This window comes from Grampus griseus (assembly GCF_964374135.1).
Source record: "Grampus griseus genome assembly, chromosome: 17".
Taxonomy (NCBI): Eukaryota; Metazoa; Chordata; class Mammalia; order Artiodactyla; family Delphinidae; genus Grampus; species Grampus griseus.
Window position 1 is genome coordinate 40,848,952 of NC_139011.1, and position 72,089 is coordinate 40,921,040.

Genomic DNA, 72,089 nt, shown 5'->3' on the forward strand with positions numbered 1-72,089 from the left:
TTGCAAACAAACAAACAAACAAAAACCCTTAAAGCAGGGCAAGTCACAGAACAGGAAACTATGTGGCACCCATGCCACTGCTCCCTATGTCCTCACTCACAGCAGACCCCGCTAATGGGACACATAATTCCCCTTGCTGAGATTGGATGCAGCTTCAGAATCCTTCTCAACACAGCTGTCCAGGTAGCTACAACCAATGGACTGAACTTGACACACCACTTGAAACCTATTTTCCATCAGAGCCAGGTATACAAAAAGGAGAGGAGAAATGTTATACTCTTGAAATAATGACATGAAACAAGACGAGCTCACACTTATTGAAAGTTTATTTTGACCCCATCCTTATTCTAAGCACTTTACATGTATTAACGTACATTTTCCTCCCTCACAGCAATCCTATAAAGTTGATACTATTATTATCCATGGGATAATAATAAATCCTATAAAGTTGATACTATTATTTTCCCATGTGGTCCATATGGGAAAACTAATAATAATAATAAATAATAAAATAATAAAATAAAATAAATAATAAAACTAATAATAATAAATAATAAAAATAAATAATACTAAAAATAAATTAAACTAATAAACTAATAATAATAAATAATAAAAATAAAATAAATAAAACTAAAAAAATAAATAATAAAACTAATAAACTAAAACTAATAATAAATCCTATAAAGTTGATACTATTATTTTCCCACGGGATCCATATGGGGAAACTGAGGCACAGATAGGTTAAATGACTTGCCCAAAGTAGCCCAGTGAGTAAGGGGCAAAGTCAGGATTTGAAACCAGGCAATCTGGGTCCAAAACTTGCATATTGAAATAATGTCTATGTTGTGTTGATTCTGTCCATGTGCTGGGGGTGTTTTCAGCTAATGATCCTAGCAAAAGACAAAGATGAGAACGGCTTTACATTTTTGTGTGTAAATTTTGGATGTCAGCAAAGGTGACTCGTAACATTCTAAAAGACTGTTCTCTGAAGTCCTTAGACACTTCTGTCAGGAAATGCCCTTGCTCTGGTCTAGCTTCTCAGTGTGGCCCACTTCCCCACCTCCCACCTCCCCACAGCAGTTGATCTGCCCAGGGCCGGTCACACCTGGGGCAGGGAGCAGAACCCAGCAGGAAGCACGTCTGAGCCCTGTGGCTGAGGCTGGGACGCCCCTCTCCCTCCTCACCTCGTGTGTACTCCCTGACCCACCACTGGCCTCACTGCAGATCCCAATCTGGCCCAGCTAGACCTGGGAAGTCTCTGGAATCTGGCCGTTCTGTTAATATCAGAAGCTGACAAAAACAGGTGCAGAGGAAACCAGCTCCACTCCTGCCTATGGTCCCAATGGCGACCAGTCAAATCTCCAAGGAAACAAGCCAGAATCCAAGCACATGACTCAACCACCGTGTCGCATCTTCTCTTTTCAAAGATGAAGCCAAAGGAGCTTTAGGAGGGTGATACAACCTCAGCCTCTGCAACAGAAAAGGCCCATACCTGCCTTGGCAGGTAGCCGCTCTCAGCAGCAGGAACGAGTGTGGCATCTGAGCTTAACCCAAGGTCACCACCAACGCCCCCTCAAACTCCACGTTCAGAGACTGCTGAGCAAGGCAGCCAGCAGGCGGCCATGGCAGAGCCCAGCAAGGTGCTGTCCGCGGTGCCACCCTTTCCCCCAGCTCCGGAGCACTCCCTCCTCCTTGGCGGGGCACAGAGGGGGAAATGGAGACCTTCTCAGGGGCACCAGCAGCTCTGCAGTGTTGGTAGCAGCGGCCCTAGTTATTAACCGGAGCTCCCGGGGCTGGGCCCACTGGGTTCCCCACCCAAATCCTGACGGGGAGTTAGATGGGAGAGTCTGGGCAGACTGGAAGGTGGGTCCCAGGCAGGCTCAGCTAGTCCAGACCATGTTAGCATCAGCTGTCATGAAAAAGGCAAATTTTCAGAAACCTCATGTAAAGCTCTCTAAGCACTTTCAAAACTTTTGTAGAACATTTTGCAGTATGTGACATTTCATAGGTAACATTTCTCTTACTCTTATATGAAGTCTGAGATGCAGAAAGGGCAGATCACTATGGCCATTTGGTAGATGAGGAAAGAGGTTCTGGAAGAGAGTATGAAAAGCCCATCACACAGCAAATAACATGGCAGAAAAAAATCCAAGCCCTGATCCGAGTGTGAAGTCCCAGCTCCTTCCACTACATCAGGCCAACTCCCCACTGTGCTGATACCTCGTCTGCAGCCCATTCATACTTACAAGCTTCCTGGGGTACCGCGAAGCAAAGCAGAATGAGAAATGGATCTCTGGGCGCTCACAGCCTCCCCGAGCCCACTGCTCCTGCACTTTGCAAGCCCCCCACTACTCCTCATCTCCTACCCCCACCTACCTGGCAATTACCGCTGGAGCCAATCGGTTAGGCCATTAGACACTCGCCAACATTTGGTCAGCATTCACAGACCACGGGCGGGGCAGGGATTAGCTAAAATGAGAGGGTTAGACAATCCTGTCTATACTGGGGTTATAAATGTATAATTCTCTGCACTCATCTCCAGCTTTTTGTAGAGAAAGCATTTCACAAATAGGTCAGGCTTAGGGTGAGTCACACAGAAGCCACTCACATCTGCTTAGGTCAAGAAAACCCAGGTGGAGGGAATGTTCTCAGCAGTTCCCTGCAGCCAACACAATCACCGCGTGGAATTCTAGTGCGAGCCCTGCTTTGGGAGATTTTCACAGGGCCTGTCTGGAAAACTCCAGGCACCTAATTTTTCAGCCTCACCATCTTTTTCCTTTTGGATGGTGGGATTTGGGCCTGGTTCACCAAAGTTGCTCAGGCCCAGTCTCGAGAGATGGCCACGCCCCGAAAAGTCATCCAGTTCACACGCGGTCCTCCTTATTCCTGAGGTCCCCTCTGGAATTTCTGCCCTTTTCCTCACCCTCTCCCCTCACTGTGGTGCCAGGTCATCGTTCCTGGCTCAGAAAAAAAGCAATCTAGTAAAATTATGGCAGGGTAAGATGTGGGTGTCACTTTTCCCGGAAGCGGTGAAAGCAGGTCAGCAGAGGAGAGTGGTGATTGGGTAAAGAGATGGTGATTGGTTACTGACTGGGCTGGATTTGCTGTGTAATTGGACATTGCCTTTCCTTTTTCTCCCCCCTGCCTTTCAACCCTTTGCTCTTGGTTCTCTCTTCCCCTCCTGGGACAATATCTTGGAAAGATCCCAAAATATTCTGGTCACTTTCAGATATTAACCAATGATCCTTATCTTCAGGTATTAAAAATTCCAGGCCAATCTAAGTGAAAACCTGCATCTCTCAGCCAACTCAAGGCTTATTGCCTCTTCTTCAGCCCTGCACCCGACACAGACACAGAGACCTGCCCTGGGGAGGGTCACGGACCCTTCCTTCTGACTTCCTACTCCTTCTTCCACATTCACCACCTGCTTTGGGTCTCCAGGTTTGGGGCAGGGAAGAGATATGAGAAGCAGAGGGGCAAATCGTCCTTTTAGTTAATGCATTTTCTACTCCTCTCTGACCAGAATTAGCAAATTAGAAAAAAACAGGATGCCCGGTTAAATTTGAATGTCAGATAAACAATGAATAATGTTTTGGCATAAGAATGTTGCGTGCCACATTTGGGCAGGCTGTATTTCATCTGACAAAGATACACTGGCTGCTGAATGCCTCCAGGTCATGGAAGGTGTATTAGTTTCCTACTGCTGCCTTCACAGACTGCCACCAATTTAGAGGCTTAAAGCAACCAACATTTATTCTCGTACAGTTCTTGAGATCTTAAGTCTACAATGGGCTGCGTTCCTTCTGGAGGCTCAAAGGGAGAATCCCTTTCCTTGCCTTTTTCAGCTTTTAGGGGCTACCTGCATTCCTTGGCATGTGGCCCTCTCCTCCATCTTCAAAGCCAGGAGCACCTTCTCTCCTCTCTGACCTCTGCTTCTGTCCTCACATTTCTCTTAAAATGACTCTTGTGATTATATTGGGCCTGCCTGGATAATCCGGGATAATTTCCCCACTTCAAGATCCTTAATAACATCTACAAAATCCTTTCTGTAATTAAGGCAACGTAGTCACAGGTTCTGGAGATTAGGACGTGGACATCTTTGGGAGGCTGTTACTTACCAGTTGTCTACAGGCAGACTTTTCCCCTATTCTTCAAGGGGGCCTTGAGTGGGTTCCTGAAGACCCCTTGCTGAGGATCCCGCAGCACTGCCCCATTCTCTGATCCAGGCGACATGGGTGATGCCCTCTGCAGCTAACTTTCTACAAACATCCCTTAGCTCCTGCTTGAAAGTTCAGCCCACAGAGGCACTTTGTACTGGGGTGTCCCTTCCTGAGCAGGCAGAAATCTTGAGTTGGGGAGCTTTCAAGACCCTCGAGCCTAGCTATCTCCCAAGGTGTCAGTCATGTCACCTCGGACCCCAAGGAAACATTCCGGCCCTGGCCCAACAAACTATGGAAATTATGCCATGCCCAAGAAATAGTTTAATGAAGCCACATGGGGTTTGGCTGCACCTTCCTTCTCATTAAAGAAATCCTCAGCTCTCTGAACATTCTTTAGACTTCTCTTAGATCTAGGCTGGAGGTGGGTGACGGTGCTAAGACCAGAAGTTGCAGGACCGGTTTGAATACTTCTTAGCAAGCTCGTCATGGATGGTCTAGCACCTCTCTTTGAAATGTGTGGGTTGGTGGAGGTGAGGGGGTGAGGAAGTTGGGGAGGGGGGCAAGGGAGATCACCTATTGTTCTAGGCTTTGGGTTTCAGCCAATGTCCCAGACAACTGGAAAAGAAAAAACTGGACAAAGAAAAAGTGACCCAGAAAATAAATTTGCAGTAAAGTATGGATGTCACCGATCCCAGAGGAACTAACGTTTAACAGAGGAGAGGGGAATGACTGACTCAAATGTACACACCGCTAATGAAAAAATGCCCCGCATCAATGATAAACCTTCCCAGGAATCCTGTCATACACCTGGCACTGCCTACCTGAGCCCAGCGTCAGCATTGCAGGGGGAGCTGGGCCCTAAGACACCTGAGTCAGCACAAAGAGCCCATGATGGCCGATGGGAAGGCAGCTGGAATGGTGCTGGGATAGCCCACAGGCTTGGTTTGCACACCCACCCTGCAGATCCAGAGTGATCGACTATATGTAGAAGAGCACCGAGGCTGCCCTGGATTTGGTGAGAAAGTGTGTCCTCAGCCGCGGACACAGGGCCAGAGTGGTGGTTCGGAACACTCCCTGATAGAGCCGGAAGGTGGCTGCGGAGTGAGTCGTGGGTGTGAATGCTGACTCCCCCACTTACAAGTTGTGTGACATTGGGGTTCCTGCTTAACCTCTGGACCCCCATTTCTATAAACTGATAAAAGCTATCTACGATCTAGGATTCTTATGAAGAGTAAATGAAGTAATGTTTGCAGACCCCCTGGGACCCAATAAATGTTATTTCCCTCTTTCCTCCTCTAAGATGCCCTCGTGTCAGACACCTTTTCTTTGTGTCTATGTGTCAGTGGGTGTTTTTACCATTTAGTCCTGAGTCCGGGTCGCCTTGGCCTGCAGCAGCTTGAAGCAGGATTTTGGTTCCCGGCCAGAGACTGAAGTCAGGCTGCAGGAGCGAGAGCACTGAATCCTAATCCCCAGACCACCAGGGACCAGTGGCCAGTGACAAGGCCCTGGCCCGTCAGCTGCGTCGAAATGAATTTCCTCATAGAGACAGAAAGTAGTGAAACAAGTGAAGTGTTTATTAGGAGGAAAAGGGGTATACATGGATAGACACACGGGCGGGCTCAGAGAGAGAGTCACGCCCTCATGGTAGTTTGAATCACTTTTATGGGGCATTTCTTCCAGGTTTCCTTTGACCAATCATCTTGCTTTGCCTGGTTCTGAGTCCGTATTTGGTTTATCTCAGGGTCCTCCCCTGTGTGTGATCACATCTCTCAGTCAAGATGGATTCTAGCGAAGAGGCCTAAGGGTAGGTTGACATCACCTGCTATGAGGTGACGCCTCCTCCCTTTTCGACCTTCAAGGAGCCTTTCTGTGCATGTGTAGTCGGGAAGGTCTCCTTGACTTCGAGAATGAGGAACATGTGGGCTTTTATCTGGGCAGGGCTCAGCTTCTCCTCCCTCCAGCTATTTTAGTTGTCCCCTTCCACAGGGGACAACTCCAGCTGCCCAGCCCGGAGCCCATCTGTCTCCTGCCTCAGTCCCTATATCATACAGATGCAAACCCATCTGGGATTAAAGACAGAAGCATCATTAATTAGTGGCCCATCCTGGGTGTGACAAAATTCCTCTGGTATTGGTTTCCGGGTGTGCCTGCTGGTTGGAATTCTGAAGAGACAGGTTTGCAGTTTACAAAGATCAGGTGGCTTTGCTGTGAGCCCGTGAGCTAATCTCACCCTCTCCACGCACACACCCCTTACTGGATACCAGGGAGGGGGGAGGAGAGTAGAAGACTGCCACCTGCCCACCCGCTACCCCCTGCCCAGGACATCTGCACAAAGCAAGGTGTCATGGAAATCTTTTCAGTTTACTCCAGAGAAACCATTTCAACCCAAGCTCAGAGCAGCCTTTCCCTCCTCGTATTAATACAAGGTGCTGGACTAAGCACTTCCGTTGCATCTTATAATGTCTCACAGCAACCGCATGAGATTGGCAGTTTATTAAACCTAATTTGCAGGAACTTCCCTGGTGGTGCAGTGGTTAAGAATCTGCCTGCCAATGCGGGGGAACGGGTCCAACCCTGGTCCGGGAAGATCCCACATGCCGCAGAGCAACTAAGTCCGTGCACCACAACTACTGAGCCTGCGCTCTAGAGCCTGTGAGCCACAACTACGGAACCCGCATGCCACAACTACTGAAACCTGCGTGCCTAGAACCTGTGCTCCGCAACAAGAGAAGTCACCGCAATCAGAAGCCCATGTACCACAACGAAGTCCCAACGCAGCCAAAAATAAATAAAATTTTTTTTTTAAAAAAACCTAATTTGCAAAGAAGGAACCAGGGCACAAAGAATCACTAATGTGAGCTGACAGTGTCTGCACCAGAGCTGACCCAGGTCTACGCTACGGTGCCTCTGCTCTCCCCTCAGGTGAGACCTGCTCCACCCGCGACCTGCAAGCCACCTGACCCGACACAAGATTCTGAGAAGCTTCTCCCCTCCCTAAAAGGACTGATGACCTTGCCTTACCTCCACCCTACGCACCCCAAAAAGGTAGGAGGAAATCACACCACACTGATCTGCTCACATCCCACTGTCCCCCAACTCTGGTGGGTGAGTCAGCACTCTCCCCACCCTGGGCAGGGACCCCACTCCGGGGTTGGGTGGGGTCTCTTTTGGCTTCGGCAGGAGTGGCAAGACCTGGGAGGTGCTGGGAGGACAGCAAGACACGTGGGCTCTGCAGCCCCTCTCCCTACTGAGGGGTGGGGATGGGTGGGGAGTGAAGCAGAGCCAGTAGCCAGGGGAATCTGAAAGTGTGAGTCCAGAAAGGAATCTCCGCTGTGGGACAGGCAGGAAGGCTCCTGCCATCAGGGGAGCCAGAACAAAGCTCTGATTCACGGACAGGTGTGAGCAGAGCCCGGAAGGGTATGGGGATGTACCGCCGGGGAGCTGGAGTTGCTAATCCTGGCTTCTCCCCGACCTGACCGGAGTGTGACCCAGCTCCTTCTCTGCACCGACAGGCTTCCTAGAGAACCAGGGGGAGGTGACGGATACCACATTAAGCTCCTGAAAGAGATCAAATGCCATTCTTCTGGAGTTTCCAGTCCAAAAGGAGGCCCCAGAAACTCAATGGCCACCGTGACACCAACAGCTTGTGTTTGAACAGCACTTGACCTTTTTTAGGCCATTTCATAATACAAGTCCAAGCCAGAAATCTTGGTTAACCTCTCTCGCTCTGTCTTTGTGCACCTCCCGTACCGGCCCAACAAGCTTTTGTTGGTTGAATCCGTTTGTGAGAATAAATGAGAGCCTCACAGAGACCTGGGAGGTAGTCAGGGTTACAAATCCAGGCTTACAGATGGTAGGAAGGGAAGGGAACTGACATTTGTTAGGGATAGGGTGCTAGATTTAGCAAATAAAAGTATAGACTTCAAAACAAAGTCTGGGGGCTTCCCTGGTGGCGCAGTGGTTGAGAGTCCGCCTGCCGATGCAGGGGACACGGGTTCGTGCCCCGGTCCGGGAAGATCCCACATGCCGCAGAGCAGCTAGGCCTGTGAGCCATGGCCGCTGAGCCTGCGCGTCCGGAGCCTGTGCTCCGCAACGGGAGAGGCCACAACAGTGAGAGGCCCACGTACCGCAAAAAAAAAAAAAAAACAGAAAAACAAAACAAAGTCTGGGCCTCATAATGCCTCTGGTTGATAAATTATCCCTGGGAGTGCCTCATAATTTCTGGCTACTTCCTTCCATAAGCCACCTTAGGGAGTGCCTATCATGGTCTGGTTTGCACATTTCTGTTAAGGTCACTTTCAGCTCCATGCCCTTTGGCCTAATTCAATTAATGAACAAAACAATATGACTGAGAGACTACCAGGTTCCTAAAAATGAGAAGCCAATGTGCCAATCTTCCCAAATTAATTTATGGATTCATTAACTACATTCAAAAATCAAACAGGAGTTTTTGGTGAAACCAAAAAATTTAAAGGGAAAAATAGTAATAATTGGGGACTGGTGCATCTTCGTTTTAACACTTCTTATTAAATTAAAATAGCAAGTATATGCAAGTTATAGGCAAACACATTAACAGAGCAGAATTAAGAATCCAGAAATGTACCTTATACAAAGAATCTGACAAAGGACACACCTCAAATATAAGGCAAAATGATAGATTACTTAACGAAAACTTGTGAGGAGCAGTACAGTGGAGAAAAGACAGTCTTTTCAACAAATAGTGTTGGAACAGCCAGACATCCACATGCAAAACAAATAAATAAATAAATCTAGACAAAGACCTTACGTTCTTCACAATTCAAAATGGATCATAAAATGTAAAACTATAAAATTCCTAGAAGATAACATAGAAGAAAATCTAGGGATTTCCCTGGTGGTGCAGTGGTTAAGAATCCGCCTGCCAATGCAGGGGACAGGGGTTTGACTCCTGGTCCAGGAAGATTCCACATACCACGGAGCAACTAAGCCCATGCACCCCGGCTACTGAGCCTGTGCTCTAGAGCCTGCAAGCCACAGCTACTGAAGCCCACACGCCTAGAGCCTGTGAGCCACAGCAAGAGAAACCATCGCAATGAGAAGCCTGAGCACCACAACGAAGAGTAGCCCATGCTCGCTGCAACTAGAGAAAGCCTGTGCACAGCAACGAAGACCCAACGCAGCCAAAAAATAAATAAATATTTAAAAGGAAAAGAAAATCTAGGTGACCTTGGGTATGGTGATGACTTTTTAGACACCACTCCAAAGGCACAGTCCATGAAATATCTAACTGATGAGCTGGACTTCACTAAAATTAAAAATTGCACTGTGAGGGGCTTCCCTGGTGGCACAGTGGTTGAGAGTCTGCCTGCCGATGCAGGGGACACGGGTTCGTGCCCCAGTCTGGGAAGATCCCACATGCCGTGGAGCGGCTGGGCCCGTGAGCCATGGCCGCTGAGCCTGCGCGTCCGGAGCCTGTGCTCCGCGACGGGAGAGGCCACAACAGTGAGAGGCCCGCGTACCGCAAAAAAAAAAAAAAAAAAAAAAATTGCACTGTGAAAAAGACACTGTCAAGAGAATGAAAAGACAAGCCACAGGGTGGAAGAAAATATTTGCAAAAGACATATCTGATGAAGGATTGGTATCCAAAATATACAAAGAACTCTTAAAACTCAACAATGAGAAAATGAGCAACTTGATTTAAATATGGGCTAAAGATGTGAACAGACACTTCATCACAGAAGATAGAAGATATACAGATGGCGAGTAAGCATATTAAAAGATGCTCAACATCATATGTCATTAGGGAAATGAAAATTAAAACAGTAATGAGATATCACTATACACCTATCAGAACAGCCGAAATCCAGAACACTGATAGCACCAAATGCTCGCAAGGATGTAGAGCAATGAGAACTCTCTTCACTTTTGGTGGGACTGCAAATTAATACAGTCATTTCGGAAGACGGTGCTTTCTTACAAAACTAGACATACTCTTACCTTAAGATCCAGCAATTGTGCTCCTTGGTACTTAACCAATGAAATGAAAACTTATGTCGATACAAAAACCTGCACATGAATATTTATAGCAGCCTTATTTGTAATTGCCAAAACTTGGAAGCAACCAAGATTTCCTGCAGTAGGTGAATAGATAGATAAACTGGTATGTCAATACAATGAAATATTATTCAACACTAAAAAGAAATAAGCTATCAAGCCATGAAAAAAATATGGAGAAAAGTTAAATGCATATTACTAACTGAAAGAAGCCAATATGAAAAGACTACAAACTGTATGATTCCAGCTATAGTATAGGATTCCAACTGTATGATGACATCTTGGAAAAGGCAAAACTAAGGAGATCAGTGATTGCCAGGGGTTGCGGATGGGGAGGGATGAGTAGGTGGAGCACAGAGGATTTCAGGGCAGTGAAACTATTCTGTAGGATACTATAATGGCGGACACATGTCATTAGGATACTATAATGGCGGACACATGTCATTATACATTTGTCAAACCCATAGAATGTACAACACCAAAAATGAATCCTCAGATAAACTATGGACTTTGGGTGATAATGTTGTATCAATGTAGGTTCATCGATTGTAACAAATGTACCACTCTGGGGGTAGCAGGGTGGGGGGACAGGGGGAATTATGGGAACTCTCTGTACTTTCTGCTCAATTTTGCTGTGAACCCAAAACTGCTCTAAAAAATAAAATCAATTAAAATTTTTTTTTAAGTTAAGGTTATGAGGAAATGGAAACTTGGAAAAATATTTAGCACGCCATGTCGTTCACACTCCAAAAACTTTTAAGTCAAAATGTACGAAAAAAATTAAGACACAAAATATTAAAAAATATAGATATTTTATCTTATATCTGGGTAGGGAAAGGCTACATAAGCATAACAGCAACAAAAGAAATTACAAAGGAAATGATCAATTAATTTAACCACTAAACAACTTCAAACTCATGGCAGAAATCTTAACATTAACTCAGATTTTTAAAATATTACTATTAATATGACAAAATGTTAAAAGATAAGCAGCAAGACCTCAATAGAAAAATGCATATGACATGACTAAAGAATTATAAAAGTAGTATCTTCTTTAGTAACTAATAAACCTGTTATAAATGAAATTCAAATAAAAACAGCAATGGAATATCGTTTCCTCCCATTAATTTAGCCAATATTGTCCAGAGTGATAACACTCAATATTGATAAGGATGTGATGATCAAAGCCATGCAAATTGATATGGTCTTTCTCAGAAATGATTTGACACTATGTATCTAGAGCCTTAAAAATGTTCATATCTTTGATCTAGTAATTCCATTCCAAGAAAAGAAATAATCTGAAATATGAACAAATATTTGCACACAAATATGTTCATCACAGCGCTATTTGTAATACTGAAACTTTAGAAAAATGTAAATGCCTAACAATAGGGGACACATTATTATTTTACAATCATTAAAAATATCTATGAATAGTTTTCCCCAAAGGAAAACAGCTTTATTCATCTGTTCTGATGATAAAAATAGTCTGTGTTCATTGTAATTCCAAACACATTAAGAAGTATAAAGAAAAATATGACAGTTACCCCAAATTCCATCATCAACAGGCAATCGCTATCAATAATCCAACAAATTATCTTCCAGACACCTTTCTGGGCATATAATTTTACAAAATGGAATCATGATATCCATTTTTTTCAAATTGCTTATTCCACTGAGTGCCTAATAGACATTTTTACAGAATAATAATACAGATATTTTGGGGCCATTATTTTTAATGGCCATATTGTATTTCAGAATATGGCTTGCCTGTTATTTGGATAACTGATTTCCTGCTAATGGATATTTCCTACATTTTTGCTGTTACAAGTAGCATACTCATGCAATCACCTTTGTACACATGTCCAATTATCTCCTTAGGATACAATCAGAAACCGGGTCAAAAAGTATGCCTGTTCTAATGGTAACACATAATGTCAAGCTGACTTCAGAAAGTCTGAACCAATACACCCCCAGCAAGAGTTTCTGAAAGCCCGTTGCCCCGCCACCTGATACTGTCCATCTTTATAATCACTACCAGTTGCCACCAAACATGGGCTATCTTTATTGTTTTAACTGGTATTCTTTTAATTATGAGTGAGAATGAACACATTTTCATATATTTATTTCTCATTTGCTTTTCATCTGTTGTGAACTGCTGTTTATGCCATTTGCTCATTTTTAAAAGACCTTGCCTTATTAAAATTAATTTGTAAATGTCCTTTGTATATTAGAGATGTTAACTCAGTGTCATATATGTTGCAAACATATTTTGTTAGTTTGTCATTTGTATTTCAACTTTATTACTCTTAATCTTCAAAGTGTTTTTTTTAATTGTACGTACCTGAATCTATAAAATATTCCTTTATCATTTCCCTTTGGTATCTTACGTTCTGCACTTCAGGACTATAAAAATAGTTACCCATATTTTGGTATTATATGGTTCATTTCTAATCTTTGAATTTTTTATTATTTACAATTTATTTTGGTGTAAAAAATGAAGTAAGGGGCTTCCCTGGTGGCGCAGTGGTTGAGAGTCCGCCTGCCGATGCAGGGGACACGGGTTCGTGCCCCGGTCCGGGAAGATCCCACATGCCACGGAGCAGCTGGGCCCGTGAGCCATGGGCGCTGAGCCTGCGCATCCGGAGCCTGTGCTCCGCAATGGGAGAGGCCACAACAGTGAGAGGCCCACGTACCGAAAAAAAAAAAAAAAATGAAGTAAGGCTCAAGCTTTATGGTTTTCCTGCTAGATAGTTGTCAGAGATTTAAAATGCTGGCTTCATCATATACATATAAACACTGCATTAGTTTGCTAGGGCTGCTGTAACAAAATGGCAGATGGAATGGCTTAAACAACAGAAATTTATTTTCTCACAGCTCTGAAGCTATAAGTCTGAGATCAAGGGGTCAGCATTACTGCTTTCTTCTGAGGCCTCTCTCCTTGGCTTTAGATGGCTGTCTCCCTGTACCTTCACGTGGTGTTCCCTCTGTGCATAATGTCTGTGTCCTAATCTGCTCTTCTTACATTGACACCTGTCATATTGGAGTAAAGCCAACCTGATGGCCTCATATTAACTTAATCACCTCTTTAAAGACCCTCTAATATCTCAAATACAGTCACATTCTGAGGTACTGGGGGTTAATACTTCAACATATGAATGTTGGAGAGACATAATTCAGCCCATATCACACACACACACACACACACACACACACACAGACTCACTCAGTTGGGTCTGTACTGTCTTGTTTCATTGATCTGTCTGTTGCTGCATTGGTATCATACACAGTTGGTATAGCTTTGTAATACAATACTTCTTAATACTTAGTGGACAAGTACTTCCTTGCGACTTGCCTTTTTCAGAATTGTCCTGGCTATTTTCATATTGCTCCCCTCCCCCCTGTGAGTTTCAGAATTCATTTGGAATCACTTTGGGGTTTTTATTGAGATTGTGTAGGATTTCTGATTGGTTTGAGAATGTGAATCTTTTTCACATTGTGTCTTCTCATGTGTTATGGGTTGAACTGTGTCCCCTTAAAAAGATATGCTGAAGTCCTAGCCCCTGGAAACCGTGAATATGACACTATTTGGAAACAGGGTCTTTTCAGATACAGTCAAGTTGAAGTCATTAGAATGGGCCCTAATTCAATGTGATGAGTGTCCTTAAAAGAAGAGAAGCAGAGACACAGAGACAGAAACACAAGGAGAATGCTATTAATGCCACAGGCAGAGATTGGATGTGTCTACAAGCCAAGGAATGCCAAGAATTCCAGCAACATCTGATCCTAAGAGACAAGCATTAAGTAGATTCTCTTCTAGAGCCTTCAGAGAGTCTGCTGACACTTTGAATTCAGAATTCTAATCTCCAGAGCTGTGACAGTAAAGTTCTTGGTCACTCAGTTTGTGGTAATTTGTTATGGTGGCCCTAGAAAACTAATACACCATCCAATAACATGATTTGTCTTTTCGCGTATTCAAATGCTATTTCTCTCAGGAGAGTTTCATAAAGATTCTATTCTATTTTGGTTTGGTTTGGTTTTTGGTTACATGTACTCCTAGGTATTTAATTTTCTTTATACTCTTGTAAGTGGAATATCTTTTCCATTATATTTTCTAACTGGTTGTTGCTGAGATCTAAGAAACCATTAATTTTATATATATTTACTTTGTACTTGTACACTACAGGGAACTCTATTACTTCCAAAAGCTTTTTTTTTTTTTTTTTTGCGGTACGCGGGCCTCTCACTGCTGTGGCCTCTCCCGTTGCGGAGCACAGGCTCCGGACGCGCAGGCTCAGCGGCCATGGCTCATGAGCCTAGCCGCTCCGCGGCATGTGGGATCTTCCCAGACCGGGGCACGAACCCGCGTCCCCTGCATCGGCAAGCGGACTCTCAACCACTGCGCCACCAGGGAAGCCCCCAAAAGCTTTTTAATGATTCTCTTGGTGAACAATCATATCATCTTCAAATGAAGACAATTTTTCCTTCTTCTCTCCAATATTTAGACATCTTGCTTCACGATCCTGCTCACTGTACTGACAAGCACTTTTAAACAAGGAGAAAAGGGTGACACTTGTCTTTCTCTGACTCTAACAGAACTGTGTCTAATCAAGCGTATTATTATTAGTTTGAGATTTTTCAAAATCACATGATGAATATGGCTTTTCAGTATCAAAATAATCATATGAAGTTTTCACATAAGATTGATTATACTAACAGATTTCCTAATATTTTGTTATCTCTGCATTCCTGAAATGAAATTCACTTGGTCACGGTGCATTCCTTAAAGTAGATCGATGGATCTCATGCCAAATATTTTATTTGATATTTTCATCAGTGTTTATAAAGAAGGTTGAAATGCAAGATATGTGTGTGTCCTGTGTGCTATCATTTCCGTCTTGTGCAATTAAAGTTTGTGCTGTTTTTTTTGTCTAGGAAAATGCTTATGCTGTAATGCATATTCAGTGTTTAACTGTATATGCAGGGCAGAAAACAAAGGACATCATAATGGTAACACTGGTTCTCTAAATGGGGGCATTATAAGGTTTTTCCCTTTAATATTCTATAATAATTGAGCATCACTTTTATAACAAAATGGTTTAAATATATGCCACTAAAAGAGAGTGGGTGGAACTATATTAGCAGTTATCTCTGTGAGAGGGAATGAGACATAATTTTTATCTTCTCTATCCTGCTCTTAATCTGTCTATCCCTCTCCGTCCATGCCCCCGACCCTGCTGACCAAAATATACAAATATACATATTTACATAATTACTTTAACTGCTACGAACTCAGGACTTCTCCAATTATTATAAACCAGTGCAAACAGATCTAAACTCTTCTCAGGATAAAATGAATAGGAAATTCTGTGGTTATTAACTAGGGTCTAATGAGAGAAGTCTGTCAGCTGTGCACATCCAGTTTTGGTCACTGGAGTCAGGTATGAGTTATGCCTCTACTTCTATGAAAGCAAACGATCTGTCCAGGGATCTCAGCAAAACGAGGAAGCCTTTCTCCTTTAGGAAGTTAGCGTCTTAGTTTCAGTGGAACAAGAAGGATTTTAAACAGCCTGCAGCCTCAGAAACTGCACTTGTAGTCTCACACGAGGCACCAGTGCGTGCATATTGGTATCTTTCTTCCAAAGATTCCTAAGCACTGCACCCACTTTGACTAACTTTCTTGAGCTGTTTTAAAAAAAAAATGCTGGAATTTCTGAGGGAAGATGCCTCACCTCACCCACCGTGAAGCCACCTCTGGCCGTTGCGTCTTCCCAGACGAGGCCCTGCAGAACAGACAGGGCTACACAAGCAAGCAGAACACAGTCAGCTCTCTGAGTCACGGAGTGGGGGACAGTTGATTACATGGCAATAGATAACTAGATGCTTACTCTAGGTTTATTGCAAAACAGGCTATCTTGCAACTGCTCAGGAAAAACGATTCCACAAAGCACTGCAGAACTTCCACAGGAAACATGCGAGCCGATACGCCACGTTATCATGCTAAACAGCCTCGCCCTGGGAAGCGGAGGTTCGGCTCTTACTTCTTACATAAAAGCTGAACGTTGGAGACCCATTAATCGTCAGGCTGCTCAAAGATTAGTGGTGAAGGGACAAATGGTGAGGGTTTTCAAAAAAGAAAATAAAATATTTACATCATCTTGCAAAAAAAAAAAAAGTTGCCGGAGTTGTGAATCTTAAAAAGTGAAAGTTGGGCTTCCCTGGTGGCGCAGTGGTTGAGAGTCCGCCTGACAATGCAGGGGACATGGGTTCATGTCCCGGTCCGGGAAGATCCCACATGCCGCGGAGCGGCTGGGCCCATGAGCTATGGCCGCTGAGCCTGCGCGTCCGGAGCCTGTGCTCCACAACAGTGAGAGGCCCGCGTACAGCAAAAAAAAAAAAAAAAAAAAGTGAAAGTTGCGTAGTGCCTTCACGCGGTTGATCATGTTAGCCCTCGACTGAAGGCAAAAGAGCAAGGCCTGGACCAGCAGATCCTCTGGCTCCTGAGGACGTTTCTTTTCATAATCTTTTTAAAATTTATTTATTTCATTTTTTCATTTTTTGGCTGTATTGGGTCTTCGTTGCTGCATGCGGGCTTCCTCCAGTTGTGGCGAGCGGGGGCTACTCTTGGTTGCAGTGCACGGGTTTCTCGTTGCGGTGGCTTCTCTTGTTGCAGATCACAGGCTCTAGGCGTGCAGGCTTCAGTAGTTGTGGTGCACAGGCTCAGTAGTTGTGGCTCACGGGCTCTAGAGTGTAGGCTTCAGTAGTTGTGGCACACGGGCTTAGTTGTTCCGCAGCACGTGGGATCTTCCCAGACAAGGGTTCGAACCCATGTCCCCTGCATTGGCAGGTGGATTCTTAACCACTGTGCCACCAGGGAAGCCCCTGAGGACGTTTCACCAGCCACAAATCAGTCAGCTACACTGACAGTTAAAGGAGAAAAATGAATCATTCAGTCAGCAGAGGAATTCAGTTTCCAAACAATTATCTTGTATTTGTGTCCATCTCCAGTTTCCCAACTGTTTTTGAAAACCTTGCTTCATTTGATCCAAAGAACTGCTTACAATGGAATCAAGGCAGGTACTATCATTCCTAATAAAAACAGCTTCGGGCTTCCCTGGTGGCGCAGTGGTTGAGAGTCCGCCTGCCAATGCAGGGGACACGGGTTCATGCCCTGGTCCGGGAAGATCCCACATGCCGCGGAGCGGCTGGGCCCGTGGGCCGTGGCCGCTGGGCCTGCGCGTCCAGAGCCTGTGCTCCGCAACGGTAGAGGCCACAACAGTGAGAGGCCCACGTACCGCAAAAAAACAAACAAACAAAAACAGCTTCAATTTTGTGAGTGACTACTGTATGCCCACGACTGGCCTTAAGAGCTTCAAAAACCTTATATAATTTATCCTCACAACAACCCTCTGCGTTTAGGAAAAATTGTTATCCCCAGTTTACAGCTAAGGGAACCAGGGACTTGAGGAAGTTAAGTAAATGCAAATTCATGCAAATTATTATGTCCCCAATTTATGAATGAAGGAACCGAGGCTTTAACAAGGTCAAGTTACTCTGCAAGTTCATAGACTGTTCGAACCAAGTCTTAATACCAGATCAGTCTGACTTCAAAGCCCATGCTCTTAACCATCAGGCTGCCTGCCCTCCCTGGGTCACAGGTAAGTTAACACAGGGACAGAGAGCCCCAGATCAGCAGTCAGCGTGGGACCAGGAGCCTCACTACTCCTGTTTATGACACCACGTCCCTTCCCAGTGAAAACCTCCATGCCAATTCTGAGATTTTTAGGGAGGGTTTTCAAACTTTTTCCTGTGAAAAGTTTCCCTTGGGAAAGTCAGATGATATCGCCTTTCTCCACCAGAACTGTGTCATTCTAAGGGAATCATCGCTACTTCCTCTGTTGATGCTGTCCGACTTCGTGAATGGATTTAAGAACGTCCCCAAGAGGCCAAACCAGCAGAGGGAAGTGCTAGGGGTGCTGGCATGTACCTGAGCGAATCCGTGGGAGCAGCTCAGGCTATGCTGTGGCCAGTTAGCCCCGAATAAGGCTGCAGCACGGGGAGCCGTGCCCTGGCTTCACCCTCAAAGGATGATGCTTTGCTTGCTGTCCCTCCAGCTGGCTGGTGGGGGCAGACAGCCTGAGTCATATGGAGGGGTCTCAGCAGCTGGGGTTACCACGTCCTCCTCCCCGCAACAGATGTGCCAGAAATCCTCCACCTCCAACTTACAAGGATCCTGGGCCGCACGTTCTGGAATGACTCCCAAAGCCAGAGTGGGCATTTCTTCCTCACGCTCCAGCAGATGATGGAGGGCAGTGGCACCAACATGGAACACACTAAGTCAGGATGAAAGAGAGGAAGCAGTTCGACAGTGACAGATCTCGTGATAACTGCAACGCGAAGATAAAACAAGCCTCACTCCCAAGTGTCTGCCACTCCCGTTCCGGTCCCGCTCCTGCTGTGACCGCTGTGCAAAGGGAGCTTGGCCGGAGCTCCTGAAAGGGCACGTGCAACCTCGGTTGGCAAGGCTTTGCGACTGGGTACCAGAGATGCGACTTCACCACTTGGGGGCGCGAGGATCTATATCGGAAGGACTTCTATCATCCTTTTTTCTCTCCAGGCAGGGACTGAGGGGAGAGGGACCTTAGCGGGGTCACCAGGGCAGCCACAGCAGAAGAAGAAGCAACAGAAGTATGAACAAGGTCCAGCCCCAAACCTTTCTGGTGTTTCACTTCCTCCTTTGAGTGCTGAGTAGGTCAATATATTTGTTCCAGCGACCGGCCTAAAACTGCATTTGGGTAAATAAAGTAGGACTAAGCTACTGCAGGAAAACAAACAAACAAAAAAAACATATCTCAAGCTTTTAGAGAAAAAACAAGCAGCCTGAACTTGTTTCTGGCACTAAACCTACAGGAGAGAAACACTCCACATGTAGCCTTCCTACCCTTAATGACCAAGTGTGATGGTGGGGCTTGGCCAGGTTAAGGTCCCAAAGCAGATCCACTGAACCTTGGCCAGCTTAACCAGGGTAGCTGTTAATAAATTCTGATATCCAACTTCACCAGACAAATCACAGTCTCAGGGGTAAGACCTGAGCCTTGGTTATTTTTACAGAAGCTTCCCTTTCCCATCCCCACCCCTTCATCTACAGCCAGGTTAAGAACCGTTGTCTTAAAGGCTAAGAAGGGAGAGGCCTCAGCAGACCGGAGGGCTCACAGCAGCCACTATAACGTTCAACACAAAATAGGTATCAGCATCCCTGAACTACAGACCCCAACTTATGACATCCTGCCCCAGGGGTATGGTTAGTTTCACATTGCTTTCTCTCCATCCGCCGCTCTAGGCTACTCCAAGAGTGGCCGTGCAGTGCGTGGCGGACATCTGCTGCTTTTGGAAACAAACATCTCCGTGTTTCTTTGTGGGCAGTGCTACTGGGACTGTCCATCGAAGTCCCCAGTTCCTGGCTAAGGGAGGGGCAGATGACCAAAATTAAGACAACCCAGCCCTCTCTCCCAGAAATCTGACTCTTAGGTGGAGTAACACAAGAGCAGAAAATGGTTGGAGCTGAGTTATGCTGGTATGGGCCCAGGAATAACTAAGAGTCCTGGAGTTGTCCTGCCACCTAAGACCCGGACATTTCTTCGAGTCTGTGAGCTGCTCCAGGATCCAACAAGTGCCTCTTTGCTTAAATTAGCCAGAATTGGCATCTACTGGTTGCAATCAAAGAACCCTGATTGATGACTTCATTGATCAGAGTTGGTGAGGTTCTGCTCTGGTAACGCTCCATGCCACCCCGGTCCAATGGGGCTCTGCTCTGTGTCACACCCTCCCTGGTACCCAGGCTGATGGAGCAGCCATCCCTGGAATACTGCCAGTCACTATGGCAGAGTTTGTCTCGGCGGGTCTCACACTGTCTACCAGATGCTCTTGCCCTGAGTGGCACATGCCAGTGCTCACAGCTCATTGGCCAGAACCAGTCAGAATTCCCACGGCCCCGCTCAGCTGTTCCGTGCAACCCCACAGTGCAAACAGCACTAATGGTCTTCAGCGACGCTAATGCAATGCTTCAAATATAATGAAGATAATCTGCCGAAGTGTTGTTTCAATGTGTTTTTGAGGGCTGGCTTGGAAAACGGACCACCGTTCCAAACAACGTTCCTGTAAGAAATGACGTGCCAAGTTCCAAGTAGTTGACTTGCAAAAGGAGGGGTGGAACTCAATCTGCTGAGACGTTGGGCTTCCTACACTTACATAATTATTTGAGAAACATGGCCCCAGAATCCGACAGGCTGAACTGGATTATTCAACCACAGCCATGACAAACAGGGCCGTTTACATAATTTGTAGGGCCCAATTGTGGGATCCCTTGTTCAAAAAGTGAGAAAAAAAATATAATTAAAGTTACTAAAATATAAAGCTTTTTCCTTTCTTCCATCATGGGTGTTTCTTATTTGCTATTAAATGTTCTCGGGAGAGAAAAAGTAAAACTTTAAAGTATTAGCATGAATTTTACTGTTTAACTTTATATCGTGCAAATGATCTTATGTTTGTTTAAATGCAAACATAAGAGCATTTCACAAAACTCCTGTTCCAGAGTTGGTACATGTGTATGTATTTTGTGCTGGACAGAACAGTGGAAATGCTGCACGAAACTAACTCAACTACTTTAACTTCGCTTCTTCACTGCAAAGCAAAGTACCAGCCGTCCACCGTCATCTTACTGACAAGTAAGGAGGGGCAGGAGGGGAGATCTCTCTCTCTCCCTTTGCTTCCACAGCATCATTTTCAGAGCAAGTGGTCGGCTCATCCAGGAGAGGAACAGGACTGAGGAAGGATACCAGCATGTTTCTTGCCTTCTTTCTGTTTTCAAAGCAAGTTCTGATTCAAACAAAAAGCCTGTCTTCTCAAGCTGTGGGAGCCCCTGCTGACCCAGGTGGAGACGCAACGCGCTCACCTCGCACCTGCTCTGAGCTCACCGAAAGCGAACGCGCGGCCGTCACTGGAGCCGTGTGCTCTGGGGGGCACCAGGAGCCATGCAGAAACGGATGCCAGGCACTCGCAGTGCACGTCCCTCTCTCCCACGTCCGTGATCCGTGGTCCCACTGGACTTCCCTTACAAGGCACAAGTTCAAAGAAAAAATTATTAAGAATTTTGAGACAGTGACGGCAGAGCCTTAAAGCACAGGCTCCTTCTGAGCACAGGTCCCTGTGATGGCGCAGAGCACAGCCACGGAGACTGCCCTGATGAGACCTTTCCCTTCACCTTTAACTCTGCCACAAAACCAAGGAAGCCTGTAGTTGGCAATTCTGAGGAAGTGTACTAAGAGGTATGAAGTGGGCTTGGCTTGAGCTGTAGGGCCTGCTGTTATTCTTTCATGCCACAGATGTTTGTTGAACAGCTACTATGTGCCAGGCACTGTTTTAGGTGATGGAGATAAAACAGTAAAAATAAACAAAACGCCCTGACCTCAAGAAGCTGACTTCCAGCAGGAGAGACAATAAACAAAGTGTGTAAACAAAGGAGAGTGTTTGTTGGTAGTTAAGTGCTAAGGAAGGAAAACTAAACCAGGGAAGGGGCAGGAAGGATTGGATTGAGGGTGCCACTCTAGGTGTTAATGTTTAACATTTTACAGCCATTTACTGCAATAGTGAAGAACAGAGAAAATATCACAGGAGAAAGCTGAGAGAGCTGATGGGGAGATGGCAGGCGCTGGCAGTGGGAGGGTGGAAAGCTTTTCTGAGGAGGGACTGGTTCTGCTCATGCGGGACCCCTCTCCCCCAACCTGAGGCAGGACACCTGCACAGCGAGCTTCCTGTCTCTTCCAGCCAAGCTGGTCTAGTCTGTGCAACTGTGAAATGAAGTTCATTAAAAGAGAGTTTCCCTGAATGTAAGGGCTGGACAAATGATGAGTTCCCGTAACCTCACGAAAGTTCAGTAGTCCACATTTAAACTGGGTTTTCAGTCAAAGCTTTCACATTTATGGTTAAATAAGCCAGTTGATTAGGCGCCGTAACTTAAGCCAAAAGTGGTGGGGATCCCCCAACCCACCAGACTGCAAATCAGACGTCCAATTTGCCTAAGTGAAAGCCAGAGGGGGAAGTGTATTCCCCCAGGGTTTTACTATGCCGGCTGAACACAGACCAACACCAAACCTTCCAGAACACTGTACTTCCCAGTCTAGCTTTTTAAACATCTCCAGAAACCATTCAGTTGACTCTCCAAGAGGACTGCTTACTAACTTCTGATCACTTTTTAAAAATGATTTATAATGCATTTCTTGACAACTGTGGTTCCGACAATAGACATTAAGATGGAAAGGTTTAGAAAAAAGTGAAGATTTTCTCTTTATCCCTTGCTTGTATGATGTTTGTACATCAATAGATAAAGATTATCAGGAGGCTCTAGGGACCTTTTTCTTGAGTCATTGTCACATCCCAGGTTCAAATTCCACTTCTATTAATTTTTAAAACGTCTGCTGGTTTGGGAAGAAGAAATTATATCATCACTTCTGTAACTAAGCCGTGGTGACCTTGCAAAGAAGAAGTCAGCATCAAATATGCTAACCATCCAGACACAGGGCCACGTGTCCCCTCTTTAATTTGGATCGAGCTTAATCTGAAAGTTAACGTTTAGCCAGGTCTTCCTGCTTGGTTCTCCAAGTGTGTGTCCGCGGGTTGGCAAGAGTAGTGGGACGGGGTAGCCTGGATGAGGAAACAGTAACTGGAGGCTGGGATGCTCGCCACCCCAGCCCGGCTTCTTCTGTGCTCTCATGCAGAGCAAAGAGGGCTGGTGGGGACGCCTGTTCCCCATTCACCTCTCCCACTCGGAACTCGGTATGAATGGACTCTGGTGTTGTTATTTATTGGCGGATTCTGTCCACGTCTCTTCAGCGTTAAACACTGGCATCTCTGAAGCTGGCTTTGTCTCCCACCCATTGTTGGGTTGGGGCATTTTGAGGCCCTTAAAGAACTTCACAAAGTAGAAGAGAAAAGAAAAGGGGCAGCCAGACAGGATACACTGGTTGTACTATTCTTACCAGTCCATCCAATTCCAAGGAGCTCCTGCATCTTGAATAGTTAATAAAAGGTTAATGTGCAGCTGGGCCCCATGGACCCGCTACCTTTCCCTTAAATGCCTGGTAAAGGGAGTCTTTAGGATGGCTCACAGAACCAGAAATGACCGCCTTAAGAAACAATTTACATAGTTAAAAAAATAAAAGGCAAATGTGGGTTCATCAACTGTAACAAACGTACCTCTCTGGAGCCAGACGTTGATGGTGAGAGAGGGTGTGTATGGTGGGGAGAATGGGGCACATAGGAACTCACCGTACTTTCCCTCAGTTTTTCTGTGAACCCAAAACATTCCAAAAAATAAAGTCCATTAAAAACTAAAAAAATAAAAAGCTATGAGGAGATCTCCCTATTCAAAATAGTTTTCATAGCCCAAACTTATTCACATATGCTGGGGGGATGAAACAAAGTGAAATTAAAATGAACAACAAAAATATTCTTTATCCTTAGGCAGCAGGTATTTGCATGCTATTTAAAATACAAGTATTAAAAAACTGATAATCTTAGTGGTTACTATTAATTAAACATTTGCTGTACCCTGAACTAAGCACTTTATCTCATGAACTTAAAAACAACTCTGTCTGGAAAGTGCTATTATTATCCTTACTTCACAGAAGAGGAGACAGGCTTAAGCAGGTGAAGAAAATTGTGTCCAGTCACACAGCCAATAAATGACCAGCTAGGAAATTAGCATTAATTGAAGAGTAAAAAGTAAAGGAGAGGGAAGTCACGCAATATTTTTTTGCCTAAAAAGGAACAAATTAAACACATAAAAAATTTTTAATTAAAAAAAACTTACATCTAAAAGATAAACAAGCTGTAATTAACAAGTTTGGAGGAGAGAAGAGATAAGAGGAAAAAGAGAGATGTAGAAAGTGGGTACCGTTTTGGGGGTAGAGAGGAGTAAAAGAATTCTGCCTGGGGGTTAAGTTTGGAGAAAAAAAGTGAAGGGGGGAAAGGGGGAACATAAGAAAAGAGAGGAAGAAATATATTAAAGACTGGGACAATTTAATTTATGTGACTTTCATTTTGGAATGAATTGATTTCAACAAAATGATAGTCTATCGTGGCATCAAATGTGCAAACATACTTTTAAATTACTTAAATTCAATTGTATGGTTACGTAAAAAACCTTTAGTTCTTCGTCTTTGTTTAGTGTAGATGCTGCTGTGTGCCCTCCCTCCCCAGGACCTAAAGCTGCTGTACTTTATCCCTCAGGCTCGGACCCCCAGGCCTCTTGTGTGGGAGCATCTCACTGGTCAACGTCTAAAGATATGTGTTTGGGGTACACCATGGCCCCAAGTGCAAGCCATGGCTTCATCTGGTGCTTAAATGAAGAAACAGCCAATGCTGGAGGAAGCTCTAGCTGTGTTTGTCTTACTGAGCGCGTGTGTACCAGTCTCTTCCTAAAGGATTTTCAGAAGCCTTAACTTTGCTGGATGTTTACTTCCTGTGCTAGTGTAGAAAGTAACCCCCATGTACGGACAAACTTGATAGGCCACTGTACTTCTGCTTACCACCCAACCGCATCCAAACCCTAGAACCATCCAGAACTGTGAGATGAGCCATTAAGAGAGGCCACTGGGCCTCCCTGGTGGCACAGTGGTTGAGAGTCCGCCTGCTGATGCAGGGGACGTGGGTTCGTGCCCCAGTCCGGGAAGATCCCACGTGCCGCGGAGCGGCTGGGCCCGTGAGCCATGGCTGCTGAACCTGCGCGTCCGGAGCCTGTGCTCCGCAACGGGAGAGGCCACAACAGTGAGAGGCCTGCGTACGGCAAAAAAAAAAAAAAAGAGAGGCCACCACAATGTCAACAATGAGCTCTCCTGCTCTCTGTTCACTTCATTAAAACATCATTTTAAATGAATGACACATCTCCATTTCAGCATTTTTGAAATCAAAATTACACGGGTGCCTCAATCATCCCAACTAGCAAATGGCCACCACGGAACTAGGAAATTGGGTTCTCCACAGGCCTCTGTCTCACTGCTCTACATGACCTCGGGCAAGTCACCACCCTGGGGCCCAGCTTCCTCAGCTGGACAGATAGAGTCAGATGACCTGAACTCCTCCAGCTACAAACTTCCATTGTCCTGCTTACCTACCGTTTCACAGCAGGTAGAAACTGGAGTTAAAAAGAATAAATCTCAAATTCTGACCAACGTATGATCCCACCCAAGACTGACCAGTTCACTCTCACGCATAGGAACACACACACTTGCACACACATGTACACAGCCTCTATCCCATACACCATATGCAGGCTAAGGAAGTCAGATCTCACAAAAGAGAGCAAGAGAAACACTCTCTATCACTGCATGGGACTCCCAGGGAACATCTTAGGACAAGCTGATGATAAGTTCAGACAACCATCTGTCCTTTACCTAAACTATGACTGAACTTCCCAATCTCTGCAGACTCTCTGTTGTTATTATTTCAAAAGAGCAGAAAGAATAAAGTAGTGAGGAGTTAATGTTTAATTGTTGAGCAGTCATAAAGAAACCCAGAGGAAATTCAGAAAGTTTAAACATCCAAATGGCGAACAACTCTGAGACCCACATCTAATAATCAGCGCATAATGCATCTATCTCTGTAGCACTTCAGAGCCCCAGATCTTACCTTGGGTCCCTACTTAGATTTTTGTTTCAGTTACCTTTTATCTCTCTAGTCTGTCCTTGTGTTTCTGAATTCCTTATCACCAGGATTTTTTTTATATTTATAAGTTTATTTGTATTTATTTATATATTTTTGGCTGTGTTGGGTCTTCGTTGCTGCGCGCGGGCTTTCTTTAGCTGCGGTAAGCAGGGGCTACTCCTCATCGCGGTGAACAGGCTTCTCATTGCGGGGGCTTCTCTTGTTGCAGAGCACGGGCTCTAGGCGTGCGGGCTTCAGTAGTTGTGGCTCGCGGGCTCTAGAGCACAGGCTCAGTAGTTGTGGTGCACGGGCTTAGTTGCTCCGCGGCATGTGGGATCTTCCTGGACCAGGGCCCGAACCCGTATCCCCTGCACTGGCAGGCAGATTCTAAACCTCTGTGCCACCAGGGAAGCCCATCACCAGGATTTTTTTTTTTTTTTTTTTTTTTTTTTTTTGCAGTACCCGGGTCTCTCACTGCTGTGGCCTCTCCTGTTGCGGAGCACAGGCTCCGGACGTGCAGGCTCAGCGGCCATGGCTCACGGGCCCAGCCGCTCCGTGGCACGTGGGATCCTCCCGAACCGGGGCACGAACCCGTGTCCCCTGCATCGGCAGGCGGACTCTCAACCACTGCGCCACCAGGGAGGCCCTGAAGTTTTCTTTTAAGGAATCCTATTAAAAAGTCAGTTCTCAACTTTCTTAAACGAGAGTGATACCAAGTTTTAAAGCTCCTATTTTTCAAACTCTGATCACCTCAGCGTTTTGTGAAAAATGTCTAAGATCTTGAGTTTTTCTTCAGCCATAGAGTATACAATGAAACACTGACTAAAATTTTAGTTATCCCTGGAAGAAGATGGCATTTCTCACCATACATCCCGATAACGTGCCTATTTTTTGAAGTTACCAGTTGATCACAGTCTTGGCCTCTGCTGACCTAATCCAGCCACAGGCTTCAATAAAGAGGGAGCTTTTGGCCTCTCATGTCACAGGAAAATACAGCAGTGAATCCTCTAAATTTAAATAAACAGATTCAAATTGTTCCCAAAGAAAAGTTACTAGAAAGGCTTTTCCTCCTGAGAGGCAGTGGAAGTCCACTGGAAGTCTGCCTGAAGCTTAGTATTTATTCTTAGACTGGTCTGAGAAAGGATTTGAGTAACCTAAATAAGAGATTAGGAAAGAGGTGACAATGAGCAGAAGAAACATTCTTCACCTTTGCTACAGCAGATTCCATTTCCGAAGCTCACCTGCAAAAGGAAAAACCTATGGAACCTTCTTTTGCAGAAATGTGAAAATCGGGAAAAGGCCCTTGCTCAGCAAAGGCGGAGCACAGACTGTGAAGTGGCACAGACGCCTTTCCAAGGGCAGTACCACGTGTGCTTGTCCTTCTGGCATTGGGAACACAAGCTGGGCCAGCCGCCTCTGCTGTCGTCATGCCCACAGAGCCAGCCTGTTGGGCAGGAACAGCCTGGTGTTCCCTGGCACACTCAGGAGACATTTACCTTTCTCCTAAGAGAGGATGCTCCAGTGGACACTGGATGAATTAAATGGTCAACAGGCAGCAGTGCTTCCAACACTTGCCTAAAGAAAACAATGTCTGTGTGCAGCCTCAGGAGACATTTACTTTCTCTTTAGAGAGGATGCTCCAGGGGAGACTTGTATCACATTGAATTCAACAAGCAGTTATTGCGCGCTTACTGTATATCAGGCATGGTGTGAGACACTGGGGACAAAAGGATGAACAAGGTGCCCTCCTGCCCTGAACGGTCCCCAAACAAGACCAAGAAACAGGCACAAATAAAGCAACTCTAAGACAACAGGAGCAGAATAGACCAGCGGATGAAAACGGTTCTGACGGGAGGTGTGGAGAAGGTGAAGGGTGAAGCGGACAGTGCTGAGAGAGTGCCTCAGAAGTGGTCACACTTGAGCTGGGTTTCCTCCAAACTTCCAGCACCAGGAAGCAAATCCCAATCTTTTCTTCCAAAGCTCGCTGTTCTAAGAACTGGCAAAGGCTTGGAAAGAGCTGCATTCTTTAGATACATAATGTCCTAATTAGTGGCTATCCTCCAAAGCCAAACAAAGAGGACAGCAGACTTCAAAGCCACTCATCTGATGACAGACTAGGACACAGAATGGCTTGAAATGAGAATAAGCCCTGACTGAGCTACATTTTGCTAGCATTCTAATTATCACCGCTGCTGGCATGTCTAATTTATTCACTCAAAAGAGCCTTTTTCTCTTTGTCATCCCACAGCAAGATAAATCTTTCTTCAGTAGTCCCCAAAGGGAAATATTAACAAATTCAATGATTAAAAGATGCTTGTAAACTTGGCCCTGAAAACTGTCATTCTGTTTAAATTCAGTTAAGAGGGCAAGTGCTTGCAACCAGGTCAAATATTTCCTAGCAGGGCCTAGCTTCCTCTAGGTCTAGAGGCCAGCTTTATTTTTTAGCATGAGTTACTTAAACAAATGTTCATCCTTCAGAATGGAGTTATAACCTAATAGTTGATTCTAGTCTAGGACAGTAAACTAAATTTCTATCCTGAGTTTTAATTTTCATTCATTCCAGCACTTAGGAAGCATCCGTTACGTACACAGTAGAGATTCAAAAAGCTCCTTCCACCACTTTCAAGGCCGCTCATTTAACCCCATTTTCATCACAGCACTTACCCTACCTGCCATTGTATTACACACTAGAACATAAGCTTCATGAGGACAGGAGCTTCAGACTGCTTTGATCACTGCTATAAATCCAGAGCCTAAAACTGCCTGGTGGAAAGTGTATTTGCTCAGTGAGACACTTGCTAGTTGACTCAGGTGAATGAATGAGCCAGGCATTGTGCAGTGCAGGGTAGTCAACTAAAGTTACAGAATGTAGTGGTAGCTCCATCATTTCTATATGGAAGGAGTGGATAGGGCTCAGTCTAGGGTTGGAAGGAATGGTTGTGCCTTAAGGCTGGTCTACACAGCAAGCACACTGTTTCTACTTAGATCATGTTGACTTGGAGTGATTTGGTGTGGAAAATAATGGAGATTTTGGAGGAGTAGCTAAATTCCTGCCACTAAATGAATAAAAGAATAAATGTGGGGGTTTTTTTTGGTTTTTTTTTTTTGCAGTACGTGGGCCTCTCACTGTTGTGGCCTCTCCCATTGCAGAGCATAGGCTCAGCGAGCCCGCTCCGCGGCATGTGGGATCTTCCCTAACCGGGGCACGAACCCATGTCCCCTCCGTCGGCAGGCAGACTCTCAACCACTGCGCCACCAGGGAAGCCCAAGAATAAATGTGTTTGACTGAATGAATATCACAGTTTCTAAAATAACAATAGGAGATCCTTTCCCTCAGAAAGTCACATTTAGTAGGGTAAACGTGGTGTATGCAAAAGTGTTAGAGAAGCCCCAGAAAATCAACAATGAAATGAGGAAGACAGATGAGGACGACTGAACTGAGGCTTATATAAGAGTGGGAATTTTTGCAGTGTTGCCCATGTGCAAAATTCATCAGTAGTTCCCTCAAATGCACACAGAGACCTCCTCAACTTTGGGTAGCCTCTTTAGGTGAGACACAGGAACGTGAACTCGGAGCCAGGCCACCTGGGTTCACATCCTGGGCCTGCCACTTATTAAATGTGTGACCGACCTCGCTACCCCTCTAGATTAAGGCTAATAATACTCTTCCTACTTCAGAGGATGGATGTGAGAATTAACTGACTTAATAGATGTACTTAGAACAGGGCCTGTCATAGAGTAAATCAAATGATAGTTGTTTATTATTATTAATGGGATAACTATTATTATTGTTGGTGTTATGAATAGAATAGTACGCCTAAGAATGAAATAAATTACCAGTTATGATTTAAAGGCAGTTCTAGTTTCCACCCTAGGCAATGAGGTCAACTGGGCCTCCAAATGAGGGCCCACAACCAGAGAGGGCCAATTTTAACAGTCCAGGTAAACCTTGCCTAAAACACACGTAGCACAGCTTTTTATTTTTAAATTTTTTAAAATTTTATTCTATTTTTTTCATTGAGATACAGTTGATTTAACATAGCTTTTAATGTAAAGGGAAATCAAATTGAATTATTCATACATACACCTCATGAGCTTAGAAAAAAAGAGACTTTACATAGAAGGGAGGCTCCCAATGAAAATAAGGAATTATATTAATTTATACCTTTCAGCCTAGACTCTACAACGTGCTTTGGTTGGAATTAAGATAATTTGGCACCTGAGCAACTGGCCAAGCAAAAGCTACTTTTAACATTTTGTCATTCTTTCTGCATTTAAGACCTTAAACGCTACTGTGAAATATTTGAAAATCACAGAAACTATTTTCTAAACCACTAGATGTAAAATGTCAAATTATCACCGTAAGCTTAACAGTGTTACCATCAACAATTTCCCTTTATGGAAAATAAATTTTAGGAAATCAGTAAAACTTTATAAGGCATTTATTTGTGTTTATACATCAAACATGCTTTTCACTCTTTTATTCACACAAAGCAACAAGTAAAAACTTGACCTTCATCCGTGCAGGTTTCAGTTTCTATGCTCAGAGATTTAGTTAAAATATCCCCAAGAAACGCTTTTAAAAGATAGAAGCCTATGAAATTGGGAGTCATTACACACCAAAATATGCTTTACTATACCAAGTTAAAAGTAAATTGGTTTCAGCCTTCCCTGGTGGCGCAGTGGTTGAGAGTCCGCCTGCCGATGCAGGGGACACGGGTTCGTGCCCCGGTCTGGGAAGATCCCACGTGCTGCGGAGCTGCTGGGCCCGTGAGCCACGGCCGCTGAGCCTGCGCGCCCGGAGCCTGTGCTCCGCAACGGGAGAGGCCACAACAGTGAGAGGCCCGTGTACCACAAAAAAAAAAAAAAAGTATCAAAAAATATAATCTCCTTTAAACTCATTAACCTTGCTCTGGCAGTTTGCTCTGCTTTTTCTATTTCTCGATGATATATTACTCTGTAGAATTATTTTCATTTAATTAGTAACATTACGTTTGTTCATGTGAATCTTACACTTTTCTGAAATATATCATGGTTTACCATGCTGGCTCACATATAAATGTAGAATTGTATATAATAGTGGCCACTTATTTTTTATATCACAGAAATACATTTTCAAATAATTTCTGGAGAATTGTGCACTTCAAATCCATTCCTCTGGTTCCTTTCACTAAAACTCTCTTAAAATTCAATAAATTCAGGACTTCCCCGGTGGTGCCAATGAAAGGGACATGGATTCGAGCCCTGGTCCGGGAAGATCTCACATGCTACAGGGCAGCTAAGCCCACGCGCCACAACTACTGAGCCTGCGCTCTAGAGCCCACGAGCCACAACTACTGAGCCCGTGAGCCACAACTACTGAAGCCCATGTGCCTAGAGCCCGTGCTCTGCAATGAGAAGCCACCACAATGAGAAGCCTGTGCACTGCAACTAAGAGTAGCCCCCTCTCGCCACAACTAGAGAGCCCGTGCACAGCAACGAAGACCCAATGCAGCCAAAAATAAATAAATTTATATTAAAAAAAATTCAATAAATTCCATTCATGGATTTCTCATTGAAATTGAGTTCCTAGGCCTCCTCCCTCAAGCATACTCTACGCTAGGGTCACACCACTGTTAAAAGGTTGATTTGTGATTTATTTATAAGTTAAACTAAAGTCCTAAAAATAACTTTACACCTTTACTTTTCAATCATCATTACATAAAAACAACTGGAAACCACTTGGGTTATCTTGGGCAACCTGCAAATGTCAGCTGACTTGGTTTAAAGCTGTGGTTTTCAAATCCCCTGAGGTCTTAGGAAGGTGGAGGGAGGACAAGCCAGGGTCTGTCCTGGTTCTTGGCTCTCCAAACCTCCCTTCAGCCAGAGCAGCTCAGAGCTCCAGTTTTCTCTCTCTTATTTGTACATGCCAACAGGTGAGTTTGTTTTAAAGATATTCCCCTGCTCGCTTGCTTGCTTTCTCTTTCTCTGTTTCTCCACCACCCCACCTTTCTTCTTTTTCTAGTTTTCTCATGCGAATAAGCCCGCGTCTTCTCCTGAGCAACTCAGTCCTGAGTCATCAGGTGCACCAGAGCAAGGGAGGGGTCCGTTCAGAGGGGAAGCCTGGTGGGGGGTGGAGGGGTCAGAGCCGGAGAAGAGAGTGTGTTGGGGAGGGTGGTGACGGGGTGAGGAGGGTAGGCAGCCTGGTGCAGTGAGTCAGAGCCCAAAGACGGCAAGGTGTCCACATGAGGGGAGCAGCGTGGCATGGGTGGTCCGTCAGAGCCCAAGCAGAGAAGGTACATAGTTCATGTCCCAAACACAGTGAGGAGGGAGGACATTCACACAGGGGTAAGGCTTGGGGCCTGGTGTCAAAGCAGGATGAGAAGAGCGCTCAGGTCAGAAATGGGAGTGACCCAGTGAGGAGAGTCAGAGACCACACAGGGTAAAGTGTCCTTGTCTGTGGGTGGCTCAGAGTGGGATGTCAGCAGTAGGCAGGGTGAGGAGGCACCCCTGCAGAGAAATGGTCCACTGTTGAATGCTGGAGCCCAGGTGTGATGGGTATCCATATGTGAGGGCAGCCCAGAACGAGTTGTGAGAGACCAAACAGGGTGGGAAGGATGTCCACACATGGGGTAAGGCTCAGCACTGGCTGTTGGAGTGGGATAAGGGGGCCATCGATGATAAAAGCAGCCTGATATGAAGTATCAGAGCCTGAGTGGGGTTACAGGGTACCCAGGTGGGAGAGAGGCAGCTGTGATGATGAGATAGGTGACATACTGGGAGACTGATCAAACAATCTAAATATATTAATGAGACCCAGTCTTTCACTGTCTGAGAAGAGAGGAAACTCATAGTGTTAGAATTGGAGGTATCAATTCAGTATGAAGTCGGGGATTTCTACATAGAGACAGATGTGGAAGTTTAGATATGAGTGTGTGTGTACCAGTCAGAATGGCCATCATCAAAAAATCTACAAACAATAAATGCTGGAGAGGGTGTGGAGAAAAGGGAACACTCCTGCACTGCTGGTGGGAATGTGAATTGGTACAGCCACTATGGAGAACAGTATGGAGATTCCTTAAAAAACTACAAATAGAACTACCATATGACCCAGCAATCCCACTACTGGGCATATACCCTGAGAAAACCATAATTCAAAAAGAGTCATGTACCAAAATGTTCATTGCAGCTCTATTTACAATAGCCTGGAGATGGAAACAACCTAAGTGCCCATCATCGGATGAATGGATAAAGAAGATGTGGCACATATATACAATGGAATATTACTCAGCCATAAAAAGAAACGAAATTGAGCTATTTGTAATGAGGTGGATAGACCTAGAGTCTGTCATACAGACTGAAGTCAGAAAGAGAAAGACAAATACTGTATGCTAACACATATATATGGAATTTAAGAAAAAAAAATGTCATGAAGAACTTAGGGGTAAGACAGGAATAAAGACACAGACCTACTGGAGAACGGACTTGAGGATATGGGGAGAGGGAAGGCTGAGCTGTGACAAAGCGAGAGAGAGGCATGGACATATATACACTACAAAACATAAGGTAGATAGCTAGTGGGAAGCAGCCGCATAGCACAGGGAGATCAGCTCGGTGCTTTGTGACCAGCTAGAGGGGTGGCATAGGGAGGGTGGGAGGGAGATGCAAGAGGGAGAGGATATGGGAACATATGTGTATGTATAACTGATTCACTTTGTTATAAAGCAGAAACTAACACACCATTGTAAAGCAATTATACCCCAATAAAGATGTTAAAAAAAATTTAAAACAAAAAATTTAAAAAAGTGTGTGTTGTGTATACACACACTAGATTTGTCCACTGAAAGGGCATGGGACTGGTACATTCCCCAAAGCAACAAGTACAACTCATGCCCAAATCTTGGCTTCTAAGTATCACTCTCCACTAAAAGGGCTCTTTGGAGAAATGGCCAATTCCTGGGTTGGGGAAGGGAAAGTTCAAGACGAGTCTAGAACATCCTGTAGCAAAAAAGTAAAAAGGGCTCAAATAGTGAAGATCTGTCAATAGGCCACAGAAGCCAGCTTGCCACTGGCCAAATTAGGGACTATTTGAGCATCAGAATAAATTATGATAATAATGGGTAATAAAGTATGGTCCCTGGGCCGGTAACAACAGCATCGCCTGGAAACTTGTTAGAAATGCAAATTCTTGAGTCCCACTCCAGACCTACAGAATCAGGAACTCTGGAGACAGGGCCCAGCAGTCGATGTTTTAATAAGCCCTCCATAGGATTCTCATGCACACTCAAGTTTGAGAACCACTTAAGTAGGAAACCATGAGTCCATAAAAGAAATAAATGAAAGTTTGACGAGGAATACAGTATCTATGTGATAGATCTTCAAGTACCCTAATGTGACATATTGAAATTGAGCACCACCTGATAAGATGTGATGATGTTTATGGAGTAAAAAGTTTGCCAAAGTAACTCTGGAATTTTCGTTTCTTCAAGTCATTAGGATATTCCTATAAGAAAGCATGATCTAGGGACTTCCCTGTTGGTCCAATGGAGTAGGATGCTGCACTCCCAATGCAGGGGGCCCGGGTTCGATCCCTGGTCAGGGAACTAGGTCCCACATGCATGCCGCAACTAAAAAGGATCCCACATGCTGCAATGAAGATCCCGCGTGCCACAACTAAGACCCGGCGCAGCCTAAATAAATAAATAAATAAAGCATGATCTATATACAAAAATCTAGACTTTACAATTTTACCCTATTACTTTTGTAACAGTTTGTCTTAAGTCAGAATAGTTTGAGTCATTCCTTCTGACAGTAACTTGGACTTCAAAGCAAAATTATATGAAGTCAGCTGCCAGCAACAATAAACCATGTCTTCAGCATATGAAAGAATGTTTTCTGAGCCTGCCTGCAGTATATCCAATAGTTTTACCCTACTGACTTGAAAGAAAAGGCTAATGCAAACATACTGCCGTTTTACTTGACTGGAAATTCGCTAAAGAATTCTAATGAATTATCTAATTCATTAGGAAATAGCTCCCAACTCTAATTCTGGAGGAAATATTAAGGATATGTTCTGTGTATCAATAACCAAGAGTCCTCATCACACTCAAGAGTTAGAAGGAAACATAGGAGTAAATCTTCATGATCTTGAGTTAGGCATTATCTACTGTCTTAGATATGACACTACAAGCACAATCAACAAAAGAAAAAACTGATAAATTGGACTTCATCAAAATTAAACTTTTGTGCTTCAAACAAATACCATCAAGAAAGTGAAAAGATGATTCACAGAACGAGGGAAAATATTTGCAAATCAATTACCTGATAAAGTCTTATATCTAGATTATATAAAGAACTCTTACAACTCAACGACAAAAAAGAAAAACCACCTAATTTAAAAGTCAGCAAAGGACCGTTAACAGACACACCGCCAAAAAAGACATGCAAATGACCAATAAGCACATGAAAAGGTCATCAACGTCATTAGCCATTAGCCAAATCAAAACCATGGGATACTTCACAAGCTATAATCAAAGGCAATAAGTGTTGCGGAAGATGTGGAGAAATTGGCTACATTGATGATGGAAAGTAAAATGGTACAGCCACTTTGGAAAACAGTTTGGCAGCTCCTCAAAAGGTTAAACATTGAGGTAACATATAAGCCACTGCTCCATTTCTAGGTACGTACTCAAAAGAAATAAAAACACGTCTACACAAAAACCTGTACACAAATGTCTGTCACAAGATTATTCACAATAGCCCAAAAGTGGAAACAACCCAAATGTCAACTGATAAATCAATAAAACGTAGGTCATCCATACAATATTAATTGGCAACAAAAAGGAGTAAGTACTCATGCATGATAACATGAATCTTAAAAACATACTAAGTGAAAAAAAGTAGGTCACCAAAGACCACATAATGTATGACTTCATTTGTCAAATGTCCAGATAAGGCAAATCTATAGACAGAAAGTAGATTAGTGGTTGCCTAGGGCTAGGGGATTGGGGAGTGATTGCTAATGAGTGCAGGGCTACTTTTGAAGTGATGAAAATGTTTTGGAAACAGTGGTGATGGTTTCAAGAATATACCAAAGCCACTGTATAACTTTATCTTATTTTCTTAATTGTATACCTTAAACGGGTGAACTGTATGGTAAGTGAATTATATCTCAATAAAGCTAAAAATAAAGAAGAGTAAAGCATGTTATTTCTTCTAAACATTAAGCTGACAGGAGCAAAATCTGTTTAAAGTGATACTGACTACTCCTTTTTTCTTGATAAACTGTTAGATAATACCATCAAGGCTCTACAGCAATAACGTAATTAAATATAACAATGGTTCGGATGGTGAAGATAATGTTAGCAATATTATCAACCAACTTCCTCAACCTTTTAGTACTGATCAATTAAAAAGATAGGATTATCAAGCCAAGCAATTCTACCTTTGCCGATTTCTGTTTTTGCCAAATACTACATTTAGAGTGGATGCAAAGAGCGATACTGTTAGTTAAATGGCTTAAAATTCTACTTTCTAGAGTTGAAATTTGGTATACTAAGTGTACTATTGCAAAAAAAATTTTCAATTACTTCAGATGCCAAATACAAAGTGATTTTTAAGAAATTTACTGTAAGAGAATGCCATTGATAATAACCTTTATAGAAATGACCCTTAAAAAGTTTAAAACAACCAACACCAATATTATGAAGCCTAACATAACAGATACTTAATAAATGTTGAATGAACTGAAAATAATTTAGCTTTTAAATTAAAACTTTAAAGTTACTATCAATAAAATAAAGTTTCATGTATTTTCATCCTAGACTTTACTATTCAATTTTATCTTCTAAAATGTATAGCAATCATGTGGATTTGTAGATAATTGCTACTACACTGTATAAAGCTACAACATGTATTTGAGAACAAGTTAGCACATCCAAGAGAAAGATTACAGCTCAAGTACATTTTTGAATGTTTAAAAAATCAGAGGTATACAATTCAATACTACCCATTTATAAGAATTTCAGGGACTTCCCAGTACAGTGGTTAAGACTCTGTGCTTCCACTGCAGGGGGCACAGGTTCGATCCCTGGTTGGGGAACTAAGATCTCACATGCTGCATGCAGTGCGGCCAAAAAAAGAAAAAAATTTCAGCATAAAAGTGACAAAGATATATAAACAAATGACTTTATATAAAACTGGCCATAGTATGCACTTGACCCAAAAGCATGAATTCCTGTGTTAAGGTGTATGTATTCAATTTAATATTTTTCCTTGGCATCTACAAATTTTTGCTTCCTTTATGCCAATAGTTATCAATTTGGTTAATGTACTGGGGATCCAGTACAGTCCAAGTAAATTTCATTCAAGAGAACAGCATGAGAAACTGGCACCAAAATCATTTCAGGTTTATATATAAGTAAGATTTATAAAAGCTCTAAAAATTACAGAAAAAAATTCTGGAAGAAAACACAGCTTGGACTCTATTTGCAGGTAAACTCCATGAAAAGGAGGCAATTTCTCTTCACTGCTCTACTCCTAGTGCCTAGAACAATGTCTGGCACATAGAAGGCACTCACAGCTGCTGAAATGAGGTAGAATACGCATAACATCTCCATTAACCTTAGCAAGGGGTAAAAAATCTTCAAGTCACAATATGCACAGAAGGTAAGTTGTAAAATATTTTTTATTGTAAAAACAGAGTCAATAGAGGTTGACAACATAAATGTTATCTCAGAACATTTCCCCCTGGTTCCTGAATTTGCTAGGTTCCTATGTATGAGCAAGTCTCCATTAGCACTTCTCAGATTTCACGGTCCTTTTTGGATATGTTTATTGATTATATGTAAATATTGCTTAGAAACAAAAGTCCACATGATATTAAAACAAAACAAAACAAAACCTGTTGTGCCTTTCTTTCACATTTCCTACAGGGAGATCTATATATCTCAGGTGCTTTCACAACTTAAAAGTAAAGTTAGTGCCTTAACCAAACCAAAGAATCCTCCATCACAAGTTATTAAATCAAACCTCTCATGACATTTGAAATATATCCAGATTTAAAGATTTTAAAACAAAAGAATTTAGAATTTAAAACAAACTTCAGACTGATTTCTCATATTTGAAAGACTACAGTTATTTGCAGCATACAAATGGAGAGAGTAGTGCAAAATGCATCAAGTTTTATATGATAAATATACTTTCAACCTAATGGCTGCCTCAAAAGCAAAGAGTGAAAAATTACCTCTTCTTAAAAGCAATCTAGACTGACTCAATAAAGTTCACAATTTAGAAAGATCAATTGCTACTCTATTTCCATAGATTGCAAAATGATTTCAGAAACAGATTAAACATACAACTGTTTTACAAAAATAGAAATATTGTTTGGGACTTTACAAAACTTTATAAAATATAACACTATATTTGTAAATTCAAGATAGTTTCACACTGAAAGAGAAAATACTTCCACAGATATGAAGTCTAGTCAAACTTAACTGGTCTCTCTTGACCATTCTCATACATTATTTCTTCCAAATCTTCAACCTAAGGAGATCTGTGCTCTAGCATGAGGTTTTTTTTAAGAGATTGTTTCATTTCAAGAAGTTGTATAAGATGTTTCATTCTAGAAACAATGTTAAAGCAGATGAATTTATACCTAAAAATATGTCTTACTAAAAGTAGCAATAATGCAATGACAATTTGTATTTGATAAATTTCAAACCAAATTCCCCAGAATGACAATTATAATTTGATACCTACAAAAAGTAAAAATATAGAATAATCACAACTATTTTATGGAAAAATATTCATATAGAATAAAGAACCTCTAAATTTAGTTATTTGTAGCTGTCAAATGAGAAGTATTTTCTAATTACACCCATTTATAACATTCATTTTACACCTCAAAGAGCACCAGTGTATTTTTAAAACAAACTAAAAAGTGAGAAGGTAGGGGCTTATTACATGCAACAGTGCTATTATGATAAGGCACCACCTGGTATATGAAAAAGCCAAACAAAGTATTTCCAAAGCATGTATTTCTGTTACTGGTGTCTTAACCTTTAGATAGGATGGTTAGAAAAAAGCTAATAACATTATTAACTGACCACATCACACTCCTTTTTCCATCATTCTTTGCTTTTAGTTTTTCCATATAACAGAACATATAATAAACAACAGTGTAGTACATGTTAAATAAACATCTTTTCCCAACCATTCAAGAAAATAGTCTAGAATTAAAACAAGAATAAGAAACCAAAACTTTATCTGATATATTCGCAACAGTCTATCCCTGTAGAAGAACAGGGAGCTGGGGGAGGTGAGGAGAGAGTGGCAGCAGCAGTTGGGGCTGGGGGATGGTAACAGGACCTATTTTCTATAGAACATATTGAGGCACATAGGTTATAAGTTTCTCAGGCAAATTCATGGCTAGAGCAAAACTGACAGAAAGCTCAGGATTTTACATTCCCCCCAGAGCTGATTTCTCAGATAGTCACATCTGATTAAATATTTCAAAATACGCCTTTAGTCACTGCTATCATCATCGTCATCATCGTCAGATACATCATTTAAAGTAGACTTCAATGACTGACTATAAGAGTCCGATCTAGTAGGCTGGCACGTGGCCATGTCCCCAGTAGAAAGCAAGTCATAGCAGAAGTCACAAATCCTCACAGGCTTAGAGGACTGGCTGGGAAGAAGAAATCTCTTTTCAGAGCAGGGCCCACAGACAACAAAACCACATTTGCGGCAGTGGTGACGACGATTAACAGGTGTGAATTTTGCTTTCTGACAACGCATACATACAGTTGCCTCAGAGTCAGGAACCCAGACAGCAGCATGTTCATTACTGGGTGTCTTCCCACTTTTGGAGAGTAAATCAGTAACACATTTATTTATGTGATTCATCCATTCTGATTTCTCAGTGGCAGTGGCAGCATAAACTGCAAACGATTTAGTTGGTGTCTTGATCAGCCATCCATTTCTCAAGTCTCCCTCATCTTTGATAGAATCAATTGTGACATTTTCCAGGGGAATAATATGTTGTTTGTTATATTTTTTCTTCTGGATGACAATATTGCCATATACAAGAATATCATTAAATAAGAAAAACTGCCTTGCTTTAGGCTTTTTTCTGCACAACTTAGTCAATACTCCTTCTCCAATAAGAACCCGTCCAGGTATAGTTAAGGGTTGACCAGCTGCTCCAAAACAGTTTTCTACTATATTTATACGTCTAGTATTTGCTTCACTGTTTGCCAAGCGATCCACCATCTTTTGCTAATAGCCTTAAAAAAGAGAGAGAGAGAAATCAGCACACAGAAATTATAAATTCATATAAGTTAAAAAAATTATACAATCTAAATTTAATCTAACGAATCATTACTTCTACCCAAAGGCAAAATTCCCCAATTGTTTCCCTCTAAGATAATCACTAAGTATACCAAAAGAGCTAACATCTCCCAATTTTTATAATCATCAAAAACATTTATTAACCATCTCCATATAGTATCATTAGCAGGTATTTATAAAAGTATAAACTTCTTACAGACATAAAACAACAAATAATTAGAAAATGAATATAAGCCATCAGCTACAGGAAATTTAATCTCAGAGGGATTCTGAACAAGAAGGCCAAATATTATATAAGAGAAACAACTATGATTTTTCCAGTAGGCTCTATTACCATTGAGCTAAAGCCTCAATCCTCTCACCTGGATTACCAGAATCGTTTCCCAACACACCTTACTGCCTTAGCTCTTGCCCCTTAAATCAATCTTCAGGCAGTGATCTCTCAAATGCAAATCTGACCACACCATTACTCAAGATTATTCCCCTTAACCTAAAAAATGCAGAATCTTTAACATGGCATTTAAGGCCCTTCATTATCTGGTTCTTGCTTATCTTCCCAGACTCATCATAAGTCACTCTTTACCTCCAATGTTATGTTCTAAGAAAACCCTACCACTTGTAGTCCATTTCAATCATACATATCTTCTCTCATACTCTTGTATCCTTTACTATTTACTACCCTCAGCTAACTCTTATCATCCTTCAAGACTCAGTTTATCACACCTACTCCAAGAAGTCTTCCTTAAACTCTGTTAGACTAAACACCTTCCTCTGTGCTCTTCATATTCCCTGTACCTTCTGGACTCACTCTCACCGAAGGACTGAAATCTGTCTTCTCCATAGGCTGCAATGGAACCTAAAAGGCAGAGACCATCTGATATCTATCTTTGAAACACACATTGTCTGGCATAGTAAAAGTGCTCAAAAAGGTTGACAAGAACATCTTGGCAATGTGCAAAAAACCCACATTAATCTAGTCTTAAATGATCAAAGATTTAATCTCTAGATCCAATATTGACTTCACTCAAGTCCCAGAGTTGTGCCTATTTCAGACCACTAACCCAACAATACCATACTATAACCAAATCATATCAGAAAGGAGAGGAGCATTTAAAGAGTAAGAGCATAGTTTAAGTTCCAGTATTCAGCTCACAAACTGATGAGACTGTAACCCTTCTTGGCCTCCATTATAAAGGATACAACAATTCTGATTATTCCTGAATTCTGTCTCTCCCCTAATCCTGGGTCCTTATAAAGCCCTCTTGCCTTCCACAAGGGTGGACTCTGCCCTGAAAGTTGTTCCCAAAAATTAATATGACAACACATGGCTCCGAAGTGTGATGGCCTCTCTTTCTAATTAGGGCAAATCTGCCAGCCAATTAAAAGTCTACTGCCCTATGCACAAGTGCATCACAGAAGAGAAAATTTAAAAAGTAAACATGAAAAGAGGCTCAACCTCATTCATAAATAAATGAGTAAGACATTAGGATATGTTTTCATTCATCAGATTAACAAAAATTTTAATAATTTCTTAAGATGCAGTAATACTGAGGATATAGGGAAACAGGTACCCTCATACACTACAGAAAATATGTGTACCCACTGATCCAGGCACTCAAAAGATATGTACAAGTATATTCAACACAACACTGTCTGTAACAGAAAAAAACACTGGAAAAGCTCCAACTGTTCATCAAGAGGAACTGGTTGAACAATTTATGATACACCCTTAACAATATGCTAGATATCTGTTAAGAATGTGACAGATCTAAATACAGTGATATAGGAAAATGCTCAAAATATTGATATCTAGGTGGGGGAGTTGAACCTAATGATCTCATTTTTGTTTCAAATACATACCAAATTTCATCAAATCTAAGATGCTATTAAGACACAGCCTCATTTTATGTGCTATTGAGAAAGAAAAATGCTGCCAATTAAATCATGGCAAACTCTTGATTATACGGCATCCCAATTTTAGAGACATAAAATACAGTAAAACATGTTCATCTTTAGACTCAACAAAATATGGTATAAGAGCATAATATTAGACACTAGTAAGTATGTAAAATTAGAAAACTATATACCATAATGTCAAGAATGGTTATTTATCTCTGGAAAGTACAATTATGGATAACTTTTCATACTTTACATGATAGTCAAACATTCAACAAGTGTTTGTTAGGCACTGATCTGGGTACAGGACAAAATAATAAACAACACAGGCAAGGTCCCTGCTCTTCAAGGCTTACATCCTAGTTGGGGAGGAGGCAAACAGAAAACAATCGAGACCCAAGTAATAATTAACATTGTAAGTTTTTAAAGTGATTTTTAAAAAAATCCACTGGGACTACTCAGTCTACTCAGACTGGATGGTCAGGGTATCTAAAGTGGTATCTTTTCAGCTGATAGGGCAGAACTAGATATGCATACATGAGGGACGAGGATGAGGGAGAATATTCCAGACAAAAGGAAAAACTACAAAGGTCCTAAGGCAAGAAATACGTTGGCACCTGTAGAAAACTGAAAGTATCTATTTATTCCCACCTGAATCAACTACTGATTCTACTCATTATACAGTTATTAATCAGCTCATTTGCAATGCAAACAGGTTTCCTATTATTGCTACTACTGGAATTAATACCACCACAAATTTGTGCAGTGCTTTTCACATTTATTATCTTCTGATTTTAACTGTCTCAAACTGCTGTGAAGTTTTTATCTCCCAAAGAATCATCTAGTAATATTAGCTGAAATGCGAGCTGAAGGAGAAACTAAGGCACAAATAGAGATTCAGGCAGAACAGTCTGGAATTTACTCACTGGGAGCCCAAGCAAGAGCTGAGCACTTCACATGTATTACTGTATTTCCTACCCAGGGCAACCTTATGATAGATATGCACTATTAGCTCCAGTTTATAGATGAGCAAACTGACATAAAGGAGTTAAGTACCATGCCCAAGGCTGTCACAGAACTGAGGCTCAAAGCTGATTCCTCCGTGCTGTTACCAGTGTATTATGGCACACTGATTATTCCTTAAGGCTCCACTGGCTCTATATATAAGAACTAAGAAAGCTATTGCTAACCTCTGGACCTTCACCGCAAACCTTAAAAATACTGAAGATAAAAGAATACTAATTTGAGCAAATAACCTGAAAGGGTAAGTCATCATGATTTATTTAGCCAGTCTTCTGATAATGTTTCACTGTTCAAATTCTGCAATACATTAAGCCTGAATCCCTGTTCATAAATCTTTCCCCCTGTTTAAATATGATGCAACAAAAGTGAAGTTTGGGGCATTTTTTGTGTGTGTGTGTGTGCGGTATGCGGGCCTCTCACTGTTGTGGCCTCTCCCGTTGCGGAGCACAGGCTCCGGATGCGCAGGCTCAGTGACCATGGCTCATGGGCCCAGCCCGCACCGGGGCACGAACCCGTGTCCCCTGCATCGGCAGGCGGACTCTCAACCACTGCGCCACCAGGGAAGCCCAAGTTTGGGGCATTAACTGGTATTTGGCTGGAGCAAATAGCTTTCAAAGTTTGACAGTGACGCTGATAAGAAATATATTTCATACTGCAATGTTACAAACAATATACAATTCTATGAATGATGTATTCTAGCATCTTCATTTACTTTAATGATAGTTGCAGCCCACTTGACTTCAGCAATGGATTGTGACCTGTATTTGAACATCAGTGAGCACAAAGAACTTAAGGCCTTTGGCCTTAAGCAATCCTTTCCATTATCCCTGCTGGTCCTAAAATGTTTTCAGTATGTGTCTGACAAGAAAAAGAAAGGAAGCACTGATTTTGAAACCCCAGGAATACACAAATGCCCCCCCCACACACACACACACACGAGAAAGAGGTGGTGGGGGCACAAAAGGGAGGGGCTGAGAGAAGGGAGATAAATCAAAAATGAAATCAAAGTACCACCATTAGCTGGATTACTTCCAGACACCCCAAAGCAAGGCTCTTAATAAACTGGATTTAAGGCATTACCCTTTAGCCCAGGGCCTAAACAGGACCCTTTACTTTCCTCCAAAGTCCAAATCCAAATCTACTACCTGTACAGTGAGGTGCCCCAAGCAGTAAGAACTCTCAAAAGACTTCTGTGAGAGTATTAGAATACAAGAATACTGGGGCTAGCCAAGGAGTGAGTCCCTGGCATATCTGCATGAAAAGAAACAGAAGACAACTATAAAATGTGGCCCAATTGGACTTCTGTCTACTTTTCTTAGGAAGGAATATCAGTGAATACAGTAAGAGCTAGGAAGAATGCTTCCCCATCTTCTGGCAGAGATGACTTCTTTAGGATAGATTCCAAGAAGCAAAATTACTGGGTCAAAAGGCACTAATGTTTAAAGCTCTTGCTATCTTTTACAAAATTTCCATTCTGAAAGGTAACACCAATTTACCAAGTAGCACAATGACTATATCCATCCCACCTTGTTTCACACAGAGTATTTTCCTTTAAAAATTTCAGCAAATAGAGTAGATTTTTTTAAATGGTATCTCATTTTTATTCATTTTTTACTTCTCTTTTATTCATTATGTTTATTTATTCAATAACTTTATTGAACACTTTCTAAACGCCAGACATTATCCTTTTCCTCTCAGAGCTCAGAGTATAGTGGAGGAGAAAGACAGTAAGTAAGTAAACCAACAGGTGATTCCAAAAGGTGAAGTGCAATGAAGGAAATCAGCAGTGTGCCAAGATATAGGGAAAAACTCATTTACTGAGTAGTTCAAAAAGACTTCACTGAGGTGGTGCTACACACTGGGTCTTAAAGGATGAGGAGTCAGCCTTGCAAAGGAACTAATACTATGGACAAAGGTCCTAAAACAGGAAAGAACAGTACTTTCAATTTGACTGAATATTTTATTTCATAGTTACCTCGTGAGACCAGCTACTTTCTAATGTGTTTAGTAACTTGTATTTCTACACTCATATATTTAGGTTATTAATCTATATGAGTATATTACACATAAAGTCTATTAACCCAGTTATTTCATTGCTTTTCCTAGTATATTAAGCTGTAATTTTGTTTATGGTGTTTGACACAAAAGGAGTTTTACTTCTTAAGTAGTTACACTTACAGATACTTTCCTTTGTAATTTTTTTCCCAATGACTGACTCCTAAGTTTCCCTTATCCAGATATCGGATGCACCTATTCATTATTCTCTATGGTTTAGGTTTTACATTTAATTCTTTTATCCACCTGAAATTTATTCTGTCATAGGTAAAAACCCTTTTTCCTTTTCAAATATTTGCATTCTAAAGGAGCTAACTGCTCCAGAATCACCAAATACTGTGTGACCTCAGATTTCCTCACTTATAAATGGAAATAACAATAGCAGCTATATCGGGGGAGGATTAAATGAGATAATGCATACAAAATGTTCAGCAAGTAGTCAACATGTGGTAGCTATTATTTACTGGTATTAATAATCTAATCTACTGCTTTATGACACTCTATTATATTAAATTTTTATATAGTATTATAACACTGCTTCTGGGCTGTCTGGTCTAATCCATTAACCTGTTTTATAATTCTTTTGTCAGTACTATGCACCTGGTAAAACTAGACTATTTCCCATTACTTAACCTTTTAAATGTTTTACCTAATCTCTTCTGCTTATTTGTCCAGATGACATCTACTTAGAACAGTGTTTCCCAACCTTAGTTGCCTGGAACCACAGGGAAACTCTTAACCTTTAGTATACCATAAAAAAATAGCCATCCCAATTTACTCTCTGAGTCCAAAATACCCTTTTTATTTACTTTTAATATTTTAAGCCATTTTATAACTAATTTACAGAAACAAGAATGAACGAATAGTAAAAAACAATAACTTTAAAAACAATCTTTATAAAAACTGAAACACAGCAAATTTCTTATTCTACATTCCTGTTACTGAAGGTATGTAGATACAAAAGTATAGTATCCTTTAAATGCAACTAACTGCTCATAAGTTGTCATGCATGAATCTATAATATTTCCATTTCTGTTTTTAGGAATATTGTTTACTAATTAATTCTGAGTTTGAGAAAACTCATCTAGAAAATCATCAACTGAAGGCTCATTGTCTGAGATTTCACTTATAATGTTTCACCATCATTATTAGTTTAAGTGTTGCTGTTTCTTTGCACTCACCCTGTGACTTGTCTAATAGTTCTGAAATGTCTAGCTTTGCTCATTTTTTTCTTTGTCATTAGATGAAAAATGAAAAAAATCTAAATTCTCAAATATGCTAAATGAAAGCTTAAAATAAAAAGACTAAGGATATCTCCAAACTGCTTTCGTATCTTTTTGAAAGATGATGCAATACTTTGGTTAATGTAATAATAAAACTGAAAAATGGTGCAATAGTGGTGATTTATTTTATCACTGCATCATCCTTCCAGGCAATTACATCACTTCTATTTTCTTCTTTTTGGTTAAATAATTCCTAAGAAAATAAAATAGTAAAATGCTTCAAGATATAGGAAAAACAAGATCACTCACTAAAATCCTATAATATATCTTAGATTTACACATGTCCAATGAACCCATATGGTAATAACAAGCTATGTTTTTTAATACATAAATTTCCTTTTTGTTTTGAAAATCTCTAAGAAATAATAAAATAACAAAATATCAATCACTACAAATAATTAGAACTGCTTAAAATATCAATAGAAACTCAAAATACAAAACTGAGACCAATAGGTTGTGATGACAGATATTAAAGGTTAAGAAATAGTGATATCTAGATCCCTCCCTCTAGGATGTTCTGATTTTACTGGTCTGGCCTGGGTACTGGGACACTTTAAAGTTCCTCAGGTAATTCCACTGTGCAGCTAAGGTTTAGAACCATTTCCAATTACAATAAATAAGTGAAAAAAATAGAGACCAAATCCACTGAAATTTTGGTGAATTCATATTACACTTGTAGTGTTCCTAGCAGGTTGATACTATCTCTTCCCAAGGTTTCAAATCTTGTTTAATGGCCCAGTAATTTTGTACATTTCTTCTCACAAGATTGTTACATTACTTAAATTCAAGTATCTCCTATCTTTTGTTGATATTTGAATCTAGTCTCTTTTCCACATTATATTTTCTAATTCATTACTACTACTGATAAGAAAACTACTACTATATCTGTTAGTTTCATCCTACATCCAGCCACTTCAGAGAACTCTACACATGCAACAGTTTTCCAACTGATTTCCTTCAGAGAACTCTACACATGCAACAGTTTTCCAACTGATTTCCTGTCTTCTTTTCCAACAAATGGTGTCTGGCAGCCTTAATTCATAGTTGAAAATGTAAGAACCACAGGAAAAGCATACCAAAAACAAAACAAAGAAACACTCTTAACTTTTATAAAGACAGCTTTATATACCAATTTTTAAAAATTAAACCATCCAAGTTTCAAGTTATCTCCTTCACAACTGTAGACAAGAACTACATTTGCATCGTCCAAGTTCCACACTAGTCTTTTGGTAACATCTTGTTTCTAAAGTTAATATGTTCTTCAATGGAGTGTCTACCACCTGTTAAAAATGTAATACTAGAAGAGGCAAAAACTCTTTTTTAAAAGGAGTCAGAATGCTATTTACAATTGAGAAGAGAGCCCAACTGTCACAGAATACTATAGCCCAGTTCTTCTTACTGAAAACCAATACTTCTATCTCATCCCTGCAGGTGAGTTTAAAACAAAAAAATCACCTAATTAATTTCTTACACGTACCCAAGACATCTGATATCAGTGAGCTTCAGTATTCAACTCTGCATTATAATGGAAAAAAGAATAAACTATGAACCAAAAGACCTGGATTCTAATCTCAGCTCTGGCACTAAATAAGAGATTTCATACAAGCTACCTAACTGCTCTACACACACACACACACACACACACACACACACACACACACACACACACACACACACACACACACACACACACACACACACACACACACACACACACACACACACACACACACCAGCTACCACCTTGAATAAAATAATCTGCAAAGCCCTTTCTTGTCTTTAAAATAATGAACTCTGATAGTAGATGGGCCATAGTTCTGGTTTACTAAGACTAAAAATTAATTTTTAATCAAACTTTTGACTATGTCTTAATATCAATTGATTTTTTAAAATCTGTGTTACTGCTGAATTAAAGACTAGAAACTGTAAAAGGAAAAGGAGAGACAAACAGGAAAGTGGGGAAAGAAGACATTTTTTTTTTTAAAGCAGCAAGAAACTATCAGAGGTACATCCTCCCTGGGCAAATGTGTAGGTATTAGAACAAACTACCCCTCTCTCCTAATGCACCTAAGTCAAATGAACAATTATTCTAAGCACCTACCATATGCAAAGGACAGAGCAGTTTTTACTTTCAAAAGTTCTATAATTTAGTAAGCATAATAATAATCAGGAAATTCTAGGAAATTCTAAAGACTCTCAATAAAATACTAGAAGAATAACACAAAGAAGAAATACTTGAACATTTAGCAAATTAAATTTGGAATTTTAGAAAATTTAAATATTCTATCAATAAGAATAGACAGTTTTTCCCTCCCCTTTCCACTAGCATTTCTGCCACTGTGGCAAACCAATTATACAATATGTACTGCAGAAATCAGTAGTGATCAAGGAAACATTCATTTCTTAGATAAGAAAAAAAGGAACAATCTTTTATATTAATTTTAAACTCATAAAGGTGGATTGATAAGAACTGAAACTTCTAAACTTTGAATCACATTTACAGAGAGCCATAGTAATTTGTTTTATATCTCTTGTAGGCACTAAATTTGCCTATTACTGAAAAGTAGACCCAAATGCACTATACTACAGGCTTAACCAAGAAAGGAAAAAGAAAAAGCATTTACTCAACACCTACACGTGCTAGGCACGTCCACATTTTTCTATTTCATTTAATAATCTCAATTTTGTTAAAATGGATAATCATATCCATTTTACAAAAGAGTAAATTGAGTCATGGACTAGTTAAGGAATTTTCCCAGTCGCACAGCCAGTTTTGTAAAAAAAATGCATGTTCTTTCCATTATACTTTGCTACCTTCAGAAATAAATATTCCAGAAATATTTCACTCATGTGGACCTTATTAGGTATTTGGAGAAAGCCACTGATGACACAAAAATCTTAAAACACATGGTAATAAGTAGAACGTATGCTGAAAATAATTCTTCAAACACTAAAAGGAAGTGAAAAGTAAAGTAATGACTAATTTTAGGGTGTTAATAAACGCAGTTTCACATAGGTTAGGCTTGATAGAGAAACTCACCATGGTATACAAAGAATGACTAAGCCACAGTTGAAGTTTTTTTTTTTCCCTGTACGCGGGTCTTTCACTGTTGTGGCCTCTCCCGTTGCCGAGCACAGGCTCCGGACGCGCAGGCTCAGCGGCCATGGCTCACGGGCCCAGCCGCTCCGCGGCATGTGGGATCTTCCCCAGACCGGGGCGCGAATCCGTGTCCCCTGAATCGGCACGCGGACTCTCAACCACTGAGCCACCGGGGAAGCCCAAGATTTTAAAAAATTAATTTAGAAAACCAGAACAGTCACATTGGGAGTTTAAAAAAAAGGTCTTTACAAAGAGAAGGAATACGAACCTCAAGCTTGAAACAAGTCCTCTAGTCTTCAGCATTTAAACCATGCCACACAAGGCAAGATTAATATTCTTTAACTACAGCTATGCTCAGGGAACTCTCTATTAACAACCAAAGGTTCCCTGGCCAACGGAATTAATTCCAAAATCCTTGACCTGGTATTCAAAGCCCTTCAGTCAAGCCCCAGCCTGCCCAGTCTATCTTTTCAGTTTTACCTTTCTGTATGTTCTCTGCTATAGTCAAGCCAGACTACTAGCTATTCCCAGGTTATGCTCTGAGCTTCCTCTCCTCTACCTGAGCTCAGTATGTCCTTCCCCACTTGCTGTTCTGAAATCTTACCAGTCAGTTCAGTAACCTCATAGGCACATATTGTTTACCTTTAAATTATCATACCATTTTACCTGTACCATTTATGGCACTTATATTCTATTACGTTGTTTTTTGTTTGGTTTTGGGTTTTTTTTGGCTGCGTTGGGTCTTCGTTGCTGCACATGGGCTTTTTCTAGTTGGAGGCTACCCTTCGTTGTGGTGCACAGCCTTCTCATTGTGGTGGCTTCTCCTGCTGTGGAGCACAGGCTCTAGGCACGTGGGCTTCAGTAGTTGTGGCACGCAGGCTTCAGTAGTTGTGGCTCGTGGGCTCTAGAGTGCAGGCTCAGTAGCTGTGGCACACGGGCTTAGTTGCTCTGCGGCATGTGGGATTTTCCCGGACCACGGCTCGAACCTGTGTCCCCTGCATTGGCAGGCGGATTCGTAGCCACTGTGCCACCAGGGAAGCCCTCTATTATGTTCTATAAAAACTTGTATACCTGCTTATTCCCAACAGATTTGGAGGTTCCTGAAAAAAAGAAGATCATTTCCTACAACTTCGTATTCCCAACAGCACCTACAAAATTGCTTGCATATACATGCCATCACTGTGCACTGAGCAGTTAAAAGCAGCAGCAGCTTCTTGACCTTGAGCTTTATGAAAATCAGAGACTTCATTTTTGACATCCATAGTACTAATTTTCACACAAAACAGGAACCACACCCTTCACTAGGCCCACAGATTTTAAATTTACAAGGCAAATGTTCTCGTCTATTTAACTATAGTATCTAACTGTGAATTCTAAGTATTGAGCATAGCAGATCCTGTTTTTAAAATCTCAATCTCAAGATAATATATAAAAATGATTTCTTCTCTTACTGAAAAGCACAGCTGTTTAGTTAGCAAATAAAAAATGATGGTGTATGCGTATTTTCAACATCAACAATATTCAGATAAAAAACTTCATCATTTCAAAAAGTATTTGTACAGGGGCAGCTGTACAGTGCTGACAGCTGTTAAATCATTGTATAATATTTGACAAATAAAGCTGGTACCCATCACATCCCTAACAAATTTTCTTTAGTATTTTTCAAAGCAGTTACAATCTACTCACTATGTTCAAGACTTTATGCTTTGTGTTAAAGGGAAAACAAAAATGAACCAGACACTGGGAATTAAGACATGTTCCCACAAGGTTTTAATAAAAAGCACAATGAAATAAATACTATAATAAAAACGTTAAAGCGGTAAGGAAGAACGCAGCAGCTGAACACTTGAAACAGGTTCTGAAAAATACACTGAAAACAGGTTGTGAACTTCAAGAGGCAAAAACATGATACGTAAAGGCATAAAGCTCTGCAAGTAAAAATGTGTTTTTAAAAAGTTACACGTACAGCTGCAGAAGAGGCTGGAGAAGAGATATTTAGTAGAAAACCGGGAGAAAAAAATAAGACAAGAGATCTTCTTGGTTCCTGAGAGCTCTTTTTGAAGCTCTGGGAAGGAGTGGCCTGATTTGATCTGGATTCTTCTAAGATAACTGTGGAAACAGTGAAAGATTTCAGGAGGGAGAGACTGAAAGGACCCAGCTGAAAAATTATTGCAAAAGTAAAAGGGAAAGTTGATGAGAGTCTGAAGTTTGCAACAGGAAAAGAAAGAATCAGTAATGTTCAGGATTGCCATAACTAAACTAGATGTGGAAGAGTGAAATTGAAATTAAATCCCTGGGTTTTTAGTCTAAGCAATATGGAAGCTAGTAAAATCAATAATTTTCAATGAATTTCACGTAGCAAACATTTACTGATTACTTACTCCGTACAAAGATAGAAGTACTCAAAACTAACAATCTTTGTGAAGGAGGACAGACATATACCCAAGTTTATATACACAAGTATATATAATTCATGTATTATACATTAGGGTGTGTTTCTACAGGAAAGAGGATAATGGAAGTAACTGATAAGGAAGGAAACACCAAACAAAACAAGAAAGTGTTTGGTACTCATATAGTATGCTATGAACTGAGGAATATGATTACCTCAATCTGTGCACTCAAAATCTAAAGGAGCAAAGGAGAAACAAACCAAAAACATAAAATGTTTTTTAACTAAAAAAAAAATAAAAAGAGTGATGAAACCTTAGACCAAAGAGTGTAGTTGGGAGGTTAATTTTGACCAGGGGGAATATTTAGGAACAACTCTTAAATGTCTAGAAATTCAAGCTGGGCCTTAGAGCAAAAGTAGTAGGTCAAACTATTTAGGGGAGAGGGAGAGAGATAGGAGATGATGGTGTACAAATAGAATATATTCCCCAGAGAGGAAATAATTGAGTCCAGGCTGAAGGAGGTAGGACGTGGAGAATGTATAGTGGTAAACTAGAAACCTGGCAAGATAGGGAAGAGCCAAAATGCAGAGGAAAGTAAGCATCACACTCAACAGTTTAGACTTCACTGTAGAGGCAATGGGAAGACCAAGGAAAATAGGAAAATATTAATAAGTCCACAGAAGCAGAACACAGGATGAACTGGAGAGACTACCAAAGAAGCAAAACTGGAGGCAAAAAAAGCAGGTGCATATTACAGTAGTCTCTAAGTGAGAGGTAACAAAAGCCTAAGCCACAAATTTGACAGCAGAAATAAAAAGGGGAAGATGGAAGTAAGAGAGATTACTGAGGTAAGGCAGAAAGGATTGAGGAACCAACTGAATGGGTTTGAAAGTGAGTATAAGACGACTTCAAAGGTTTAAGCATAATCCATTGGGTAGATCAGATGCTAGTTTTGTTTCAGGAGGGGAAGAAATCAGTCTGGGGCATACTTATCTTGAAGTGCCTTCAAGGTATACACAAGACAAACATCTGTCAGACAAACAGAAACCCCAAGATGAGCAGGGAGCTCCAGGACAGAAAGAGATTTCAGAGTTATCTGTGAAGAGATGATCATTGATGCTGTGGAAGAGAGGAGAGGGCAGAGGACTAAACTTTGGGGAATGCCTAGTTTAGAAAGCAGGAGGAGAGAAAAGGGGAGACAAGAAAGCATAAAGCACCTTTTCAACATGCTTTCACATGTCTCCCAAGTCTCAGAGACTAAATGACCTCATTGTGCCAAAAGGTCACAATAAGCAGTGAAACGTGGGGAAAAAAAATCAAGGACTGAAGGTAATGTACAGAAATATTGTACAGGTAATATTTACCTGTACAGGTAATGTACAGGTAATATTTCAGAAAGCACTGCCCTTTGACCCTGGAATTTTTAATCACAGAAATTTATCCTGAGAAACAAACTCTTGGGGTTGCGGGGAAGGTAGGCTGTACTGTAGTTTTCCCTCTGGCATCAAGTCTAATAGTGACAGACAGAACTTAAATTTCTAGCTCTAGAGAGAAATGGCTAAATATAACATTAAAAAAAGCCAAATACCATAAAAGAAAACATTTTACCACGTAAAAATTTTAAACTTCAACACTAAGAGGAAAAAAGCCTTAAAGTTAAAGAAAAAGTTGCACAATATGACAAAGGGTCAACATTTTTAATATATAAAGGGCTCCTGTAAATCAATGAGATAAAAGGAAAATATCCCAAAAGAAAAATGGGTAAGATACAAATGGCAATTTCCAAAGGAACAAATGAAAATGACCAGTAAATGGAAAACTGTTGGCTCTCAGTGCTAATCAAAGAAATAAAATTTAAATGATGTATTATTCACCTCTCTAAGATGTGGAAAAAATAAGCACTCATATTCTTGAAAGTATACACTGGAATAACCTTTCTAAATGCCATTTTTGGCAATATAATCACTTTAAAAAGTTTACACAACAATTCTACTTCCAAGAATATATGCAAAAAATAATTAGACCAGTGTACAAAGTTGTTCACATGAAGACGTTCACTGTAGCTTTGTCTATAATGTTGAAAAGTCAGAATCAATCTAAATGTTCAACAACAGGACATTAGTGAAACAAATTAGGGCATATCCATATAATGGATTTTTAGATAGCTTTTTGGAGAACAGATTAATATTTAATGTGGAAAACTGTTAAATATGGCAATTTATTAAATAAAAGCTTTTAAACAGCACATGCAATATAAAAAAAATTTTTTTTAAAGTCTGGAAAGACACCCACCAAAAATTTAGTACTGGTTATCTCTAAGTACTAGGGTGAAATATTTTGATATTGCCTAATTATTTTATATTGAACACATATTCTCTCATAGACAAAGAAAAAAGTTTTTAAATTAACAAAATGCAAAGAATGTTGAGAAAAATATAATAAACACAAAGTTACAGGTATAATTAATAAAAATATAACCAAAGAATACAAAAATCTTTTTTATTTTTTTCCCCAACCACTGTTTAAATGAAACAAGTATAAAGAATTAAGGATAGTTCCGCTTATGGAAATGGAAAGGAGAAAGGGATTTAAAAAGTTGATGGAAAAAAGAAAACAGAAAATTCACATCATAAAATCCATAGAAGGAAGCAAGGTCATCTGTTAAGAGTCAAGCATTTCAAGATTGGGGTTAGCAACCTAAGAGTGAAAACAGAGAAAACGAGTCAACTTTGGGATAAGAAAGGATTAGAAAGGAACTAGTACACAGGCAGCTAGAAAACAAATATTTAACAGTCACCATAGATGTGACTTTTTTCAGGAGTGCTACGCAGGGACAAAAGTAGAAAAAGTAAAAGGTGATATTTACAAGTTGAGAACTGACCAGTTATATACAGCAAAGGTCGAGGAGAGGAGGCCTATGTGGTACTAGTGGGTTCACAGTATATGAACTACAGAGTTCAGGACTGGAAAAAAACGAGAAAACTAACAGCATAGGAGGGACTGCAGGTGACGATGAGAACAAAAAGCTGGTTCATAGTTATGATGGAAAACAGGCCCTTGAATCACCTCTGGTCACAGATTAAGACCTGAGGTCTAAATGATGATATGGTTAAATAACACAGGCATCCATGTAGGTTGTTAATGCAGAGTGGAGACAGTTGCCACCGGGCTTAGTGAACTGTAGTTCCAAATGTGGCCTTTCTGTTCTGAAATGAAGGTAACTGTTATTTTAACTTCTGTGCACGTCACTTTCCTCTAATGCAAATTCATTCTTTCTAACCTGACGGGGAATTTGGCTGGCACTTAACCTCTCTCTGCACTTTATTCAACAACAAAATGAAGAGAATAAGGAGATGGGAGGTTGAATTAATGGTTCTCAACCCTGACTGCACTTTAAAACAAGCAAACAAAAAACTGGCAAAGCTACCTATGCTTTGACTCCAAACGCAGTAACTGTGATTGATTTGCTCAAGGGTGGGGTGCAGAAGCTCCTCAAGGAATTCTAATGTGCACCAAAGTTGAGAACTGAAGTATGTATTTCTAAAGGTTGCTTCCCTTTTAAAATTCTGTAATTAACTGCCACTCTGCTCATTTGCTAATTAACTTACTGAATATCCTGCACCACGCACTTCCACAAACATCGTAGTAAATCTTCACAACACTGTTAGGCAAATGCTTCTGTGTCCATTTCACAAGTGAGTCCAGTGAAGCTTAAAGAAGTGAAGTGACTTGTTCAAGAGTCACAAGCTAGAATGGAGCAGACCTAGAATTCAGGTTTGGTTTGCTTTGGTTCCAATCCACCCAACATACAACTTGCTTTCTCTAGCACTCACAGCAACTACTTGAATGCCTTCTATATTCTCTCCCAGGACCTCCCAAACTGAGCACACAGTTTGTGGTTTATAGAATTGGAGAGAAAGTTATGGGGGCAGGGAATTAACCCCAAATTCTACAGTAATTTCATTACAGAACGCCACCTAGTTTAAGTTTTGCAACTTAAAACAGCACTGTGAGAGTATATCTACAAAGACTATTTTATTAAGCCAGCATACACCTTGCTATTAAGCATGCAGCTGGTGGTACAAAGCTGGTTCTCAAAGATAAACTTATCAATAGAAAAGCAATTGTTGTATGTTTTCCAATAAGCAAGGCATTCTAAAACAAAATTCTAAGACAATTCTAGCAAAACAATAATTGGTAGAGAAATGAGAGTTGCTCTATCAAAGAGCTTAAATGTATAAATATGACCTTCAAAATTTTCAGGCATTACCTCTACTTCCATTCAGTGCAAATACTAAATACAGTTGCACTTTAAAAGTACGATTATTATCCTTTTGTTGACCCACAGCTGCTGCTTTTTTGTTGATTATACTTCAGTCCATTATCTACTTGGAAATTTCATAACATTCAAGTTCTGTATCCCCAGTCCAAAATTAATTGAGTTACCAAGGTAAATCCCCCCCTCCCAAAAACAATTAGAGAAGATTTAACTACTTATGCCCATGGAAAGTACAATTTAACAAGAAATTCATGAAGTTTATTTACAAGAAACATAAGTGTATTCATCCATTCAAACCCTTCCTGAACATCTGCTATATTCTTGGGACGCTGGGGATGAAGAGGCAAGTTAGACCTCATGTAATGCCTGCTGTCAAGGAGGTGCCATGACAGATAAATGTTATATTTACTGAGATGCAATAGGATAGATAAGTGAATTATTCTCGGGGAGAAAGGGGGGGTGGGATAAGGAGAACAGGGCAAAAAAGCATCACAGAGTATATGCTCAAGTGAGTATTTTTAAGAGGAAAAATTTCCTTGTAAATTAGGAAATTTCCTAGGAAATACTCTAGGAAATATTTATGCTGAGGAACTAAATTAAAATCAGAAAGAGCAGCTAAGACAGAGGAACCAAGGTGGACACAGACTGCACCACAGGAATGAGTTATGTACCCTGCAAAGTTATGCTATTAAAAAAAATGAGAAGGCTTCAGTCATAAGACCTCAGTTAAATACCAGCTTGGCTGCTAGATTTGTGAAGTTAGTTAAATCACCTCAGTCTCGGTAACTCTTACATCCAGAAAAATAAATATGTATAATGGCAATTACCTGACAATGAAGCAAAACAAAAAGAAAACCCTAAGAAAATTAGCAATCAAATCTGAGAAGCTATATTTTTACCTACAGTTCAAGAAGAGAAATTCTCCAAGACATGTTGAAGGGTTTATCTTATTTGTGGTTAAGAGTGCTTTCAGTACAATTAACAGAATTTGGAAACTCAGATGCCTTTATTAAAACTAGTAATTTACATTCATTTACTAGGGTGATTCAAGCTGAATCTTTTTTGATGCCTTCCTTGGTCAGTACACCAGGTTTTATTTTTTGAGGCGATTACATGTGCTTTCCAAATAAGTAACTTAATACCATTCACCTCCAACGCTGTGAGGACCCGAAACGATTTAAAATAGAAGCCTTCGTTAATACTGAATTAACCTCAGGACCCCATGAGCTACCAGAGTACAGAAAAATGTAAATGCTCGAAACAAGGTAGGCATGCACCTTTAAGGAACTAAAGTGAAGGAAAAAACTTCGCAATGTCAAGATCACTTCACCTTATTCCTAAGTGAACAACACATGCCTTTAAGTCTCTCAGTGAACGTTCGTGTCTGTCTTTACTGAATTTTTTTCAGTAACGTACTAAAACACAACAAAGAAGGTATTTATCAGCTTACACACTTTGTGAGTCTATGAATTACACAGAAGGGCTTGGTTATCTGTAACCTTAATACCACCCATTATTCCCACCGCACACTCACAAGTTACTGCTACTGTACTAAGAGCGCGCAGGGGTATTCAAGACACATGAACAGCAAGCTCTCGGCCTTCAATAAAAATTTTAAAGGAAAACTAAATTCGTCAAAAGACCATACGACTTTAAAAGACTCCAAATAAGTAAGGCGTTAGAGCCAGCGCTTCTATCAGAGCAAATTCTGCGGTGCCATTTTTTGCCCGAAATCACATAAAAATGTTGTTCAAGTTACAACATCCCTGATGCCCAGACCCTGCAAACTTTTTGGATAGAAAGATGTTGGCACCCTAAGACGCCGGTGGCCACGACTGGACACCAGTCCTCACGCCTCACTTCTCGCCCGACCTCGGGGCCCCCTTCGCGCGTCTGCCCGGCCCCCTCCCCGCGGCCCCGTGGACTGGACGAGCACCGGCGCGGCCCTGCGGGCTGCCCTCAAGCCCGGCGGGCGGGCGCGGCTCCCCCAGCGCGAGGGGAGCGGCCCGGGAGCGCCCCGTTTCTCACAGACCCCAACATGGCGTCGGTCGCCGCCGCCCGAGACGACGACACCTCCCCGCGCCGCCGACGGCCCGGGGACCGCGGTGGGAAGCGCCCAGAAAGTTTCGCTTCTCCTCTCCCGGCCCGCCAGGAGCCGCCGGACAACCAACCCCGGCTTCACCTACCCGGCCGGGCGCAGAAAGCGGCTGCAGAGAAGGTCCGACTCCTCCTCGTCCCGGGCGCCGGGCGCAGACTCTGCTTGCTCCCCCGCCCGAGCCTCCCAGGGTGTGCAGCCAGCGGCCCCGCGCAGCCGGCGCAATCCGGACTCAGGTGACCCTCCGCCCCTCCAGACGAAACCCACAACGGCCGCCGGAGCTGGCCTCTCCCCTGCGCGCGCACGGGCGCGCCGCCACCCACACGCCAGGCGCGAGCGCGCGCACGAGCACACCCACACCGCTCGCTCTCCGCCCTTTCTTGCCTGTTCCCTCGCCCCGCCCGGGCGGCCCCGCGCGACGTGCTCGAGGGGGCGGGGCCACCGCGGAGGCCACACCCACCTGGGTAGCCGGGGCGTGGGGTTGGTTCCTCCGCGCCGAGTGGGGTAGGGGGTCCTGGAGCTGATTGAGTGCACGTGGGACGTCTTACCTGGGTTGCCTCGCGCGGGCAATCCCTTAGAAAGGATTGTTCATCTCACCAAGAAGGTCTTAGCGAAGCTGGAAGAATGGAAGGAAAGCTGGGCCCCCTCTCCCCCCACCACCGAACGGGCCTCCGCGGGGAATTCAAGAACTTGCCGCAGCCGGGAAATAAAAGCTTTGGATTTAAAGCGTCGGGGCAGACATTTGTTTGCTACACCCACTTAGCACAGCGTTCCTTCCCCGTCACATCTTCCACTTGCTTTCCCTAAAACCCCTACCACTTGAAACAGGGAGCTGCGGCTGCAACACATACCCCACGTACTCTGCACAGCCTTTTAAGTGATGCCTTTATTCCCGGACCTAGAACCCCGGTCTTTCCAAAACTTCTCTGACGCCGCAAGCCTCATCTACCTACTTCACACACCTGGAAACAGTAATGATAGTATATAAGGTTAAACCTGCCCTTCTTCATTTATACCACAGCTAAGCGCGCTGGTGGGTACGTGGAGAGATATTAAAGATGCCTAAAGTAGACAAGGAATGGTGGGGGGAGGGGACAGCATATTCACTTCAAGCAAAAAGTGTATAGGTGGAAATTAGATTTGGGTAAATTTTCTTTCCTATTGATCTATTATTTCAAGATTTTGAAATAATACCTGTTTTTTGTTTTTTGTTTTTTTTTTAACCTTTGATTGTTCCTGAATTAGAGCCGCCAGCACCCACCTACGGAACATAAGCAGGTCTTGGTTCCAACCAACCTTCTTTTGGTCTGGGATTCTACCCCCACCAGGTCTGCAGCCTCCCATCTTCCCCTGGTCAATATCTCAGAAACAAACAAATGTTTTTTAAAAATTAGTAACTAGAACAAAACTGGCAAGGATGATTTTTTTTAAATAGGAAAACAAAATCACCGTCACAGAAATCTTTACATGTGTTAGTATAGTTGTCTCTGTAGACAAATACAAACGTCCCCAGGACTCTCATCTCAATCGTCTCCCAACTTCATTTAGCCTCATCCACCTCTCCGTACAGAACAGCAACTGTCAGTGGAAGAAAGGATGGACTTGATCATCTCCAAAATCCCTTTAAAGTGTGAGATTAGGAATTGCTATGCCTGACTGGTTGTCAAAGGTCTAGTCTGGAGCAATAGTCACCAAACATTTTTCATCACCCACCTATCAGTAAAAATGTTTGGCCTCTCCCACCTCCCAGTATACGTATTTAGCTTATCCTAAAAGGCATGGACTTAGAAGCCAAAATGACTACTCAAATTTTTGCTTTGCTGCCAGCTACCTGTGCCCTTGGCCACATCCAAATTTTGCCTTAGTTTCATTTGTAAAATGAGGATAATTAAAGTATCTACCCCACAGTGTCATTATGAAGATTAAATGAGTTAATATTTGTAAAGCATAGTGCCTGGTAGATGGTAAGGGCTATATATGTGTTAAATAAATACATATATAATTAATTATGTATAAAATAATATATGTAACATATGCGTGCATATATGTATATACACACATGTCTATTATAATGTTGATGTAAAACAAATAGATTGCCAGTTATTTCTCCAGTAAAAATAATTGCAGTTCAGGGTATGCTACCATGGCAAGGCACCTGCAAGTCTCCGCCCCCACACACACCCCCAGTAAGGAGAGAACTCTTTTAATGAGGGGAAAAGGAACTTCGGAGGGCTAGAGTAAACAAAGAGTCCATTGGAGGAATTGAGAGTTCCAAGTACAGGGGCTTTTCATTGGTAGAGTTGTGACAACCTCTCATTGGCTGAGCTCTTGCCAGGCAAGAAGAGGAAATCTTTCTTCCTTTTGGTCTCTGCTACTGTCATAGGGCTTAAGAGCTCCCTCTTCTGGTCTCCTGACTCTATATTAATTGAGGTTTCTGTTTATTAATTTTTATGATATGCCTAATATGTTAGGTACATTAAAAACATATTCACAAAATATCAGAAATAATGATTTAAAACATACATGTGTATGTGTGTGTCTGTATGTTTTCTTTCTGTACTCTGCATATTCTGTACCCTCCTTGGTCTGTGTGCACCCCAACTTAGAGCCTATTGGCAAACACAGTATTGACGAATACAGTAGCCATTAGCCACATGTAGTTACATAAATTAAAATTTTAGTTCCTCAGTCATACCAACCACATTTCAAGTTCTTAAAGGTCACATGACTAATGAACAGTTCAGATATAAAATATTTCCATCACTGCAGAAAGTTCTACTGCGTAACACTGACAAAGCTGAAAAAAAACAAGGGACTCAGGCAGTAGGATCAACTCCTGACTCAAACCTGTAACTGTGGTACCATGTTCAAATCAAGTGATAAGATCTCTCTCTGAGCCTCACCTCTCTACAAAGTGAAAATAAAAATAGGAACTACCTCATGGATTGCTGAAGAGGAAATGAGATAAGGTGTGTAAAGTCTTTGGAAGACTGCCTAAAACATAGAGGAACTTGAAAATGTTAGTAAAATTTGAGTTTAACCCAATTCTATCCATATAAGCCTGAAAGGCAAAGGTCTTGTTATTGTCCTTGACTCTAGTGAGTAAGTTTTTCAAGGATATGTATTTTGGAAAAGACAAGAGTTTGGTTAACTTTTAGTTGAAAACAGAGCATTCAGAGAAAGATGGCAAATACCTGGATTTCAGTTACTGCTTGATTTCTTTGTCCTCCTCACCCACAACCCACGGACAGACCCTGGTCTTCTCCCAGTCGCGCCCATCTCAGCGAAATGGCCCTGCCATCCACAAACCCGATGAGTCATCACTACCTCATCCTCTTTCCCATCTTCTTTACCCAATCCCTTTGCCTCCAAAATACTGTAGGATCTACCTCCAGAACACTTCATCTGATCTCTTCACTTCTTGTGTCCGCTCCACACAGGGGCAATAAAGGCTTGTGTCACTCCCCACTGAGGCTGCCATATACAGTGGTACAGGTTGTAGTAGAACAACCTTATGGAAGAGTGCCTCTCACAGTGAAGCATTGTAAACTTTACATTTATCACAGATATTCTTTGGCAGGTGTCAATGAAGTGCCTTGTTGTAATAAAAGTATTTTACAACAATTTTCCAACAAGATGGAAATGCCTTGAGGAGTGGATTTGCCCAAAGGTGCCATATGGGGTAGTAACATTTCTACTTCACTTAGAACAAAATGGCAGCTCATCACCAGGTTCTTTAAGGCCTAGCAGAACCCAGCTTCTGTCATCCTCTCCACCTTAAGATGACGCCACACTCCACCAAATTCCAGTGATGTTCACCTGTCATTTTGAAAATATATCATGTTCTTTTCCACTGTTGGAGGCCCACTGCCCAGGCTACTTGTCTATCTAGACAGCCCCAAGGCCAGCCCGCCCTGCCCTTCACATAGCTGTGGCTCCTCGATATCTGTCAGGCCTCTGTGCCCTGAGAGAGTACCCGTTATTCTACGTCACAACCCTGTGTGTTTCCCTCTCGGGACTCAGAGGTCTGTCTGGACACTGTAAACTCCATGAAGGCAGGGAGCTCATTGTCTTGTTCTCCTTTCTATCCCCAGATCCTAACAGGACAGGAGGTTGTCCCAGCTTGTCAGTGGTCAGTCAGCTCAGCATTATTGCCACCCCTTTCTATATTCGCCTCTGCAGATGGGGAGGAAGCCTAGAACTCTATTTTCCAGAGAACTTTTCCCTGAATGGTCCCAGGTTAAATTCTGCCAATGGAAACACATATGTGAGATCTGAAAGGCAGAAAAGGAGAAATCATTTCTCTCCAGTACACCTTCAGGCAGCTCAGACGACAGGGAGCTGTTTTCCTAGACTTCTGAGAAAATATCAGACAAACCTGAAAAAAATGACATTCTATTTTTAAAAGGGTGGGGGGGGGGCTGAATTCTGAAAAAGGGCAGTGGAAACGTTCCAGATTAAAAGAGGCAAACGAGACATAACAACTAAATGCAATACAGCCCGCCCTCTAGATCCGCAGATGCAGAATCTGAGGATAGAGGGGGTCTGACAGTACTATGCCATTTTATACAAGGGACTTGAGCACCTGCGGATTTTGGTATCCGTGGGCAGAAAGGTGGGGGAGGAGGACATGGGGGAGGGAAGGCTTTCTGAAACCAATCCCCCCTGCGGATACGGAGGGATGACTGTAACTGACCCTATACTGGGTCCTGTACTAAAAGGGGAAAGTGCTGCAAAGGATATTACTGGGTCAATTGACAGAATTGGAATGTGAACAGAAAATTAGATGAAAGTGTTGTATCAAAGTTAAATTTATTGTTCTGGTTATATAAAAGAATATCCCCATTTCTAGAATATACACACTGAAGTACTTAGGGGTAAAGGACCATGATGTATATAATTTATCCTCAAATGATTCAGAAACATTTTTAATATATAACCTATAATGTAAATATTAAATATGAAAGAGAGAAACCACCTATATAAATGATAAAGCAAACGGGGTGAAACGTTAGTAGGCGAATTTGTATAAAGAGTATATGAATATATAGGTACTATTTCTATTCTTGCAAAATGTAAGTTTGAAGTTATTTCTCCCCTCAAAAAAAGTTAAAATATATATATATAATGAAGCATTAAATAAACTATAGTGAATAATGCAAGACAAACTAGGATAGTTGTCTTAAATATCCAGTCTCAAAATAGGCCCAGCCTGATAGCTACAATTAAAAAACAATACATTTGCTGTTTTTTTCTAATTCTTCTGTGAACAAAAAGTGAATTTACTCTTCTTGCAAAAGACAAGTGCTCCCTGGCTATGGGAAAATAACCTATCATACACAGGGTGTCATTCTAAACATTTAAATATGGGACATTTGTGGCTTTGCTGGCCACTGTGTCCTACGAACTAGATTGGGACAATATATTTCCTGCAGATACTGGATGAAATGGGAACAGATATTATATTCCTTATAAAAATTCATCATGTAAAGAGAATAATCCAAATTATAACCACATCCCCAAATTGCAGCATTGCACACTTTTCACTTTGAAGAAGGAAGTCCCCAGTACCCATGGAAATACAATTCTATGTTGTTTTAACAGAGAACCTTATAGTCAGCTTCTAGATCATTTAGAAAAGTTTCCAGTGCTTGCTTGGGCAGCACATATACTAAAATTAGAAAGATACAGAGAGGATTAGTATGGCCCCTGCACAAGGATGACATGCAAATTGAAGTGTTCCATATTTTAAAAAAAAGAAAGAGAAGATGGTGTACTAGGAGGATGCAGAATTCATGTCTCCTCACAACTAGGGCACCTACCAGGCACCGGTGGGGGACCACAGACACCTAAGGAGACGGGAGGAACCCCCAGCAACTGGGACGTGGGGCGTGGGGGGGAGTGAAGGGGGAGGAGAAGTGGAGGCGGGACTGGACTGGTGCCCCTGAGGCGCGGCTGGGGGAGGGGAAGGGATCCCACGCCAGAAGGGGGAAATTGGGGAACCATTGGGAGGGCAGAGGATCAAAAGGGAGTGTGGCCAGGTTTCCCCCGCCCACTTGGACCACCAGGAACCTGCTGAGATCCTCTGCCCACTGAGGAGGTCCAGCTGTTTGGGTCCTGAGGGAGTGGGAGGGAGGGAAGGGGGAGCAAAAGTAAAGGTCGGACCTCCTGGACTGGCACCCCTGAGGGGTGGCTGGGGGAGGGGAGGACTTACTATAGCCAGCGGGACCCACCCATGGTTAGGGGTCCAGCAGCGACCAGGGAGACCCTAGGGGAGTCAGTGGAGGGGGGGGGGGGTGTGTGTGGCGTGAAGGAACCGAAGGGAACGGGCCAGATGCCTTCTCTGTCCACTTAGACACCCGGGAGCCTGTTGGGCTCCCAGGACTAATCCTCTGCCCTCAAAGCCTCCCTCCTGCCCTGCAGAGCCCAAGCCCCGCCCCTACACCCCCACCCAGGGCCCCACCTCTACACTCTGAGACCCCCTCCAATGAGCTGAGCCTAAACCGAACCCAAACATCCTCACTCAGGGCCCTACCTCCTAACTCAGGAACTCCACACTCCAGAGGCCCTCCTTTCCACGTGCTGCCGCTCCCCTTCCATGCAGGTCCTAAGCAGAGGCCCCGCCCCACGTTTGAACGTTGGCCCCCCACCCGAGTAGGTCCCTACCCACCCTAAACCCCACCCCTGCCTAAGTCGTGGTCGTCGTCGTCCCCCCCTCCCCCGCCCCCGTCTAAACTCTGCCCACATACCCAAGGCCTTTTTTTTTTTTCCTTTTCTTTTTTTCCTCTTTTAGATTGGGATTCTGTTTTATCTTGTTGATTCATTGCTGTTGACTCTTTTGTATTTTTATTTTTCCTAATAAATCTTTTATTTTTCTAACTTTATTTTATACTTTGTTAGTGATCTCTCCTTTTGGCTTGTTACCCCCCCCCCCTTTTTTTTTCTCTTTTCTGTTGTGGTTTTATTTTACCTTGTTGCAGTTGTTTCAATTATAGTTTTATTTTTCTTTCTTTCTTCCTTTTTTTTTTTTTTTTTTTAACTGCACCATGAAGCTTGTGGTATCTTGGTTCCCAAGCCAGAGGTCAGGCCCAAGCTCCTATGGTGGGAGCTCTGAGTCCAAACCTCTGGACTAACAGAGAACCTCAGACCCCAGGGAATATCAATCGGAGTGAGGCCTCCTGGAGGTCCTGATATCAGCACCAAGACCCAGCTCTATCCAACTGCCTGCAAACTCCAGTGCTGGATGTCTCAGGCCAAACAACCAGTAAGATAAGAATACACCACCACCCATCAAAAAAAAAAGAAACGACCAAAAAAAATTTTACAGACGAAGGAGCAAGGTAAAAACCAACAAGAACAAATAAATGAAGACAAAATAGGCAGTCTACCTGAAAAAGAATTCAGAGTAATGGTAGTAAAGATGATCCAAAATCTCGGAAACATAATGGAGAAAATAGAAGAAACATTTAACAAGGATCTACAAGAACTAAAGAGCAAACAAACGGTGATGAACAACACAATTAATGGAATTAAAAATACTCTACAAGGAATCAATAACAGAATAACTGAGGCAGAAGAACGGGTAAGTGAGCTGGAAGATAAAATGGTGGAAATAGCTGTCAGGGAGCAGAATAAAGAAAAAAGAATGAAAAGAATTGAGGACAGTCTCAGAGACCTCTGGGACAACATTAAGTGCACCAACATTCGAATTATAGGGGTCCCAGAAGAAGAAGAGAAAAAGAAAGGGTCTGAGAAAATATTTGAAGAGATTATAATAAAACTTCCCTAACATGGGAAAGGAAATAATCAAGTCCAGGAAGCACAGAGAGTACAATACAGGATAAACCCAAAGAGAAACACACCGAGACACATATTAATCAAACTATCAAAAATTAAATACAAACAAAAACTATTAAAAGCAGCAAGGGAAAAGCAACAAATAACATATAAGGGACTCCCCATAAGGTTAACAGCTGATTTTTCAACAAAACTCTGCAAGCCAGAAGGGAGTGGCAGGACATATTTAAAGTGATGAAAGGGAAAAACCTACAACAAAGATTACTCTACCCAGCAAGGATCTCATTCAGATTCGATGGAAGAAATTAAAACCTTTACAGATAAGCAAAAGTTAAGAGAATTCAGCACCACCAAACCAGCTTTACAACAAATGCTAAAGGAACTTCTCTAGGCAGGAAACACAAGAGGAGGAAAAGACCTACAATAAGAAACCCAAAACAATTAAGAAAATGGTAACAGGAACATACATATCAATAATTACCTTAAATGTAAATGGATTAAATGCTCCAAGCAAAAGACATAGACTGGCTGAATGGATATGAAAACAAGACCTGTACATATGCTGTATACAAGAGACCCACTTCAGACCTAGGGATACATAGAGACTGAAAGTGAAGGGATGGAAAAAGATATTCCATGCAAATGGAAATCAAAAGAAAGCTGGAGTAGCAATTCTCATATCAGAGAAAATAGACTTTAAAATAAAGACTATTACAAGAGACAAAGAAGGACACTACATAATGATCAAGGGATCAAGCCAAGAAGAAGATATAACAATTGTAAATATTTATGCACCCAACATAGGAGCACCTCAATACATAAGGCAAATGCTAACAGCCACAAAAGGGGAAATCAACAGGAACACAATCATAGTAGGGGACTTTAACACCCCACTTTCACCAACGGACAGACCATCCAAACTGAAAATAAATAAGGAAACACAAGCTTTAAATAACACATTAAACAGATGGACTTAATTGATATTTATAGGACATTCCATCCAAAAACAGCAGAATACACTTTCTTATCAAGTGCTCATGGAACATTCTCCAGGATAGATCATATCCTGGGTCACAAATCAAGCCATGGTAAATTTAAGAAAATTGAAATCGTATCAAGTATCTTTTCTGACCACAATGCTATGAGACTAGATATCAATTACAGGAAAAAAATCTGTGAAAAATACAAACACAAGGAGGCTAAACAATACACTACTAAATAACCAAGAGATCACTGGAGAAATCAAAGAGGAAATCAAAAAATACCTAGAAACAAATGACAATGAAAACACAACGACCCGAAACCTATGGGATTCAGCAAAAGCAGTTCTAAGAGGGAAGTATATAGCAATACAATCCTACCTCAAGAAACAAGAAACATCTCAAATAAAGAACCTAACCTTACACCTAAAGCAACTAGAGAAAGAAGCACAAAAAAACCCCAAAGTTAGCAGAAGGAAAGAAATCGTAAAGATCAGATAAGAAATAAATGAAAAAGAAATTAAGGAAACAATAACAAAGATCAATAAAACTAAAAACTGGTTCTTTGAGAAGGTAAACAAAATTGATAAAACATTAGCCAGACTCATCAAGAAAAAAAGGGAGAAGACTCAAATCAATAGAATTAGAAATAAGAAAGAAGTAACAACTGACACTGCAGAAATACAAAGGATCATAAGAGATTACTGCAAGCAACTATATGCCAATAAAATGGATAACCTGGAAGAAATGGACAAATTATTAAAAAAGCACAACCTTCCGAGACTGAACCAGGAAGAAATAGAAAATATAAACAGACAAATCACAAGAACTGAAATTGAAACTGTGATTTAAAATCTTCCAACAAACAAAAGCCAAGGACCAGATGGCTTCACAGGCAAATACTATCAAACATTTAGAGAAGAGCTAACACCTATCCTTCTCAAACTCTTCCAAAATATAGCAGAGGGAGGAACACTCCCAAACTCATTCTATGAGGCCACCATCACCCTGATACCCAAACCAGAAAAGGATGTCACAAAAAAAGAAAACTACAGGCCAATATTACTGATGAACATAGATGCAAAAATCCTCAACAAAATACTAGCCATCAGAATCTGACAGAACGTTAAAAGGATGATACACCATGATCAAGTGGTGTTTATCCCAGGAACGCAAGGATTCTACAATATACGCAAATCAATCAATGTGATACACCATATTAACAAAGTGAAGGATAAAAACCATATGATAATCTCAACAGATGCAGAAAAAGCTTTTGACAAAATTCAACACCCATTTATGATAAAAAAAAAACTCTCCAGGAAGTAGGCATAGAGGGAACCTACCTTAACATAGTAAAGGCCATATATACAAACCCACAGCCAACATCATTCTCAATGGTAAAAAACAGAAACTATTTCCTCTAAGATCAGGAAAAAGACAAGGTTGCCCACTCTCACCACTATAATTCAACATAGTTTTGGAAGTTTTAGCAACAGCAATCAGAGAAGAAAAAGAAATAAAAGAAAAAAATAATAAATAAATCCAAATCAGAAAAGAAGAAGTAAAACTGTCACTGTTTGCAGACGACATGATACTATACATAGAGAACCCTAAAGATGCTACCAGAAAACTACTAGAGCTAATCAATGAATTTGGTAGAGTAATAGGATACAAAATTTATGCACAGAACTCTCTTGCATTACTATACACTAATGATGAAAAATATGAAAGAGAAATTAAGGAAACACGCCCATGTACCATTGCAACAAAAAGAATAAAATACCTAGGAATAAACCTACCTAAGGAGACAAAAGACCTGTTTGCAGAAAACTGTAAGACACTGATGAAAGAAATTAAAGGTGATACAAACAGATGGAGAGATATACTATGTTCTTGGATAGGAAGAATCAACATTGTGAAAATGACTCTACTACCCAAAGCAATCTACAGATTCAATGTAATCCCTAACAAACTACCACTGGCATTTTTCACAGAAGTAGAGCAAAAAATTGCACAATTTGTACGGAAACACAAAAGACCCTGAATAGCCAAAACAATCTTCAGAAAGAAAAACGGATCTGGAGGAATCAGGCTCCTGGACTTCAGACTATACTACAAAGCTACAGTAATCAAGATAGTACGGTACTGGCACAAAAACAGAAATATAGATCAATGGAAAATGATAGAAAGCCCAGAGATAAACCCCAAGCACCTATGGTCACCTTATCTTTGATAAAGGAGGCAAGAATATACAATGGAGAAAAGACAGCCTAGCCTCTTCAATAAGTGGTGCTGGGAAAACTGGACAGCTACATGTAAAAGAGTGAAATTAGAACACTCCTTAATACCACACACAAAAATAAACTCAAAATGGATTAAAGACCTAAATGTAAGGCCAGACACTATCAAACTCTTAGAGGAAAACATAGGCAGAACACTCTATGACATAAATCACAGCAAGATCCTTTTTGATCCACCTCCTAGTGAAATGGAAATAAAAACAAAAATAAACAAATGAGACCTAATGAAACTGAAAAGCTTTTTCACAGCAAAGGAAACCATAAACAAGACAAACCTCAGAATGGGAGAAAATATTTGCAAACAAAGCAACAGACAAAGGATTAATCTCCAAAATATACAAGCAGCTCATGCAGCTCAATATCAAAAAAACTACCCAGTCCAAAAATAGGCAGAAGACCTAAATAGACATTTCTCCAAAGAAGATATACAGACTGCCAACAAACACATGAAAGAATGCTCAACATCATTAATCATTAGAGAAATGCAAATCAAAACTACAATGAGATATCATCTCACACCAGTCAGAATGGTCATCATCAAAAAATCTACAAACAATAAATGCTGGAGAGGGTGTGGAGAATAGGGAACTCTCTTGCACTGTTGGAGGGAATGTAAATTGATACAGCCACTATGGAGAACAGTATGGAGGTTCTTTAAAGAACTAAAAATAGAACTACCATACGACCCAGCAATCCCACTACTGGGGATATACCCTGAGAAAACCATAATTCAAAAAGAGTCATGTACCGAGCTTCCCTGGTGGTGCAGTGGTTGAGAGTCCACCTGCCGATGCAGGGGACACGGGTTCGTGCCCCGGTCCGGGAAGATCCCACATGCCACGGAGCGGCTGGGCCCGTGAGCCATGGCCGCTGAGCCTGCACGTCCGGAGCCTGTGCTCTGCAACGGGAGAGGCGACAACAGTGAGAGGCCCGTGTACCGCAAAAAAAAAAAGAGTCATGTACCACAATGTTCAATGCAGCACTATTTACAATAGCCAGGACATGGAAGCAACCTAAGTGTCCATCGACAGATGAATGGATAAAGAAGATGTGGCCCATATATACAATGGAATATTACTCAGCCATAAAAGGAAATTAAATTGAGTTATTTGTAGTGAGGTGGATGGACCTAGAGTGTGTCATACAGAGTGAAGTAAGTCAGAAAGAGAAAAACAAATTCTGTATGCTAACACATATATATGGAATCGAAAGAAAAAGGGGGGGGTTCTAACAAACCTAGGGGCAGGACAGGAATAAAGATACAGACATAGCGAATGGACTTGAGGACACAGGGAGGGGGAAGGGTAAGCTGGGACGAAGTGAGAGAGTAACATTGACATATATACACTACCAAATGTAAAATAGATAGCTAGTGGGAAGCAGCTGCATGGCACAGGGAGATCAGCTCAGTGCTTTGTGACCACCTAGAGGGGTGGGATTGGGAGGGTGGGAGGGAGACACAAGAGGGAAGGGATATGGGCATATATGTATATGTATACCAGATTCACTTTGTTATACAGCAGAAACTAACACAACACTGTAAAGCAATTATGCTCCAATAAAGATGTTAAAAAAAAAAAAAGAGCAATAATACCAACAGCTGGTGAGGATGGAGAGAAACTGGATCTCTCATACATTACTGGTGTGAATGTAAAATGGTATAGTCACTCTGGAAAAGTATTTGTCAGTTACTTACAAAACAAAATATGCGCCTATCATACAGCCCAGCAACTATACTCCAGGGCATTTATCCCAGAAAATTGAAAATTTATGTTCACAGAAAAATCTGTTCGTAAATGTCCATAGCAGCCTTAGTTGTAAAGGCAAGAGAGAAAAAAAAAGAGACAACCCACATGTCCTTCAAGGGGTGACACTCTGGAATATTCATACAATGGAAGAGTACTCAGCAGTAAAAACGAGTAAACTATTGGTGAGGCAAAAAACTGGATCTCAAATGCTTTATGCTTAGTGAAAAATGTAAACCACAAAAGGTTCCATACTGGATGATTCTATATAACATTCTTGAAGTGACAAAACTGCAGATTTGGAAAGAGATTGGTGATTGCCAGGGGACAGGGAAAGGGTGGAAGGGTTTTATATATATAAGGGTAGTAGGAGGGAGTTCCTTTGTAGTGTTAAAAGAGTTCTATGCCTTGATTGTTGTGGTGGTTACATGAATCTATAGAAGGGATAAAATTGCATAGAACTACACACACATACACACACACACACACACACGAATGCATGTAAAAATTGGTGAAGATTGAGTAAGACCTCTTGTAACCTATAAGCTACTTAATGGTGTTAGACAATGTCAGTTTCTTGGTTTTGATATTGTACTGCAGTTAGTTATATGACATGTCACCATTGGAGGAAGCTGAGTGAAGGATACATGGAACTCTATGTACTATTTTTGCAACTTCTTCTGAGTCTATAATTATTTCACAATAAAAAGTTTTTTTAAAAGTTAAAAATTAAAAGAAAGAAAGAAAAGTTTCCCAATTAAATGACATAGAAGTATCCCTTAAAAATAGTGCAAGACAGTAAAATGATCAGTGGTTGCCAGGTGTTGGCAGGAGGAAGGGCTGAACACAGAGGATTTTTAGCACAGTGAAACTATTCTGTGTGATAGGATGATGGTGGGATACACATCATTATACAT

The 72,089-nt window shown here is 41.4% G+C and overlaps 1 protein-coding gene across 1 annotated transcript; it reads right to left on the bottom strand.

The window, feature by feature from the left end:
- Positions 1-37,579: 37,579 nt before the first annotated feature.
- PLEKHF2 (pleckstrin homology and FYVE domain containing 2) lies at positions 37,580-58,656 on the bottom strand. Its single transcript, XM_082675237.1, has 2 exons — positions 58,439-58,656; positions 37,580-40,159 (listed from the first exon to the last, which is right to left on the bottom strand). Exon 2 carries the CDS (start codon positions 40,143-40,145, stop codon positions 39,396-39,398), a length of 750 nt encoding a protein of 249 aa, XP_082531363.1. The 5' UTR covers positions 40,146-40,159; positions 58,439-58,656; the 3' UTR covers positions 37,580-39,395.
- Positions 58,657-72,089: the final 13,433 nt, after the last annotated feature.

What these genes read in the sequence shown, in the direction of transcription:
- PLEKHF2 (XM_082675237.1), bottom strand. Translation starts at nt 40,145, where the DNA reads ATGGTGGATCGCTTGGCAAACAGTGAAGCAAATACTAGACGTATAAAT.